At 44.2% G+C, this 72089-nt stretch overlaps 3 protein-coding genes across 3 annotated transcripts; 2 read left to right on the forward strand and 1 right to left on the reverse strand.

Annotated features, from left to right (window-relative positions):
• Positions 1-7101: 7101 nt before the first annotated feature.
• On the forward strand, positions 7102-40352 carry ago4 (argonaute RISC component 4). The gene is made up of 17 exons (XM_083646403.1): positions 7102-7218; positions 9416-9597; positions 11524-11660; positions 14466-14600; positions 15457-15544; positions 17332-17479; positions 17802-17921; positions 22299-22427; positions 26901-27034; positions 27990-28174; positions 29850-30009; positions 32902-33073; positions 33903-34016; positions 36811-36945; positions 37353-37454; positions 38171-38370; positions 39742-40352. The coding sequence occupies exons 1-17, from the start codon at positions 7114-7116 to the stop codon at positions 39848-39850; spliced, it is 2355 nt and encodes a 784-aa protein (XP_083502529.1). The 5' UTR covers positions 7102-7113; the 3' UTR covers positions 39851-40352.
• An 8674-nt stretch (positions 40353-49026) lies between these two features.
• Positions 49027-49719, forward strand: cldn35 (claudin 35; the record flags this gene model as incomplete). The annotated part of the gene is made up of 1 exon (XM_083646416.1): positions 49027-49719. One exon carries the CDS (start codon positions 49027-49029, stop codon positions 49717-49719), a length of 693 nt encoding a protein of 230 aa, XP_083502542.1.
• A 1925-nt stretch (positions 49720-51644) lies between these two features.
• airim (AFG2 interacting ribosome maturation factor) lies at positions 51645-54369 on the reverse strand (the record flags this gene model as incomplete). Its single annotated transcript, XM_083646420.1, has 4 exons — positions 51645-51759; positions 51849-51967; positions 52271-52450; positions 54101-54369. 4 exons carry the CDS (start codon positions 54367-54369, stop codon positions 51719-51721), a joined length of 609 nt encoding a protein of 202 aa, XP_083502546.1. The 3' UTR covers positions 51645-51718.
• Between the last annotated feature and the right edge of the window lie 17720 nt (positions 54370-72089).

Consider the following 72089-nt stretch of genomic DNA (forward strand, 5'->3'; position numbering starts at 1 on the left):
TCACATGAAGGACCCCGGCCCGAAACTGACTAAAATTCGACCACGGACCCCCATTGGATAGGATTTTGTCCCACGGTCCCCCCATATGATAATAAGATTGATGCTTTTAGATGTTTTATTACAGAAAGTGTGTAAAAACCCATGACCAAAATAGTCATTGAGTTATTTATGAATGGAATTATAGTGAAAATAAATGACCCGGCCTTTTTGCTGGGGACCCCCTGGAACGCCCTGAACGACCCCTGGGGGGTCCCGGGGGCCCCCATTTGAGAACCACTGCCATAAACACTTGATGCTGCTTCTCCTGGTGTTGTTGTAATAGCTAACAAGGCCAGTAGAAAGAAGCAGTGTGCAACAGTGCAATGATTTGATCATTAATAAAAAAAAAAGAAAAGAAAATATTAATATTCAATATCGGAGACCATGTCACACACGTGATCCTGTTGAAAAGCTCCAGGATAATACAATCAAGAGAAGCAGCTTGTTTCCATGGAGGAGGAGGCGGAGTAGGTCGGGAGTAAGGGCTTGTGTTTTGGGGGGCTCCTCCGGGGTGGGGCGAGGGGCCATGTTGAGCAGCGTGTTTTGAGGAAGCGATGGGGAGGGTCCCCGATTGTCCGTGCTCTCGCGCTTCACTTGCTAAGTGGAGCGTGTGTGTGTGTGTGTGTGTGTGTGTGGGTGCATGCATGGAGTTCAGGGGGACCCCCTCAGTCCCCTGGCTGTCAGTTGACAAAAGCATTAAGCAGCCCCTCACGCCCCCTCCCTCCCTCCCTGCTGCCCTGCCTCCTTCCTCCTCCACACCACCACCACTATATCATTCTCTTTTATTATTGCTTTTCTCCTTTTTTAGTCTCACCTGAATTTAAACCCGGAGATGTCTGTTTGTGTTGTTCCGTAGACGCATACAGAGTGACGCACTGTGGGCCAAAATAGCAGTGAAGTGCATTTGACAAGTGGCAACGGTGTCGCACACAAGTGCACCTTACTGTGTTTATGTCCATAGACCTGTTCAAAACCGCTCCTTCATATAATAGTGTGTCATTTGATTCGCTATATTCACCTCATGCAGCCCCGCCCACTTAACCCATTGTATCGCGACTTCCTGTTCAAAACGCCGGCTGCTTTACCCGCTCAAACTAGTCTGACTCACCTGGTCAAACCTAGTTTAACTCACATTATGAGTCAGACTAGGTTTATGAGTCACAGGAAGTGTGAATACAATCGGAACCTCCGATTTGTATTTACACTTCCTGTTAGTCTCTCAAGCCAGACGGTCCCTTCTGAATAAGGGGAATAGGCCACTATAGAATACCCACAATGCACTGTCTGCAATCTCTAGTGAACAGCGAATGTACCGTAAATTCCGGACTATAAGCCGCACCTTTTTTCCCATTTTTTGGGCTTTTTTGGCCCCTGCGGCTTATATAACGGTGCGGCTTATCTATGGATTAAAAAAAAAAAAAAAAAAATCTCTCTTTTTTAGCACTCTTTCTAACTATAAATCCTATATAACTATAATAAGTTTTAATTTCCTCTCTTGCCCTCTTTTCACCACACTGTATGACACTGTATGACACTGTGTGCACTGTAAAAAACAACACAGGTGGTGTTGTGTTATGTTGTTTTGTTGAAATGTTAATAAATGGGAGCTTCCTCAAACAGCCATCTCTTTCCCGACAATCCCCTCTGTGCATGAACCCTTACATATGGTAATTAAACATTAAAACACAAAAAAAAAAAAAAAAAAAAAAACATTAAAACATATAGACTTATAGTCCGGTGCGGCTTATATAAGAAAAAAATAGTCAACTTTGCAGGTGCGGCTTATATACCGGTGCGGCTTATAGTCCGGAATTTACGGTACCCTACATTTTCTCCCATATACTAACCACAATGCAATGCGGTCGGGTTTACCAAAGAAGAAGAGTGAGGTTCCTACACTGTGATAAACACTACATGGGGGGATAGTGAGTGACTGACTGAGTGAGTGAGTGAGTGAATGAATGAGTGAACCATTCCGAAAACGGACTGTGGATGCAGTGTAGGACATTTTGGGGCATTTTTGATTTTGGCAATCAAAACAATAGTAATTAGTGGATGAAGTTGCTAAAGCATACAACAGCGCTGTTTGTGTGAGTGCGTTCTTTGTCATCTTCTTCCGGCAACCAACTTGCAGGTGCTGAGTGTGTGTTTTAGAGAAAATTAAATTAATTAAATTGAAATAAAATGAGTCTTGGGGGCAATGTTTGCCCCTCGGATCACGGTTTTTAGGGGCATTCTGAGATTTCTTGGGGGCATTTTTGCCCCGGTGGCCCCTGGCTAAATTCCTACACTGTGTGGATGAGATACCAAGTCATACTGCGTCCTGTATTGACTAATATGCTACGCATTAACGTTAACGCGTGTGATATGATGAGCTATTATCAGCTTCATCGTAGCTAGATGAGGCCTGTGGTCTTGAAGGTGTATATGCACTTTATGAATGAATGAATGAATTAATAATTATTTTATTTGCGTGTCATGCCACATTGTGGCCCACCCCACATGGGATTATTATATGACACAGTTACACAAAATATATACATTTTCTTTTTCTTATTTTATCTATACATTTCATTCCTCCTCATAAACCAAGCCTTTTCTACACTTTATTGTGTTTAGCTGATAGCGAAGGCGTTATTATGTCTTGAATACGCACGTTTTACATTACAATTCAAGACTGCAGGTGGGGGAGGGTAGAGACCACCATAGGTAGCTGACTAAGGTGGTTTGTGTACAACCAACCATATATGCATATATAATGTGTGTGTGAGTGGGATGGTGCATATATATATATATATATATATATATATATATATATATATATATATATATATATATATATATTTGTGTGTGGTGTGCGTTTAGATTCTGTGTGTAACGGTAATCCAGCCTCTCCGCGCGGCGGCCCCCCTCATCACCCTGCTGCTGTCTGTCTGAGAGGAGCGCGGTCTTTGTCTCGGGGTGTGGGGCGGGCGTCCTGTGTGTCTGGGTGGGGCTAGGGGGCGGGCCCTCAGGGTGTGGGGCGGGCGTCCTGTGTGTCTGGGTGGGGCTAGGGGGCGGGCCCAAGGATAATTGGGGGTCATTGTTTCGCCAACCCCTTGTTGACCTATGTAGGTCAGGGGGCCAGAGTTATGGATCAATCAAAGTGTGTGTGTGTGTGTGTGTGTGTGTGTGTGTGTGTGTGTGTGTGTGTGTGTGTGTGTCGGTCTGTGGGTTGTTACTTACTTGGGTTTGTGAAGCTCATTTTTCCCTGCCTTCAAGCAGGTGTTGTTGGACAAATTAATTGCAACGAGCTTGGCGTTGTTGGCTCGCCCCATGTTCATTTAAATTCCGTATGATAACGAAACGCTGAGTGAAGGGGCACTGCATTAGTTCAATAAACGCCCAGCGTCGAAGTATTACTATTTATGTGCACAGAATGTGCATTCCTTTCAAGATGATGGTCAATTCGGGTTGTGACTACGAGACAGCGATGAAAGTGACTGTTATTCTTCTTATGCTAAGCATTGATTTATTTTCATGTCAAAGATATCAATCAAAACAGCTTTTGAATGCTTTTCTGGTACCGTAACCCATTATGTGTATCAATTATTGTAAAATAATCATCATAATAATCCGAATCGTTTACGGGCCCCCCCCCAGGCCCCCCTACCCCCGCCCCCTCTCTCTTCCAGCCTCCGCGGCGTCCCGGCCTCGGCACGGTGGGGAAACCCATCCGCCTGTTGGCCAACCACTTCCAGGTGCAGATCCCCAAGATCGACGTCTACCACTATGACATCGACATCAAGCCTGAGAAGCGGCCTCGGCGCGTCAACAGGTGAGCAGCACACAGACAGCGCGCGAGCTGAAGTTATGTCGACGTAGACGTAGCGGTGTGATTTATTCTTCTTCTTAAAAAAGAGACGGAGTGACGTCAGCGGAGGACCAAAAGGCGTGACTCATTAGCCAATGAACAGCCAGGAAGGGGTCTCGCACTACTTTTGAATGCTAAAATAAAGCTGATAATTAGGGCTGGGTATTGGTTCAAATTTCAAGAATCGATTCGATTCCGATTCACAAGGTTCCGAATCGATTAATCCCGGTTCGATTAGATTCCGATTCGATTAATTTCAATATCGATTTGTAGGGTTGTCCCGATCCGATCACGTGATCGGAAATCGGGGCCGATCACGTGACTGCAGACTCGATCCGGACTCGGACATTATGACCCGATCATATGTCAGAGTCATTATTTTTATCAGATTTTTTATATATGGGCTATTGGTGATTCAAAATAAATTAGAATAAAATTAGTATTACTACCACCGTTTACAGAGTCAGACCTTGTCTGTGTCAAACGACACTCAGCCAGACAGCCTCACAAAAACACCGCACCGCATGCGCAGAGAGCACGCCAGTTTGTTTTGAAGCTGAGCCGCGCTGCCGCTATCATGTCTGCTGTGTGGAAATATTTCAAAGTGAACGACGAGAACGACAGTGAAAAGGCGAAAAAGATCACAGAAAAGATAGCCGAGATGATAGCAATGAGTGACCAGCCACTCTCTCTGGTAGACGACCCGGGTTTTATCATGCTTATGGAGTAGCCTACATGGAACCACGATACGACATGCCCTCTCGACACTATATCACTGAAAAGGCTCTGCCAGCGCTCCAGAAAAAGATAAGCGACAAGCTGCTTGTCCTATTGAAAGACGTGCCTGATGTCGCGTTTACCACAGATATTTGGAGTTCGTCTGTGTTTTCATGGCCCTTCTAAGCCTCACTGCGCAATGGATCAACTCCAGTTTTGTTTTAAGCCGTGCGACTTTGCATGCACAGGAATTTCGTGGATCCCACACAGCAGAGCGCATCCAGCAGGCGATGGAGAGGATGCTGAACAACTGGGGAATAGACAAGAACCGAGTCCATATCATTTTGCGCGATAACGCTGCAAATATGAAGAAAGCCATGCTGGATATGGGAGTACAGAGTGTGGGCTGTGTAGCGCACACATTACAACTTGTCGTGCACGAGGGCCTGCTTTCCCAGCGCAGCGTCACAGACACACACTGATATTGCACTAAGTTCTAATGTTGCACTAGTTCTAATGTGAAGAATATTTTTTCTATTCTGACTTGAAAATCTTTAAGCTTTAAGTGCTCAGTTTACAATACACTGCACTGCTTGAATATTGGCTCATTTGTTTTATTTGATATTTTTATTTATTTATTTTTTATTTTAATGCCTGACTGGCATTTTAAGTTAAGCTGCTGTTTGTTTTAACACTAGACTATTGAGTCTGTGATGTTGCACTAAGTTCTAATGTTGCACTAGTTCTAATGTGAAGAATAATTTTTCTGTTCTGACTTGAGAATGTTCAAGCTACCTCATAACTAGTGCTCAGTTTACAATACACTGCACTACTTGCATGCACAGTTGTGCATGATAAGTGTTACATGTTAAAATATAATAAAAATAAGGGACATCCTGGATAATTTTCTTCGCTCTTCATTTTTTAAATGTATTATAAAAGTATCGGATCGGGACTCGGTATCGGCAGATTCTCAAATCAAAGGACTCGGACTCGGACTTGGGGGCAAAAAAACCTGATCGGGACATCCCTATCGATTTGGTTAGTGATACTAAAACATGTTTTTTGAGCTCTAACCTGAATTACATGATTGTCCAGTTATGTACAGTAACACAGGGGTTCCCAACCTTTTTTGCGCCAAGGACCAGTAGATGCATGGGAAAAAAAAGTTGCGGACTGGTTGTCAATTTTAATGGTTTTAGTTACACATTCAGCATTATTAATTTGATTCTTAAAAAAAAAAAAAAAAAACTTTCAAAGTACAACACAAACTGTCCATTTTGCTGCAACTCGACAGTGCTGCTTAATCCAGGACCTTACTTCCTGGAACTCTTGAGAGTAAAAAACTGGTCCATTGGAGTGAATGGAGATGTCGTGACTCTTCTACACGGCTCTGAATGATGAATGAAGAACAATGAAGAAATAGAACAGTTTAGTTCTTGAGCAGTATCAGACTGCTTGGGCTTTTTTCTTTCTTCATATATCACTGAAGAAATATTTGATGTGAAATGACCGGTAGCGTAGCATAATAATTATTTGTGGGAGATCTGCTGTAGAAGTCATTGGTGTCTTCTTTTTTTTTGTATCTTTATTTTTAAGGTTTTGTTTTAGAACAGAGTGTTTGCATCACATTCCAACATTTCTCCACATGAGTGACAGTTTTACAAATGCAAACTCACAAAATTAAAATAAAAAATAAAAAACAACAAACATTCAGGTCATCTTGATGGGTGTTACAGATCAATTCTTAGTTTTTTAATAGTTAGCTTTGTGTTAAGTTATGTTGTTCGGTTACTTGTTCCAATCAGCTTCAGAGAGAGAGAGAAGTACAGAGCGAAAAATAGAGAAAAAAGGGAGCGAGACATACACATGTAATACATTCAATGTGAAAATACACATGGGCTAAACGAGCACAGACAAGGCTAAATGGGAATAGAGGCTCCTCCTATACTCATATGCGCCAACCATTTGGACCAGAACCCATCAAATTTATCCTTTCTCAATCTTAGATAGAAGGTCAGCTTTTCCATCTCATATATTTCCTGTACAATTGCTATCCACTCTTTTTTTGTTGGTGGGTCCTGGTTTAGCCATTTTCTTGTTATTGTTTTTTTGCTGGCTACAAGAAGTATTTTGAGGAGGTATTTATCTTGGGGATTAAATTCGATTGGTATATTCCCCAGGTATATGGTGCCAAAACTGTCATCTATATCAAAACCCAGTATTAATTTGATCTCTGAGATTATTTTTAACCAGTAATCTTGGATTGCTGGGCATTTCCAAAATATGTGATAGTGATCAGCCATTGAATTATTGCATTTTCTCCAGCAATTACCGGATTCTGGTCCATTGTTCTGTAAATATTTTCTTCTAGGAGTAATAAAAAATCTGATAAGGTTCTTCCATGAAAATTCTCTCCATTGGCCAGAGCTGGAGGTGGAGGATTGCATTGGTGTCTTCTTACTATGCTGTTGCCTCCGTCTCTTAGGGAAGTGGTGGACACCATGGTGCGGCACTTCAAGATGCAGATCTTTGGAGACCGACAGCCTGGCTACGATGGGAAGAGGAACATGTACACAGCACACCCACTGCCAATAGGGAGAGACAGGGTTGGTATTTTAAACGCATTACCCCTCTGTCATCATGAGCACGAGTTAATTTGTGTGTCTTGATGAAATGTTTGCATGTGAACTTCTTTGTCATGTTATGGACCAATCAGTGATGTAATGGCTCATTTCCACCACATGGTGGTACTGCATAGTACGGCTCGTCTCAACCCGGCTTTACTCGTCTCGGCCTGAAGTGGTCTCTGCTTCCTCCGCAAGTAGTACTCGCTCAATCTGCCCTCCGCCCACAACTGGTCGTCATAGCGACGCCGCATATCTGCCCTCCGTTTGTAACGTTAAAATTAAATCCCTACACAGAACTTTTAAACTGGTAATGAAATACTGATGCTGATATATGACCTACGTGAGCAAATGAGACCATTGGCTAGGAAATTGGATATTTTTGTTGTTATTTACATGCCTGCGTACGGCACCACAAAGCGGTGGACGGGGGTTACGCTACAGGGAGGAGAGGAGTCTGCTGCCCGGCCAGTCGCCAGGAAAACCTGCGGCTCCGGCCTAGCGAAACCGTGGACTTTTCTCTCTCAAAACAATTGAAAACAACTGTCATGTTAAGGCTGAGCAAGGAGATCGATTTTATTTCACCAGAGGCTGAAGGCAGCGACACGAAAGACTGCTGGAAATAACAGGAGACAGTATCCAGAGACACAGTAAACACATTTCTGCCCGAGCAATCAGTCGTCTGCAGTGTTTTCACGTCACCGTATGGTACCAGGTCCACAGCACTGGAACCTCGACAGAGGTGCTACTAGAGATAGTGCCAGACCGTCTGGCCTCGAGCCCTGGGAGGGCTTCTACAGAAACTGCAAAGCGTACGAGCCAATCAGCGACCCACCTCGTAGTTGACATCGTATCCGGCCAATCGGGAACGCCGCTGGCAAAACAATAATGGCTGCCAGGACTAACGTCAACGTTCGTCGAGTCTAAACAGCCATAAAGTGCAGTTATTGCAGAAATAGACTAAATAACAACAATTAAACAAGTACAGGAGTATGCAACAGCGGGGTTTCTCGGTGGAAAATATGTTTTTTTGCCGTTCTCCCGAGTGGATTTGGGTTTGACTGGAAGCGACGCTGATTGGCTGAAGGAGTTGTCTGTCAAGGCAAGTACACCCGCCCAACTTCCGCCCACTGTAAACACTGCATGAAAGCTTGTGGCCAGACAGTCTGGTAGAACGAAATGAAATGTGAGTTCACGTGAGCGGCTGGTTTACCAGGCTAATGCATCCTGGGCTAGCGAAGCTAAGCTAGCGAAGCTAAGCTAGCGAAGCTAACGTTGAAATGAAGTCTCTGCCTCTTTTACCTGCTCAATTGAATGTTGGTGTTAAACGGTGGGTATGGAAAGAAGCCCTCTCTCTTTGATTCTGAGGGACTGACATCAAAACCTGATGTTTTAGGTAGTTGAAAATCGCCCTCTGATTAAACTCCACTGAAGCTGCGCTGGAAATATCTCTGTCCAATTATTGGTGGAGTAAGTCAAGAAAATGGGTGTAAGAAAAATGCACATGCATCAAACAACATTCAGCCAGGAATGCAAGGTTCATCACAATAGCCGTTTTTTTTTTACAGTGTTCAGTGTTTTCCGTGTATTTTTGTTTTTAATCCTCATTTCCAACAGTAGAGCAGTTCTTTAGAAACCTGTAGAAGACTGTAGTTGTACTGGGAAGATCCCAGGTGTAAACGTGTGCTGCAGTGTGAATGAGAAAGCAGGGGGTGGTGCTGGAAAAGCTGGTAGAAAACCTTAAATGTAACCGTTGAAAAACACATTTCCCCTTAAATACGTTGTGTACAACCCAAACCGATGAAATCAAATGGTCTTAATATAAGAAATGAAGTACCATCCTTAGAGGCGATGTACACCAGATGTGTCACGGCTGCGTTGCGTATCCGGTAAAACTGCCAGATCGACTCTCGCCCGTGTTAATAGATGGACAGTACGTGCGGTACGGAAAGATGACGCACCTGTTCTATTTTTGTCTGATCCTGCATAGTACATCTGACAGATTACATGAGTGCGGGTCTGTTCGCAGCCGTACCGCATCTGTTCCGGAGCTGGTGGACATTAGCCTTAAACCCGTCCCTTCTCCCTCTTCATCCTCCTCTTGTCTTTGCCCCTCTCACTCACCATCATGCCCCTCTCTCCATCTCTCCCTCCCACCCCCTTTTCCCCTTTCCCCCAGGTGGATCTGGAGGTGACTCTGCCTGGCGAGGGGAAGGATCAGACGTTCAAGGTGTCCCTGCAGTGGGTGTCTGTGGTGAGCCTGCAGATGCTGCTGGACGCGCTGTCCGGTCACCTGAACGAGGTCCCAGAGGACTCCGTTCAGGCGCTCGACGTCATCACGCGGCATCTGCCTTCCATGAGGTACCGCCGCAACTCCTCCATCTCCTGATCACATCCGACAAGACAATAACCCACACCCCCGTATGACAATTGGTGCAGTCCTAAATATATTGATGTGCGTTGAAATTAAATGAGTTGTGAAATGTATTGACTTGGATATTCACGACACCGGCCTTACATATGTCAGGGTTCGTACGTTGTTCATTTACGCAGAGTTTAAATTAATGTGATTTGAAAAGACAACGTAACGTTCACAATTTAAGCCGGCAGGCACACTCTCACTGTTGAAAATTAGCCGTTTGGCTAACACTGGCATGTTTACAGTCATGTTAATGTGCACTGTCCCTCAAATAAATCAATAAATACAAATACAAATACTACGTTACCTGGAAACTAGTTTGGTGGCATGTTAACTCAGGGGAGGGGGCGGTGCTTGCCCCTTGTCTACTGTAACGAGGTCGGTTCTCAAAATAGAATCAGGCTCGCGTCTAGACAAACCAGACCCGCTACAACAACAACAGAACAACTTTGCACAAGATTTATCATACAAGGAGTCAATAGATGGGAGTTGGCTTACCTGGGACAGACCGGGGCGGGGACAGGCAGACGGCCTTGGCTTCACTGGATAGCCCAGTCTGTGGTGTGGAGGCTACCTAGAATTAGCTTCTGTCTATAGCTTTGGTGATGGACAAAAGAATATCTGAACACATTCACACACCACTATGTGAAAACAAATGAAAGAGACTCTAGAGAACAGGAGTGACAGAGAATCCGTGGCTTTCTTCATCTAGGTCTGGCAGAGAGAGGGGGCACGCACCTGAAATGCCACGTCATATAAACCACCTCTAAGCCAACTCCCACTTCCTGTCTGATCATCTTGTGCAACACCATACAAATCACATGACAAATAAGTAACCAGTGGTTAACCACAATAACGACCTGTGACACTACGACTGGAGAGAAGTACCATGTCTGAGAAGTAAAAACGCAGGGAGGGGGCGGTGCTTGCCCCTTGTCTGCGACTGGAGAGAAGTACCATGTCTGACACGTAGCATGACATGTCAGCCCTGGATGGAAATGCAGGTTGTGTTGTGGCAAAGCCTTTGATGTTTTGAACATGAGAGAGGCGCCATTAACGAGCCACGTCAAAGAAGGCAAACATCAAAACGTTGCTGCTTTGCGAAGCTACGTTAGCACTAGGGATGGGCATCGAATTTCGGATTTTCGAATAATCGTTGTTATTATCAAGGTCGACTTTTATTATTGAAAGTTAAAATTCGATTTTTTTTTTTTTTTTTTTTTTTTTTTTGTGAGTGAAATGTTGCATTGTCTCCCCTGATTCTAACTAAGTATAGTCGAATCGCTTGGTTTGAGCAAGTAAAACAATTCTTATAAGCATTTTAAGCAAGGTTTATGGAAAAATGAATGGCGGATGAAATCCCATGAAGAGGGAGAGGGGGTGACTTTGGCACCCCTTTGGCACTCAGACCTGAGCCTACTAAATATTTAATGAACCACTCATGATTGTCAAAACTGTTTTTTATTTTCGAAAATGTCAATGTCATGTAACATGTTCTTTACTTCAGTGGTGCAATGCTTGTTTGAGCTAAAAATCCACAGCAGAAGCTTTTTCTATTAATTAATAAAGCCTTAGACTTAGAATCAGGGGAGACAATGCAACATTTCACTCAAATTTTTTTTTTTTTTTTTTTTTTTTTACATTTATTTTTTTATTTTCGAATTTCGATTAAAAGTCGACTTTGGCCAGCGAATTTCGAAGTGTTTTTGCTAGAAATGCCCATCCCTAGTTAGCACAACCCCCCATCACCGGTTTCCTCACCACACGTAAAAAAAAATATACGCTGTTGAAGGTAAATTTCCACAGAATAATTTGGGGAGCCATTTTAATCTCTCTCTGTGACTGTCTTTGTGTGTTCCTGTGTGCAGGTACACTCCAGTGGGGCGCTCGTTTTTCTCCCCCCCAGAGGGCTACTACCATCCGCTGGGCGGGGGCAGGGAGGTGTGGTTTGGCTTCCATCAGTCTGTCCGTCCTGCCATGTGGAACATGATGCTCAACATTGATGGTATGTGGCTCAGGAGGTGGAGCAGGTCGCACGTCCACTAATCAGAAGGTCGGTGGTTCGATCCCCCCCCCCTCCTCGAAGTGTCCTTGGGCAAGACACTGAACCCCAAATTGCTCCCCGATGGCTGTGCCAGCACCCTGCGTGGCAGCTGGCCGCCTTCGCTGTGTGAATGGGTGATTGTAGGCACATTGTAAAGCGCTTTGGATAAAAGCGCTACATAAATGCAGTCCATTTACCATGGTAAGAGCTGCACAGAGCCGGAGCTGCTGCGTGTGTGTTTGTGCTTTGCATAACGTTTACAGGCTATTTATTTAAGAAATCAGAAAATAATCTGATTTGTTACTCGGTACTGCTCTCATATTGGTGTTGTTAACCGACTGATATGACTGATACACACCGTGACTGTCCAACTCTGCAGTCTCTGCCACAGCAAACGAGATTGAATTTATGCATATGCCCCAAATCACTGATTTCAAATCACCCAATCAGCCACTGATTGTCGTCGACCTCTATATTTCCTCTTCACTCCCCCTCAGCGTCTGCCACAGCTTCCTAGCCTGTAACAGTTGACGTTTTTGTAGAGACTTGGCAGTTCGTTGCATCACAAATCTCCTAGCAACCACGCCTGGTGCAATCATGGAGGCCCATTTGAGAACTTGCTGTGCTGTGGCTGCATGTATAACGACAAGGCTAGAAGACGGGAACTACCTGATAAAGATCACCATGTGGGGGCTAGGTCAGTTTAGTAAGGTGAAGGGTTAGGGTTAGTCTGGTGATACGTTTACAAATTGAGGTTAGTGGGACACAGGAAACTGTATTTCCTCCTTTGGTTATATCTCAAAACTCATCGTATCGAGACACGTTTTTTTTACTTCTTTTTTTAGCTAGCTAACTGGCCAGCAGGCTGATTCAGCAAAGCAACTGATGTCAATGTTGACTGCGATTGATTAGTTTACTAGCTATTAATGACGACAGCTTCTACTAGATGAAATGATCAGTTCCCAGAACACCACAGAAATGAACCATGGCTGCCATGTTACTTAACATGGCTGAATGCCCTGTGCGGTCCACTTCGCTGCGAACTATTAACTGATCTAACCACAGCCGATCTACCCACGTCTACTATTGGAACATTAGAAACGCAATCAGCTGTTCTTGCCCAAGACCTGAGGGCCTCCAATATGGCTGCCTGCAGGTGTGTTGCATTACCTGAAAGCCCTCTGTATGTATATGTATCCACCTTATTTTTGAATGCCCCACTGTAAAAAATAATTGTGCGTACAAGGTCCGGTTTAACGTGACTCATTGTTGCAGCTTGCCATTTCCTAAATGGCTACTTGATTTGAAAAGATGGCCACCTACACTCAGTCCCTTGTACCCTGGCTGAATTGAACATAACTTGGCCAATAAGTATGTACATACCAAATAAAACAACCCGTAATATCTTAATTTTATGTAGAATGCAGAGGACATGTAAATGCATTCCAGGAATATTGTGCTCTAAAGATGACGATAGTGGCTCGAGACTTTGCGGTGGTGGTGCGTAACCTATGTGGGATTCGAGGCGTAACCTATGTGTGTTTTAGCGTAACCTATGTGGGGTTTGGCGTAACCTATGTGGGATTCGAAATAATGCATCCGCGATATAAAACGTTATGAATATATCCACGTTATAAACAACAAACTAACGCTAACATAACTAACTAGCGGCTAATATTAGCAACAGCAGGCGATTACCCATGAATGCACTGCGCTCTTAAAGGGATATTTATCGACGAGATTTTTGCCAAGCTGGACCTGATTAGTGATTTGCTCCGTTCGCCCAGACGGGTGTCAAGCTGTCAGCAACAAGGCTGGGAGGATCACACCAGAAGAAGCACCCATCATGCAAATCAGGCAAAAATGGCCGCCAAAAATAAGGTGGATAGGTTCCTGAATTTCACCAAGACGATCTATAAACTAAGTCCCATCTTAATTTACTGGTGCATCCCCCCATCCTGCATCCAATTGGACCAGACTCTTGCTGCGTTCATTTATAACTCGGGAGGTCGGAAATTGCTACTAGCAAAAATCAAATGAAACGCCACGTTAACTTGGAGTTCCTACTCGCAAACTCGGGTATGATTTCTCAGCCCCTAGTGGCTCCCAGCGTGTCAATTGAGGTCATTTCAGCATGGCCACCGATGATTGTATGGATTTAAAACGCATTTTTGGCACATTCTTTCTTTTCTTTTCAACAATAGTAAGCTTTCAGGTCAATCAGTATACCATACCAATTAGGGATGCACGATATATCGGCAATCATATCGGTATCGGCCGATGTTAGTCATTTTTTAACATATCTGTCATATCGGTATCGGTCAGATGTTCCAATGTTAATATCGGTTATCATTATCAGCCAAATTCTTCACATTGATATGAAATAATGCAGTAAATCTATGATTTATGGGCTTTTCCAAAGGCTTTGCAAATAAAGAAATGCATAACTTTTTCAAATTCAGTGTTAACATGTGTTTTTCAGTATGTACAAAATGTGATGATCATAAAAATGTGGTTTTATACAGATCATATCGACATCGGTAAATATCGGTTATCGGCCATAACAGCAATGTTAATATCGGTTATCGGCATCTGCCAGAATTTTCATATCGGTGCATCCCTAATACCAATACAGTACTTGGTTAAACCCATACAATTAAATGTTAATGTTGTTATTAACTGTTAGCTGTCTAAATTAGGATCGCTACGTTGCTTGATACAGGATTGATTAGATGATGATATTTCTCTTTCTCTTCTACCCTACAGTGTCAGCCACTGCTTTCTACCGTGCCCAGCCTGTGATCGAGTTCATGTGTGAGGTGCTAGACATACAGAATATCAACGAACAGACCAAACCACTCACCGACTCCCAGCGCGTCAAATTCACCAAGGAGATACGAGGTGGGCAAGCGTTACCAACGCACGCACGCACACACACACAGACACACACACACACACGCATGCGCACACGCACACGCACGCACACGCACGCACACACACACACACACACACACACACACACATGCATGCTACATACACACTGCAAATACATACTGCCTAAGCTACACCAGTGTTGGAACGCATGTTATATATTTTTTAACCCCAGGGTAGCAAAGGCCTTCAAACAGAAACTCTGCCATCTCAAGTCAGAAAATGTCTGATTTGACCTTTTACAACACAGTTGTAAAAGGGGTCGAACACACGTCACGCTGAAATTATTTATTTATCTGTATATTTCTGTCCACAAGATTCAAGATTCATACAAGTAGTATTCACAACTAAAATCCTCAATCAGTTATTTGTTCATAATTCACACAAGATTTTGACCTCAGGCAGTGAGCCTTTTCTTTTTCTGTTTCAATCTCTTCCATCAAGAGCTCAAAAGCTTCCTTAAAGTCACCAGATCCTTGCAGGAGCTCCCTAAGTTTTTATTCTGGGAGAGATTCCTTGACGTTGTGCAATTTGCAACTGCTTATTTTCTGGGCCAGACAGCGGCCATGCTGTAAGCTGCCTCTTCCTATACACATTCCTCTCAGTGTCTTTTTCAAGCTGCGCTGTGGCAAGTTTCCAAACGTGCTGCACGCTGTGCCTACTACCTCTTCAACACTCACTAACCCCTCAACCCCAACAACTGTCCATTCAATCTGCTCAAATTTAATGTTCTGTGTGTGTGTGTGTGTGTGTGTGTGTGTGTGTGTGTGTGTGTGTGTGTGCGTGTGTGTGTGTGTGTGTCTGTGTGTGTGTGTGTGGGTGGCAGGCTTGAAAGTTGAGGTCACACACTGTGGTCAGATGAAGAGGAAGTATCGTGTGTGCAATGTGACGCGTCGCCCTGCCAGCCACCAAACGTGAGTGCCTCTTTTTTTTGCACACGGCACTTTGTGTGTGCCCTCTCATAGAGACACTGCATGAAATAGGCCACGCCCATCACGGGGGAAATCGCTCCGTTCACTTCCACACACCAGCGTCATTTTCCTTGAATTAAACATAGCTAAAAGCTGTTGTGTGGTGGGGCTGCACAGACAACACATGTAAAAAATCGCCAATTAAAGTTTTTTTGTACTCCCGAGCAAAACAAGGAAGCCATTGAGCATTTGCGAGAAGAAAATGTGGATTTAGCTGTCAAGGAAGTAAGTTGGAGTGTTCATCTTCCATATACTGTACATGTACTGTATATGATCTTTGTGTGCAACTACGTGACATAGGAGAACGCCAGCGTGTCTGATGCCATCTGTCTGACGTTACACCAGCGTTATTTTCATTAATTTAAACATGCCTTAAAGCTCATGTCATAGTATTTCACTTCGGGCCACTGTGTGGGATCGTTTATCCAGCGTTGTTTGGGCAATGAAAAGGGACACTGCTCCAGGCCAACTGAGTTCATTTTCTCGATGTACCTTTCCCTCTCCGTTGGAGGAAGTGTACTGAAATAATCTTTTGACATGATCTAAAAAGAAAACTGTCCAAATCCCTGTAAAACCCCGCAAAACTATTTCTATCTGACGAGAGTTCCTCCGTTCGCCCCGGTTAGCCGCGGTTTGTTTTGCTAGCTGCAGTCGCCAGGCAGTGCTTCCTTGTATTTTCCCCCGTCTTGGGCGTGGCTTCTGAATGATGATGCGTTTTGCAGTGTCTCTATGGCATCGAAGGGCCCCTTGACTTCCTGCCCTTTTTTAATTCAAATATGCCAAAAAGTGAAATCCCACCAACACCTTGTAAATATCCAATTGATGCAAATCTCGTCACATGCCCCCATGTCGGTGCAATTTCTGCTCGGGTCCAATTTCAGCTCGGGCAGGCATTTGATTGGCTGCAACGTGGTGGGATTAACGTGGCCAAAATGGCCGACAGTTTTAGATTAGCTAACAAGCTAACGCTAAACCACTGATGTTATCAGACATGATAGACATCAAAAATATGAATCGGGGTTAGAAGGATTAAGCCCAATTTATGCTTTGTCTGCCGACACTTTTGAAACGGTCGCCGACAGAAATGAGGACTTGAGTCGACACTTTCAAGTGTCGGCGAGCAGTGTCTGCTACCTGGTGAAATGTCTAGTGTCGCTGACTACGTCACGATGTGTCGCGCAAGTCTGATTGGCTATATAGACGGCACGCGCGCTTGACTTCCTTGTTTTGGTTTTCACTCGATTGAAATGAATGAACGTGTCCCCGCTATTTTTATCAGCCTGTCCTTGATGTATGACTTCGTGAAAATCACAAAGAACGAGAGAGGAGGTGAGTTGTGTGTCGTTTATATGCGGTTGCAGCCAAGTACGTTACATCTTGCCTCCGAGGTGGTTTCACTCTGCGTTCCTCTTCTCTTGGCTGTCTGCTTATAGCGTTCGAGTGTCACGTGACCGTTGAACCGAGGCGAACATTCACTGAAGTATGAATGCAACACCATGAGCGACACTTTATTTTTCGTCTGCGAAAATGTGCTGAGCGACACTTTCTAATAAGTATAAATTAAGCTTTAGACTCCATTGTGGACCCCGAGCACTTCCGGTAGGGCCAGCCGAGTCTGTAGGCCGAGTAGATCCTGTACCTAACCCCCCCCCCTCTGTTGTTGTTGTTGTTTTTGTTTTACATATCAATGTGTGTCTCTGTGGATTGCCCACGTCTCCATTCGTTTGCAGGTTCCCCTTGCAGCTTGAGAACGGCCAAGCCATGGAGTGTACAGTAGCCCAGTATTTCAAGCAGAAGTACAGTCTGCAGCTCAAATACCCCCACCTACCCTGTCTTCAAGTAGGGCAGGAACAGAAGCACACCTACCTCCCCCTGGAGGTGAGAACCAGGCTCTTTGATGCACTGACACACGCGCTCGTTATCATTTATTGATGTGTTTTTTAGGTTGGATACAAAACTGCCATTCTCTGTCTGTGGATTTCTCCCTTTTTTCATTTATTCTTTTTCCTCAGATCAGATCCTGGTTATTTTATTTCTTTTATTTTTGTGATCTAGTGTTGATTATTTTCAAACTCGCACAACATATAAAAAGAGATACACAAGTGGAAATACGAAGCCAGAAACTTTGACAGGCTGAGAATATAATACAATAGCTGGGTATTTTTGTTTTCTGCATGACGTGTTGCTTTGTGCCCTGCAGGTCTGTAACATAGTGGCAGGCCAGCGCTGTATCAAGAAACTGACAGACAACCAAACGTCCACCATGATCAAAGCCACCGCTCGCTCAGCCCCCGACAGACAGGAGGAGATCAGCAGACTGGTGAGTGGACGAGTCCCTCTCGGGGCAGAACGCTGTGGGTGCGCCTGAAACCCCGGCCCAGCCAATCACCAGACTTAAAACACGCATTTTTTTTTATTTTATTTTTTATTTTACAATTTTCAGAACAAAAACAGGCTTAGATAAAACAGAACAAAACAAGACAAAAACAAAAAATATATATATATCAACATTTCAATGTTACAACATTGTGCTATCAGCCACATCAAGTGCTTATTGTGCTTGTAAGAGATGTGCGTGGGATCCCATGCAAGGGGTCAATGAAAAGTCAGCTGGGAAAGTTACTTGTTGCCTTCAACCTCGTCTAAGTAGACCAGAAATGGATCCCAAATAGCAGAGAATTTCACAAGAGAATTGGTCCTCAGGAACCGGAGTCTCTCCATACGTATAACCGAAAACATGTCTGTCAGCCACAGCTTAAAAGAAGGTGGAGAGGAAGACTTCCACTCCTTCAGAATGAGTCTCTTGGCGACAGTCATCCCCTGTGTCAGAGACTGCTGCACAGCTGCTCTGAGGAGCAGAGAGGACTCCGAGCAGCCGAAGATAGCGAGTTCCGCCACCGGTCGAAGGGTTATTCTATAGGCCTTAGAGTACCAATCAAATATTTTGGCCCAAAATCCAGACAGTGAAGGGCAAAACCAGCATGAGATAGTGTACCCTCTGACACCTGACACCTATCACATAGTGGTGAGACAGAAGGGTAGATCTTGTGCAACCTGGACTTGGAATAATGAAGACGATGAATGACCTTAAATTGGATCAGCTGGTGTCTGCTGTTAATTGAGCAGAGTTGAACCACAGACAAACTCCTGTCCCATATACATAACCTCAGACAAGTCAAAACACACAACATTTGATCATGTTAACACTCATTCAGATAATTTTCGTTGGTTTGGACTATCTTGCCTCTTTCTGCACATGCGTGCGCATTTGACTTAACGTCAATTGCGTTATCCATTTTTCAGTGAGAATTTGAATGGATGTGCTTGTTATTTACCCCGGGGCGCCCGGGCTTGATGTTGGTGGCGCAGCCCATCTTTATTTAGAGTGCCGCCCAACTGGGCCGTTTTCGGTGTACAGCGGTGAAAATGACAAATGTACCCAATCATTGCCGGGTGGGGGGGAACAAAATGTCTTCTGACGGTAATGGAGTCATATGTTTTGATCAAACTGTTGCTTCATCAGAATGAACAGCAATAAATCATATTTTAAAAACGTAAGCCCATGTTAGAGTACTGCGTTCTGTATTTGTTAACTTTTCTGATTAAATACATTGGATCACCTAAACACACATTATGCAATCCTTTTATTTTGCACACATGTAAACAACAAATTCACACTTGCGGGTGAATCCTCCATCGGAATGAATTAATTCAGATTAAAAACAAACAAAAAGAAGCTGTAAGCTAACTATTAGAGTTACACACCAAACCCCGTCGTCCCCTGCTGTCATAATAAAAGTTAGCCCTAAACTGTTTACATGATCTGAATCAGTGTAGGAAATTTAAAAAATATATTTTGGGGGCAACTTTTGCCCCCACTGTCTAAAAACTGGGGGCATTTACAAAATGTTGGGGGCACTTTGAAAAATAGTAATTAGTGCATAAAGTTACTAAAGCGTTAAAGAACAGCGCTGTGTGTGTTCTTCATCATCATCTTCTGGCACCCAACTTGCAGGTGCCGAGTGTGTGTTAGCGATGGAAATTCAATTAATTGAAAATAAAATGATCAAAATATTGGGGTAATATTTTCCCCTGCATAATGGTTTTTAGGGGCATTTAAGGGCATTCTGAGATGTAGGGGCATCGTGGGGGCATTTTTGCCCTTGCCCCTGGCTAAATTCCTACACTGATCTGAATGTAATATTGTCTAGTTGTTTATAGTTTTTGTTTTTGGGTATGCGGATTGTATTTTAGCTCCCACGTCTACATCTGCTTGTGTGAGATTAGGACAGTGCACGGCACGCGTGTGGTAATAGGAGGGCAGCGTGCCAGGTTGAGAAGCTGTCAGTCTTGGTCCCTGTCTGTAATGCTTGTAATAACCTGCTTGGTCCCTGTCTGTAATGCTTGTAATAACCTGCTTGGTCCCTGTCTGTAATGCTTGTAATAACCTGCTTGGTCCCTGTCTGTAATGCTTGTAATAACCTGCTTGGTCCCTGTCTGTAATGCTTGTAATAACCTGCTTGGTCCCTGTCTGTAATGCTTGTAATAACCTGCTTGGTCCCTGTCTGTAATGCTTGTAATAACCTGCTTGGTCCCTGTCTGTAATGCTTGTAATAACCTGCTTGGTCCCTGTCTGTAATGCTTGTAATAACCTGCTTGGTCCCTGTCTGTAATGCTTGTAATAACCTGCTTGGTCCCTGTCTGTAATGCTTGTAATAACCTGCTTGGTCCCTGTCTGTAATGCTTGTAATAACCTGGGGCAAATTTAGCCAGGTACCGGTAGTGGTGTCATTTTTTTGGCTCCTGACGAGCGTCGTGGAGGACTCACCTGATTTCCTGTAAGCCCGCCCACATGGTGAATCCTGGCACGCCACTTCTCTTGCGACGCGCACGCGGAGCAGCAGACAGTCGTCGGGGGTGTGTTTCCTCCGACACTTTGTGCTTTTGGAATTGTAGCTGTTTCTTTGAACTTTGGTATAAAAGATGAGCTCCACTCCCTCTCTCTGTTTACACGGCCTTAAGAACGCTGACTAAAAGTCATTAGGGGTATAGGACTAGACAAGCATCTGCTTCCTCCTACTCCTTTTCGGACACCATTTGATTAGTTATTTTGTTTTTTTTGGTCTGTTTTTATTTCTTTTTTTATTTCTTATTTTATTTTATTATATGTATATATGTGTACATGTATATTTCCTTTTTTAACGTTCGAAATTCATTTTCATTCATTCATTCATTCATTCATTCATTGATGATGCTTATCTGGAAATCATTTTTAACACGTTGACTGCCAATGACGAGATATCTCGTCTTACAGAATCCAACCGTTGAGTGCCAAAGACGAGATATCTCGTCTTTAAAAAAAAAAAAAAAAAAATTTGACGGTCGGGCGTGGATCAACGCTCCCCCCGTCTCCTATAAAAATATTGGAAGTATTGAATGTGTATAATCTATTTTACCGACCAACTAAGTGGCGACAGTGCTCTCCCGACAGAGAGAAAGCCAACCAAATACAGCCGCGGGAGCAAGCCATTCTCAAGGAAATGGCTTGGCGATTTTACAGTCATCAGTCACCAGACTCGCCCGAGAGCGGCCGCGCCAGCAGCAGCATACCGAGAGCGGAGACCGGTGCTGGCGTGGGGGATTGCAAATTTGCATAATAGATTATGGGTGAAACACACTTTGAAACACCCGCAGAAAGGCCAGAATCGCACGCATTCCGAAAACCCAGAAACGAACGAGCCTCATTCTCATACTGTAGGCGAAAACGCTTTCACGCTGCTGCACACCGGCGCACAACGGTGGGGGGTTCCAAAAATAGACTGGGTGGGCAGCATAAAGCCTAGAATCGCACAAAGCTTCATCAAAGCTCTCAACCGAAAATCCAAGAAACGATTGAGTCCCATCCACAGTCCACACTCGCCACACTCGCCGACGAGGGGCCGCCAGAGAGGGAGGCTGCTCACTGCTCAGACAGGCAGGAGAAACTGGCTTGTGACAAACGCCACCAGACACGCCCACGGAGGGAGGAGTTTAAAGGAGAGGGTGTTCAGAACTATATTGTTCAGATGTCTGATCTCTCACTGATGCCAAAAATAAATGGTTAAAGTGACTGTTCTGCCTGTTTGATTGAATTTCACAAAACTGCGATTATCTCAGCTTCCTGTCTCAGACGCTCAAACCATGCTGTACTCAACGGCTAATATCTACATAACTACTAACTCTACAAACTAACTCTTTTAGACAGAGAAAGCACACATTCTATTAGTACTTTTGTGAACTTCGTGTTCACAAAGTCCAAGCAGAAAATTATCCTCGGCTCTTGTAAAATGAGCCAGAATCCTCAAAAAACGGCTTGGCAGAAGCTACCTACAGTAAAAAAAAAAATGGCTGGCAGTGAATGTGTTAACAGTTTATTGTCCTCTCATCCTCAATCCCCCTTTTTCTAGCTAAATCAGTGTCTTGTTTTAAACCACGTTATCTTTTTGAAACGACACATAATCTATCATTCTTCTTCTTGTAATTTGCTGTGTGGTGTCTCATTTTCAATGTAGCACGTTTTAATTTTGTTATTGATATGACTCTACTTTTTGTAATTCATGTTGTATTTGTTTTAGGTTTATTATTATTTTCCTCCCTCTGTCTTTCTCACCTCCCTGTCCTACAATGGTCTTATCTCCCCCCTCTTCCCATCCCCCAGGTCAAAAGCAACAGCATGGTCGGGGGCCCGGACCCGTACCTGAAGGAGTTCGGCATCGTCGTGCACAACGACATGACCGAAGTCACGGGCCGTGTCCTCCCAGCGCCCATGCTACAGTATGGGGGCCGGGTGAGTACCGACACAGGGAGAGACTGTGGCAGGGTGAGTACCGGGTGAGGGCTGCACTCTGGGGGGGGGCGCATGCCCGACTGGGGAGCACTGGAGGGTGGGAGGGGGGGTGCATCACAGAGTGAATGTTGGGACATGGGGGGGCGTTCCAGGTTGGCAGAACTCACTCATCAGAAGACGTGTGAGACAACATACGTGATGTGATTTATTCTGATAAATGAAGTAACAATTGAATACATTCTGATCAGATGGTTATTGAACGATTGCGTTCTCTGAGTCAAATTCAGAGAAGGTTAGATATAGTTGGATTTTGCACTAACCAACCTATTTCCAATAAACAATCAATTTACCCTTTATATTCTGGATCAGACAATTGATCTAATGTGTTAATCTAGTGCTACAGGGTTCCCACAGGCCTTGAAAACCCTTGAAAGTTTGTCCATTTGAGAAATTAAATAAGTCTTTTGAAAATGAATGGGTAGTCTCGAAAGCACTGGTATTTTTTTTCCATTAATTAAAATATAGCACCCAAATCCATCAGTGTGCTTCAACTGCATCCTAGATCCACACATCACATCTCGAGGAAAAGCCTGTGATGGAGATTTGTGTTGATACAGCTGCAGTTTTAAAATGAAGGATTTCAACGTGACGTCTTCACTTGACAAGATCACGAGTAAAGTACGAGGCCTCCGGTATGTTTTGTGCCAACAAATAAACATTACGATTTGATTTTGTGAATGTGGGAAACCCTGAGGCTGCTAACTCAGGGTGCGTCTGGTGTGCAACTGCACTGTTGGCAGACCTGAAAGACCTGGAACTCGCCCCATGTTCATAATCCAGTGGTGGACCTCAACGGTCTGTTCGGTGCGTTTCTCCTTCCAAATGCTCTTTGCCTCCACTGGCACAGCACAAGTTGGTTGGGCTGGAGTATCGTATAGACGAGGACTTGAGTTTCATCTGTTAACATTCGCTGCTGTCTGTGCAGGTGGAGGTGAGGAGGTGAGGAGGAAGTCACTGTAGATCGTTGAGATTGGCCCATTGAATCTCATATCAGCCATTGAATAGTCACTAGCCATTATGCATTGAGATCGGATGGCGCACGCAGAGGACAAGTGGAAAAAGGAGAGGAAATCCTCCTGGATAGAAAAACAAAATCCCCAGTTTGTGAATACAAGACGCAATTGGGAGTATTTTATCTGGCTCAAAAGTCAACCGTTGTATGTTATTATTTATACATGTCTAGTCCTTTAACCCATTGATACCTGATGCAGCATTTGTGTGTATATCCCTCATTTGTGTGCGTATCCCTTTAAGACCGCGAACCGCGTTAACGCGGTTCGCGGTCTTAAAGGGATACACACACAAATGCTGCATCAGGTATCAATGGGTTAAAACATTATGGGCAGTGGTTCCCAAACGTTTTCATGTTGGGACCCAAAATATACATTTTGTGTCTACCTGGGACCCAAACTCACACAAAAAAAACATATGGTAATGAGTTACCATGACGACCAGCTGGCGACCCACCCCCACCCCCACGGGTCCGCGACCAAAATTGGGTCCAGACTAGTGCTGCACGATTTGGGGAAAAGGTGCGATTAGGGTGGACAATATTGCGATTGCGATTGTGATTGCGATATAATAAACAAGAGGTATCTAGGGATGTGCCGGCATGAGTTTTTGACGGTATGATAACCTTGGACAAAAATACCACGGTTTCACATATCACAGACTAAAATACATGAAATATGTTACAATTTAAAATATATTAAAACTAAAAAAATAAAACAATTTGAAATTAAATTATCTTTACAAAAAAATAAAACATTTTGAGACATTTGCCTGTCCCAAACATGAAAAAAAGAAACACTAGTCAAATAGAAACTGCACTGTGTTACAGCACATAGAAGATGGCTCAGCAAAGTTGCAAAGTGAGTTACATGTCTGTCCAGCAATACTAATGAATGATACACCCCATTTATTTATTTTGTAGCGACAGATGGCCTTAAACGCCACACTCACGTGACGCTTCTTGAGAGAGAGAGGTGAGGTAACGTGCATCTGCAGACTTTAACGAGGGACCATGAAGGCGTCATGTGACAGGCTAGTTAGCTAGCCTGGAGGTGATGCTGCCAGTGCTGGCAGCTGCGACAGTGTTTTGCTGCTATCAACCTTGTTAATCTCGTTATATTCTTCATCACAGCGGGTCATCCCCACTGTGTACTTAATCGCGCACTAGTTCTGCATAAGCACCTGCAGCTCTCCTTATTTTACTGACGTTCTCACTGATCACACGGCTGTTTACATGCGTTTCTGAACGAACGGCTAGCTAGTTATTAGCATAGCTTGCTGTGAGCGATCATGGATGTTCTCTCTCGCCCTCTGGGTAGATAATATGTAACCTTGCTGCACATAACATTACTTATTTGCGGGAGTCCATGGGAGAAGTCTCCCGCTAGTATTGATGCCCAGTGTGATGGCAGAGAAACGTGTGTTTGCTGCGTCGCGTGTAACGTTAGTTTAGAGGAGGCTCTCACACACACACACACACACACACACACACACACTCAAAAAGACGTGAAAAAAATAAAATAATGGCACACTTTTGCGGTTATGTAATCGCACGTGCTGACATCGCGATTGCGATTCGATTAATCGTGCAGCACTAGTCCAGACCCACAGTTTGGGAAACACTGCATTATGGCCTAGTGGTTATGGGATTAGAGGCTGAATTGGGATTCAGGGATTGTGCATTAAAGAAGGGAAAATGAATGTGTTACTAACTGGAGGACGATCAGACTCTTTACCACCCAGTACTTGTAGTATTTACCACAAATAACTTGCTTCTTCTAAGAATGTTTTTTTTAATGATCCCTGCGGGGGAAATGTGGGTTTGAAGTGAATGCGGAAGCCCTCCGGCCAGCTGTCTCGCATTCTCCGATTCTCCGTACCTAATTTTTTTACAATTGTTTCCTGCATAGTTTTAAACAGATTGTTTGCTTGATAAAGAAATGTCTCTCGCGTGCCAATGCCGAGCTTAATCCTGCTATTGGCTGGCTGAACTACAGGCTCATTCATCTACCCAGGATTTGTTACAGCACTATCTGAATGTCTTGGCCCGGTGCCTGCTGGGATATTGAGTCTAATCGCCTTCCAGTGGAGTACTGTTCAATGTAGACTTGACTGCTTTTACCCGTTGCTGTGATCACTTGGTATGCATGAAAAACACACACTTTTTGATCTTTGCCACTGTATGCTGATGATGATGCATGACAGACATATAGTTGCATCAAAGTATTCACAGAAACAAATATGAATCCTGAAGTGACTATATGAGATGAGCTATAGCAGCGGTCTTATTTCCTGTGTAACTCCACATGCACCGTGAATTGATTCTCTGATTGAATGGGGGAGATCACACTGATCATAACCACGAATCTTTACGAAATTTTAATTCACTGATTTTGGTTGATGCCGGAAATGCATTGAAGTTCAACCTGCTTGGATACAGGTGGAGAAACGCTTCACTTCTCCTGGCATGTTACCATCATATAGTTCCTTTTGGCCACTTACTGTGGAGAACATAAACTCCATGGCCCTTTTGTAAATCTTGTCAACAGTGCCGTGATCGCTGAATCTTAATCACTCATGATTATGATGATCTGGAAATTAATGATTTTACGGTAATGATTTAATTAATAGACCATGGTGCCTAATCCTAACCATGGTACTGATAGTGACCTGCAGTGTTGTTGTAAAGCTGAATATTAATATTAATGGCTTTGGGTTAGAGAGAGGAACATTCAGAACAAACACCCTATACATCATACTATAGAAGACCTTAGCATGTGTTAAATTGGTGTGGGTCCATTATTCACAAACCCTCTCAAAGTAAGAGCACTCATCAAGCATCAGATGATTGTCTTTTTGAATCAATGCAGTAGTACTCATGTTTGGCGTCAGGACTAATTTAACAACCTATATGAAAACAGGATATTATCTGCAGTAATTTCTGTCCACTTGAGTCTGTCCTGAACGTTTCTCTCTCCTTCGAAAACGAGCCAAACGATGGCGCGTTACATGCATAGAATAAATTGTGGTTGCCTTGTGCACGGCAGGAACAATAGTCCACACGTGGGTCAAAAAGATTCCAATGCACACTGAAATACTTCAGACCAGTTTCATAATTCAATCTATTTCATCCATATGAATATGAACACTATCAAGCGGGTCTGTAGCTTTTCAGTGCGTGTAGATTAGAATCCTTGGATCTGTGTGATTCTGTTGAATGATGAAGGCCACACATACATTTGAGAAGTACAGTTGTGTGGGCAGCTGAATGCATTCTGTTTGCCTGTATAAGGAGGGAATATATATAGCTGTGGGTCGAGTGGGGTTGGGCTGTAGTACTGTCTGCTGTATTGGCTCATCTTATCGGGGGGTTGACTAAGAGAGTAGGGACTCTCTCCGCAGAATAAGACCGTGGCCACGCCCAACCAGGGCGTGTGGGACATGAGGGGGAAGCAGTTCTACGCTGGCATCGAGATCAAGGTCTGGGCCGTGGCCTGCTTCGCCCCGCAGAAGCAGTGTCGAGAGGACCTGCTCAAGTGAGTCCCTGCCAGCCTAGCTGCTGTATTCTGTGAGTTACACTAAAGCTGCTGTCAGACATTTACTGGATACAGACGAGAAGATGAGGGGGAAAAGTCAAATCCAGACAAACCTTTATCCTATGATTTTATTTTATTTTATTTTATTTTATTTTTTTATTTTTTATTTTATATTATTTTATTTTATTTTATTTTATTATTATTATTATTATTATTATTATTGTTATTGTTATTGTTATTGTTATTGTTATTATTATTATTATTATTTTTTTAATTTAATTTAATTGTATACCATACCGTGATCTTCCTAGAAGGAAGAACAGAGTCTTATAAGTATACCAGGGTTCCTAACACAGGTCTGGAAAGTTTGGAAAAGTATTTAGAATGAATTTGATCATTTCCAGGTCTAGTAATAGTTTGGGAATCTGGAAAAAAAAAGGAAGTCTGGAAAAGTCTGGAAAATGCTGTGGTTCAGGTGTAATACACGCATAAGTCTGTCTAGCTTTGATATTGTAGTAGAGCCACCTGACTTTGAGTCCACCGTTTTTGTTGGTGTGAATAATACTGTTCAGATAGAGGGATGCTCTTGTTGCCCAGCCGCTGTCAGCATGTATTACATCACCTACCCACCACAATCACATCCAGTCAAGAACATCGGCTCTGCCTGGAGTTTAGAATAATAATAGGTTTTATCATATAATATCATGGAACCCTGCCAATCATCTCTCACATTCTGATGGCTGTGGAGAACAATCTTCATCTATGGAAAAAGATATGACCTAGTTAGCAGGGGCAAGATGTCCATCTGCGTAAATCATATTGAACGCCAGACAAAATCTTCAAAACAAATCAACGTCTGGGGCGAAAAGTATGTAATTTTTTTTTTTTTTGAAAATGTGTAGGAACCCTGCTATACTGCTGCTTTCTGATGGGTTGTGTCATTGCGTTCCAATAGGAGCTTCACTGACCAGCTTCGGAAGATCTCGAAGGATGCTGGTATGCCCATCCAGGGCCAGCCGTGCTTCTGTAAATACGCCCAGGGGGCCGACAGCGTGGAGCCCATGTTCAAACATCTCAAGATGTCCTACGTAGGTCTGCAGCTCATTGTCGTCATCCTGCCGGGAAAAACACCAGTCTATGGTAAGAAATGCAGGATTTCTTGCTTTTACTGGGAATTTTGTTGAACGAGGAGAAGGTAAAAGTCTTTTTAGCCACGGGGATAGAATAAGGGAAGACGGAATATTACATGGGAATGCTGTATCGCCACATTTAATTTCTTTTTGCATAAGGAACTTCTACAATGTAGTGTAGGACTATTTTTCTGCTTGCATTGAAATACTTCTCACCTGTTTTGTGGTGTTCTAGTCGCATCTACTGGTAGAGGGTCAGTGCTGTATTTAACACGTTCACTGCCAATGACGAGTTGAGTCGTCAAAAAAAATCCAACGGTTGACTGCCAATGACGAGTTGAGTCGTCAAAAAAAAAAAAAAAATTGACGGTGGGACGTGGATCAACGCCCCCCACGTCTCCTATAAAAATATTGGAGCCACCGAACGTGTACAACCCATTCCACCGACCCACTAAGTGGCGACAGTGCTCTCCAGACTAGAAAAAGTCAAGCCAAAACTGCAGGGGAACGCGCGATGAAACCATTCTCTTACTGTAAAATGGATTGGCGAAAACGCTTGCGCTTTCGCGCTGATTGCTGGCGGTGGGGGATTGCAAATTTGCATAATAGATTATGGGTGCAACACACTTTGAAACACGCAGCATAAATAAGACCAGAATCGCAAAAGAAACCCCGTTTCTTGGGGTTTCTCAACCGAAACCCCAAGAAACGAGCGAGCCCATCCTCGCCCAGCGGCCGCCAGCAGACAGGAGCAGCAGCAGCAGCAGCAGCAGAAACGAGCTTGTGACACGCCCGCTGCAGCCAAGAAGAACACACACGGAGGGAGGAGTTTGAAGTAGAGGGGGGTTTCCTGCTGTTATGGAGGAAATTACTGTTCAAAACTATTGTTTAGATGTCTGACGTCTTACTGATGCCAAAATGAATGGTTAAAGTGACTGTTCTATCGAATTTCACAAAAAGCTATTTATCTCAGCTTAAATTTTCAGACGCTGAAACCATGCTGTATTCAAGTGCTAATGCCTACATAACTACTAACTCTACAAACTAACTCTTTTAGACAGAGAAAGCACACATTCTATTAGGTAGTTCTTTTGAGATATTTTGTGTTCACAAAATCTTGGCAGAAAAGAATCCTCGGGTCTTGAAAGATGAGCCAGAATCCTCAAAAAAAACCTCTGGCAGAAGCTACCTACAGTAAAAAAATGGCTGGCAGTGAATGTGTTAAACAGAAACATCATTCGACTCAAATTATGTTTCTGTTTAAAAACAGCACTGTGGCCATAATATGGCTCAAATTGAGCCATATTAAACTCGGTTGGTTCTCTAACCCAGTGGTTCTCAAATGGGGGTTCGGGGACCCCCAGGGGTCCGTGGCACTTTGCCAGGGGGTCCGCAAATAGTTTTCATGAAAATAAAAATAAACTTTTTTTTTTTTTTTTTTTTGCAAAAGCTTCATAGTTCAATGGGGGAAAAAATTGTTTAAATCTAAAATGGTTCATGGATTACATTCTAATCTAACAAACCTATCAATTTAAAAGTCAAGCACGTTACCGTGGAAACAATTAAGCTTAGCCCAAAATCACAAATCGGAACGAGGGGGTCCCCGGTATATTTTCTATCTTGTAAGGGGTCCTTGGCTGAAAAACATTTGAGAACCTCCGCTCTAACCCCTCCCTCTCCAACAGCTGAGGTGAAGCGGGTGGGAGACACCCTGCTGGGCATGGCCACCCAGTGTGTCCAGGTGAAGAACGTAGTGAAGACGTCCCCTCAGACCCTCTCCAACCTCTGCCTCAAGATCAACGCCAAGCTGGGGGGCATCAACAACGTCCTGGTGCCTCATCAGAGGTGAGCTGTCAGCATGGCCATTTGATTCAATGTATTTGGATTTTAAATGGAAATGGTCGATACTAGACGGTGTATATTTGTCATTCCTTCATTGGAGTGTAGATCGGAGGTTTTGGTTGTTGGTTTTGACTGTTAAAGATCGGTTTGGTGCTTTCTGGATTAAAAAAAAGGTCCTGTGGTCATCATGTAGAAAGGAATAGATCCAAGATACTCTGAATAATAGTGATAATCTGCAACACTTTTCATATACGGTAAATAAATGTCAGATTTGCTACTCGGCATTGGCACTACATGTATAGAGAGCCAAAGTGGAACATCACTTCCTGCTTCAGCACTGTACCAGAGATTTTCATCCGCCATTTATTTTCCCATAGACATTTCCTAAAATCCTTATAAAAATAGTTGTACTTGTTCAAACCAAACGGTACAGATATATTTAAACAGGAGAGATCGCATAACATTTAACTCGGACCAAAACGTAAAAAAAATGCGGTTTTAAAGAACATATTTTTTCTATGTTTTTTTTTTTTTAGTTTTGGTCCGAATGAAATGTTCTATGGTCTCTCCCGATTCTAAATATAGCTGAACCGTTTGCTTTGACCAAGTAAAATGATTTTTTATAACCATTTTAAGAAATGTCTATGGGAAAATAAATTGCGGAAGAAAATCTCTGGTACAGTGCTGAAGCAGGAAGTGACGTTCACGTTGCCTCTCTATAGTAATTCATCCTAACCCAGTGAAAGTGATGCGTTTCAAGCAGCAGCAACATCAGTTGTTTGCAATAAATAAAAGAAGAACGGGCAGTGCAAAATCACCATTGCAATGAGTGCATGACACTAAAGACAAAATGTTGGAAAAAACAAACAAACAAAAAACAGGAACATTATCACGTTAATATGCCTTTTTATTCTATTTGGCTAGTCATTTTTAAGCTGTCTGGGTGCAGTTTTTAACTTACTAAAGAATAAGGCTTTTTAACTGATGAGTGCCACATGATATTTCCCCCCCACATGATATTCTTCATCAGTGCTGTTCTTGTTCTTAGAATCAAAGATACACAAGTTTGTCACGCACACTATGACGGCACGGTGGCTCAGTGGTTACCACTGTTGCCTCACAGCAAGAAGGTCCCGGGTTCGACCCCGGCTCCGTCCCAGGTCCTTTCTGTGTGCAGTTTGCATGTTCTCCCCGTGGGTTTCCTCCGGACTGCTCCGGTTTCCTCTCCCACCGTCAAAGACATGTATGTTAGCCTAAGGGCCTGTGTCCACCTAGCGTCTTTTCATCAGCTCCGGCGTCGATTTTCAATTGTTTCCAATGGGGGGAGAGCGTATGCGGGCGCACACGGACGTCTAGAGAAAGTGCGCAGCCCCCAGCGTCTATTTTCACAGCGCTCTGGCGTTTTTGTGCGCCCGACTCCCAGCGCTCCCAGCTGAAAATATTTTAACTTTTCAGAAAGACGCTGGTGTTGGGTGCTGCTTTTCTGGCAACTACCGTAAATTCCGGACTATAAGGCGCACCGGTGTATAAGCCGCACCTTCAAAGTTGACTATTTTTTTCTTATATAAGCCGCACCGGACTATAAGCCGCGGGTGTTTTAATGGTATTTTTTATTATTTTTTATTGTGTTTTAATGTTTAATTACCATATGTAATGCTCCCATTTATTAACATTTCAACAAAACAACATAACACAACACCACCTGTGTTGTTATTTACAGTGCACACAGTGTCATACAGTGTCATACAGTGTCATACAGTGTGGTGAAAAGAGGGCAAGAGAGGAAATTAAAACAGAAGTGGCTTTATAGTTAGAAAGAGTGCTAAAAAAGAGAGATTTTTTTTGAAAAAATCCATAGATAAGCCGCACCGTTATATAAGCCGCAGGGGCCAAAAAAGGCCAAAAAACGGGAAAAAAGGTGCGGCTTATAGTCCGGAATTTACGGTAATCATATGGAAAAACTATCGCAACAGAGACAGAAAGGCTCAATTGTGGGAGCAGATCGGCTAGACACTTAATATTTCTGGTGAGTGTTGAGCTAAATCACTGTATGTGTGTTGTTTGCTAATGTTAGCTGTCAGCTATCAAGCTAGCTACCGCACTGAGCTAACGTTAGTTTCAGACTGCTTCCTTGTTATATTGTGCGCCGAGATCAGCGCTTCCCAGCGTACTTCCAGCGTTTAACGTCGGAAAAAGACGCTAGGTGGACACAGGCCCTTACATACATGTATTACTGTATTAACCCTAACTTAGGGTTAATACAGTAATACTCCCCGTCAGTGTGTTTGCAATCTGGGAACCCATCGGTTAAACAAAACAAAAACTTATTTTCCCTCTAACCTCTGGGGGCAGCAGCCCCGTTTCAATGTGGCGCAACAGGAACTCAAGAGGCGCGGTCGGCAGGGGAAGAAAATCCCTTTCCGCTCCCTGCAAGCTCTGCCATTGGCTCCAACTGACCGGCTCCGCCCATTAATGGATTTATTTTCTGCTCCTTGCGTGTCGCTCTCAAATCCGTCCGTCGCTATGAAACAACAATAACAACTCTAGCTCGTTGCTAGTAGCAAGTAGCAACTTGCTATACGCTAAGAATGGTACGTTTTGACTACACAGCGGTCACGTTCACTTCATTTTGATCGGGTAAAGCGCAGCATGCGTGCGAGCGCTGTTACACCCCTTTTTGACGGAGCCTGCCGACAGATTTCCGATGCAAGTCGAAAGTCTAGGCACTGGAGTTCCAAGGGACAGCAGTTGAAAATTAGCCATCTGGCTAACACTGGTGCATTTACAGTAATGTTCATTAATGTAATAAATAAAAATAAAATTAATAAGTGAGTCTTTTTCCTTTTCCCATTCTCCCCTCATTCTCCTCCATCCGTCCGTCCCGTGTGTGTCCAGGCCCTCTGTGTTCCAGCAGCCGGTCATCTTCCTGGGTGCAGACGTCACGCATCCTCCGGCCGGCGACGGGAAGAAGCCGTCCATCGCTGCGGTGGTGGGCAGCATGGACGGCCACCCGAGCCGCTACTGCGCCACGGTGCGAGTACAGACGTCTCGGCAAGACCTGTCGCAGGTGCCCGCTCCCACACAGGTTTGTAACTTGACTTACTACTCTCCTTGTAAATGTTCAGATCCTATTGTTAAACTGATTATACATTTCATATTGCTGCAATCAGCGCTCCTGTTAATGGAATATGTTGCGTCTTTTCTTTGAACAATGACAACAATTTGAAGTGCTGTCTGTCATTTTGACACTGTAAAAATAGGTTATGACGGAGTTTTTACGACCCGGTCTGTCAAATTGACAGACAATGCGACCTCTGGCTGGAATATAAAAAATGGCAGAGTGCACATTTCTCAATTCTCACATTATTGGAAAAACATTTCAGGGAACTTTATTATTGAGTTTAATAAACTCAATAATAAAGTAAATAATAAACTTTATTATTATTATTATTATTAGTCTCTGGTTATATTTGAAGGAAATGTATGGTCAGTTTCAATAGATGATTTTGGCATGATCCATGGCTCAGTACTACAATTATTAAACACATGATTATTAATTGGTATAATTAGTATTGGTATACTTGTCATAATTTAATTATGGTTTTTCTATTGTGTTTTGTGTCTTTATAATGTTGTGTGTGTTTTTATGGACTATGAGTCCGGTAATAAAAGTTGATTTGATTTAAGTTATTCGTTTGGTTTTAAATTCAGTTTATTATTGCACAGGATTTGATTTGTTGCGTTTTTTCCCCTCCCAATTTATCGACACCTCACTTCAATCTGTTTAACTGCAGTTCCCTGCATTGTTGTCCAGTGTTGCCTCCTCTTTTTTGGGTTTTACCGTAATTGCACGATTGTCTTTCTAGGAGCAACTCTTCAGCCAGGAGGTCATCCAGGACTTGACCAATATGGTACGGGAGCTGCTCATCCAGTTCTACAAGTCCACGCGCTTCAAGCCCACACGCATCATCTATTACCGAGGCGGCGTGTCTGAGGGACAGATGAAACAGGTGAGATATTAGCAGTGTGGGTCTTATCCTCTGGGCTATTATCCTTTTTGGACAACAGTGCTCCAGGCAGCCATGATGTTGCAAAGTATAGGCCTTCGGTTCTTAACAAATAGACGATCTCTGGCGCAAATGATGACTGGTGACGTGGTTTATTACGGCGCGCGCAGCTTTGCGTTTCCACTGTAAACCCAGGATTTACACAGGCTGGAAACTGGCTGGAAGGGGGCTTTAAGGGTGTTTTGTGCAACTGATTTTATTTTATGGACACCTTAACTCGGCCTCTAAGGAAAATCTTAACTTAAGGTGCTTTGTGCAACCGGCCCCTGGAGATTTAACTCTGCTAATCAGAAATGAGCATATTACAGTAACACGAGTTGATCCCAGTTGTTTAATTGGATGAGACTCAATTACCGTAAATTCCGGACTATAAGGCGCACCGGTCTATAAGACGCACCTTCAAAGGTGACTATTTTTTTCTTCTATAAGCCGCATCGGTCTATAAGCCGCGGGTGTTTTGATGTTTAATTACCATATGTAAGGCTTCGTGCACAGAGGGGATTGTCGGGAAAGAGATGGCTGTTTGGGGAAGCTCCCATTTATTAACATTTCAACAAAACAAAAGTCAGGTCACTAATCCCCAGACAAAATCACACATTGTGAGATGCTTAAAAATCACCATCGGCGGGAGCTGCTGTGCAGCCAAGAACACAAGTGAAATTCGTTCTCTCGTGACCTGTGGTTCTCAACGTGATGGACGATTCACCTTTCTTGTTAACAGTCCTAGTGAGAGGCAGGTCGAACGTCAAAGGCACTTCATCCATATTTATGATCTGCTCCGGTCCGATGGAATATTCCTTGATCTTTCTTTGTGTGAATTCGCCGAAGTTTGTAATTTTCTCCTGGTAGTCGGGAGGGAGTTGCTGACACACAGTCGTCCGCGCCCTGACGGACAGTCCCTTTCGTCTCGGGTTTGTGCATGATCCTTTGCTGCTGCTGCTGTTGTTGTTCCTGTCTCGCTACTGTCTCAGACATGGCTTTCAGGCTCAATCGCCGCCATCGTCGTAACACAGCCAGTTCTCCATCTTTTGAAGCATGATGTTAGATTACAACGAGCTAGTTGTGTGGCTTAGCCTTCCAAAATGTTGCTGTTAGTTTTTTAGAATGTAATACATAGAATTGGGAATGTTACATTCAATTTCATTCAGACTGTCTTTCAAGCTCAATCGCTGCCTTTTTCCCCCCGGAGCGAGGGAGGAGGGAGGGTGTTTTACCGTAGTGGCTGAGAGAGAGTAGTGGCACAGTGCTCCAATCAGGTCGCGAGGCACATTTTTTGCAACATCATCCAATCAGGGTCTCGCTCTCATAATGTCTGTCTTGCTCTCGTTCTGCCTCATACCAACATCCATAGATTTTGGAGGTTCCCGAGTGGCCGTTTGCTGGAAAAATCCATAGATAAGACGCACCGTTATTTAAGCCGCAGGGGGCAAAAAAGGCCAAAAAACGGGAAAAAAGCCGCGGCTTATAGTCCGGAATTTACAGTAGATTATTGGAGACTATGTTGATTATGTTGAATCTCAAAAACGATCATATAACTTAACATTACAACTTTGGAGTTTAACTTAGTAGTTTGAACTTTTATCTGGCATTAAATTTACATGAGTGTGTGTTGCGTCTGGGCACTATCGCAACATTTCCTCATTCGTTCACGACTTGACTTCGGGGGTGCACCTCATTTTCGGTTCAGTGGGTTCTCCACTGCTCATGTCCGCTGTGTTCAAAGTCATAGAAATGCATGGGAAACAACAAATCGGGGGGAATCCTCAGAGCATGCAATGAACGATAATCAAAAGGGAATCCCCCAAAAAGAAAAAGGACCCTGATGACCCACTGCAGCGCTACTCACCTTCAGTATTTGTCATAGAAATGCCTTTTTAGTTTCACCTGTCACACAAAGTACTTTCAGAATTATTTTATGATACTAATACAATGCAATACTAATAGAAAGCAGCTCATTAGGGCTAATATTAATTTATTCGCGACTGGACTACTGTAATTCTCTCTACTCGGGGCTCAGCCATAAAGCCATCTCCCGTCTGCAGCTCGTACAAAATGCAGCTGCCAGACTCCTAACAAACTCCAAGAGACAAGACCACATCACTCCCATCCTTGCCTCCCTTCATTAGCTTCCTGTTAAATTTAGGTGTGATTTTAAGATTTTATTGATCACGTTTAAGCCATACATGGCTTTGCTCCCACTTACATTTTAAATGTATTAGCTACATACGAGCCTAGCCGCTGCCTGCGCTCCTCCGGCCAAACCTTCTTAAAAGTTCCAAAAGTCTGCCTTGTCACAAAAGGAGACCGGGCATTTGCGGTTCGTTCCCCGCAACTGTGGAACTCCCCTCCCGAGGCTATCAGGCTAGCTAACTCTGTAGTTTCTTTTAAATCTCTTCTTAAAACATACTCCTACAGGCAAGCTTTCTCTTAATTATACTATCTCTTTGTTTTTATTTGTTTCTATCTGCATATGCTCATTGTTTTACTGTCGTTTTTATTGTCGTTTTAATTATTTTATTTGATCAGCATTATTTGGTTGTTCCTTTTTTGGTTTTATTATGGGGTATCTATTTTTATATTCCTCAGTATGTATAATCTCTTATCTTGTTGTGTGAAGCACTTTGTAACTTTGTTTTGAAAAGTGCTATACAAATAAACATTACTTACTTACTAATATTACAGAGGTTACCTTTGATCAAAGTGACTTGCTAATTTTTCAAATGTCTTGTGTTTTCAGGTAGCGTGGCCAGAGCTGATAGCCATCCGGAAAGCATGTATTAGTCTGGAGGAGGACTACAGGCCGGGCATCACCTACATCGTGGTCCAGAAACGCCATCACACCCGGCTCTTCTGCTCGGACAAAGCTGAGAGGGTCAGTTAGGAGTTCACTCTGCCTGGAGATGTCTGTTAGGAGTTCACTCTGCCTGGAGATGTCTGTTAGGAGTTCACTCTGCCTGGAGATGTCTGTTAGGAGTTCACTCTGCCTGGAGATGTCTGTTAGGAGTTCACTCTGCCTGGAGATGTCTGTTAGGAGTTCACTCTGCCTGGAGATGTCTGTTAGGAGTTCACTCTGCCTGGAGATGTCTGTTAGGAGTTCACTCTGCCTGGAGATGTCTGCATTTCCACAGTATTTAAAGCGAGGGAATGCTTCCTGCAACAAGATATATTATCATTGTGGGTGTAGGGGGGGAAATGGCAATTTATATTTCAATAACCTGCAAAACTTGTGCCATAACTGTGAAAAGTCTAAAGTATCAACTGACTGATCGCCCCCTGCAGGTTGGGAAGAGTGGTAACGTCCCAGCCGGCACCACAGTGGACAGCACCATCACACACCCCTCAGAGTTCGACTTCTACCTGTGTAGCCATGCTGGGATTCAGGTGAGGCCTACAGTTTTACACATGATTTTCATACAAAAGCTCTGTGCTAAATGATATGTTTCAATTTGTGAAGTGGTCCAATGTCACTTTGAAACCAGTAAACCAGTCAAACTCAAACAACTTCCAATTCAGTTTGTATCTTGTCAGCTTGAATTGAATAGGCATTTGGCACGTATTAGTTAAAATACAAAACTGTGTACTAGTAAATAATAGGAATAGGAACTCACAATTGCAGTCAAGAATGTCTTCAAGGGGTATTGTGTGTTTTTTTTAGACAATGTTACCAATACATGCAAACTGACTCATTTTCAAATGAATAAACTATAAAAAATATATACTTGGAGAGAACAAGAAAGATCGCCAATTAGCTCCCTGGCGACCACAATAATTAGCTATCCATGCTTTATGAGCGTTATTATCAGCATGGTTGAAATGCTCTTTGAGCCTTCAGATTGCTTGTCTGAAACTACCTGCTACACAAACACCATTTGATCACTTCCCGGATTTGCCAAGAATGGCAACCCGGGATCTAATACTGAAAAGATCAACATCTACTTTTTTGTCCCTCCTGGGAAATAACCACGAACGTGGTCATAAACTCCAGCAAACGGCACGCCTTGACGTTTCACATGGTGTGACGTGATACCACCGGGGGGCAGTATTGGCAGGTGTAGCCCATCATCACACGCTGGTCTCCCCCCCCCCCCTTCCCACAGGGCACCAGCCGTCCCTCCCATTACCACGTCCTGTGGGACGACAACTGCTTCACGGCGGACGAGCTGCAGCTCCTCACCTACCAGCTGTGCCACACCTACGTCCGCTGCACGCGCTCCGTCTCCATCCCAGCGCCCGCCTACTACGCCAGGCTGGTGGCCTTCCGCGCCCGCTACCACCTGGTGGACAAAGACCACGACAGGTGAGGCACACGGCAGCAGCAGCATGGCCAACACAGGACTCGTCGTATGGTTCTGGTTCAAAGGGGAACAGGCTTGGATTTTCCTGTTGTTTTGGGACGGGCGGTACGGAGCGGGCTGTGTATACCTCTGTCCATTAGGGGTGCTCCAAAAAATCGATTCTGAAAGGATCGCGATTCTTAATGCCACGATTCCTGGATCGATTCCAAACTCCCAAGAATCGATTCTTAAAATCGTATTTTTATTTTTATTTTTATTTTTTATTTTTTTTACAGTGCACCTGCACGCAACATGCAAGATACCGGCTGAATAAGTGTCCAAATGTTCATGTCATTTGTGTACTGTACTGCCACGGTGCCACCACCTCTTGCACTTAAGAACTCTGGTTAATGTATTCCCCCCAAAATCTATAAATCCTTCTCAAAGTCTACAGATCCCCCCCAGCCTATAAATCCATCTTATCTGAAGAACATAAGGGGGGAATTCCAATTTAGGCCCTGACTGTAATACAGAAGTTGAATTTGAAGTTCAGCATTAATACATTTGTCATTTTTTGTCTTATATTTACCTTTGTGTTATTGCAATATAAAACTACATAATTGAGAATCGATTCTAGATTCTGGAATCGAGAATCGTTGGAATCGAGAATCGTTGGAATCGAAAATCGATTCTGGAATCGGATCGTGACCCCAGGAATCGGAATCGGATCGGATCGTGGCTTAGCCAGATCGGAGCACCCCTACTGTCCATCAAACACAAAATCCTGATTGTTGCATCCTCACACTGTTGCAACGTTTAAAACAATTCCACTGATTAGCTTGATGTTGCTATAAGTAAAGGTCAACATTTTGAAAGGCTATAGCTGCTACACCCCCGCTCCAATTTTGATGACACTTAGATGACACTTGGATAATGTATCTCATTACTGATTGGCCCGAGAGGGGCCTGCGTCTTTCATGGGGGACATTTTTACTTGTCGTCTTGTTAAATATAATGTTTTTGTGTCTTTGACCCGCCTGTCTATCAGTCACCTATCATCATATCACATTAGGACTGATGATGATTGATTAATATATTATTTTCCTCTATGCATGACACGCAGCTTTCAGTGATTTGCATGTTTTCTTTTATTTTTTTTTAAATATGAGGACTTTTACTCACATTATTTTAATATTTTTAACACCGCAATTAGAGGGGCAGTAACAGTAGGGACGACACAGGAGAGAAAGCTCTGTTTGGATCTGATCCCAGGCCACTTCCTCTCGCCTTGCCTCTGATAATATAGAATCATAATACTTTTATTTCCTGCCATTTTGTGTTGTTCTAATCAGATTCCTGAGCGAGCCTGATTTCAAACCTTCTCTGTGTTGCAGTGCGGAAGGCAGCCACGTGTCGGGGCAGAGTAACGGCCGGGACCCCCTGGCGCTGGCCAAGGCAGTTCAGATCCATTACGATACCCAGCACACCATGTACTTCGCCTGAGCTAGCGAGAGCGCGCGCGCCTGCCTGCCAGCTAGCCAGCCGGCCCCACCTCCTACCCCCCTTCCTTCCTCTACCTTGTTTGCCAGTCTCTCTCCTCTCCTGTATCTTTCCCCCTCTCTCCTCTCATTGTCTCGTCTCTTTCTCACACTCAAATCATTTGTCTGAATCTGCACCAAAGCGGCTCTAAAGCCAGGGGGCGCTGCGCTCTGCCGCGTCCCACCGTCTGGCCAGTCTTGTTTTCACGGAACAAAAAACTCCCAGTCGGCGACGATTCCAGTCAAGCCGCCTTCCTAACCAGCAATCCAGCACTGAGAACCACCCGAGGCGGTTTCTCCCAGTGCGCAAAACGAAAACAAACGAAAAACAAACCGTACACGTCACACATTACTACAAGTTGAGCCATTATTTTTGAGTTTGTTTTTTTGTTCTTTGTTTTCAATTGTAATGTCTGTATTGTTGTTTTTTGTAAGATACACTGAGCGAGGGAGTGGACTCTGGCACCGTCTGTGTCAGCGCAGCTCTTCAGCTCTCCCAGCTAAGCAGGTCTCTTATCTACTTTTACCTCAAAGCCCCTTTGGGCAAAAATCTGTCATAAGGTCTTTGGGTTTTTTTGGGTGGTGGGGAGGGAACTCTGCATGATAAGAGGCGGAGGGGCGGTGACCTTTTGAGAATGATATATATATATATATATATATATATTTTTCCTTTTTATGAACGTGTGTTTTAACTTTTTCTCCTTTACGGTCTTTTACAAGCGAGGTGACCTGGGTGTCCATGCCCATTACTACTTTCCTCTCATCGAAGAATAAGTGCTCCTGTGTGTGTGTGTGTGTGAGAGAGAGAGAGTGTGTGCGTGTGTGTGTGTGAGAGAGCGCGCATGCGTGTGTGCGTGTGTGTGTTTCTGTATATACATGTACTGTTGTATGTGTGTGCATGTGTGTTTCATGGCAGGCCACTGAATTGTAAAGGGAAATCAAGGAGATAACTGCTGTAAATGCCTCAGATTTGTTGTTTTTATATTCACACATACAGTACATATATAACATATATTTACATCTATAGAGCAACTTTTGAGACATTACGACTTATACGGGCCTCCCAGAGGCCGGTGTGGGTATTTGTAGCAGTCCTGGGTCAGTTATTAAATGAAATCCTTTCAGTTACTCTGAATGTGTGCGTTCAGCGCAGGATGGGGGGGGGGGGGGGGGTCTGCACCTTTTTGGAGCCAGCTGTTCCTCTGTGCCCCCGTACGATCAGCTGCTCCTCTGCCCCCGTACGATCACGGTGGGGGGGGGGGTCTGCACCTTTTTGGAGCCAGCTGTTCCTCTGTGCCCCCGTACGATCAGCTGTTCCTCTGTGCCCCCGTACGATCAGCTGTTTCTCTGTGCCCCCGTACGATCAGCTGTTTCTCTGTGCCCCCGTACGATCAGCTGTTGCTCTGTGACCCCGTACGATCACGGAATCCCAGAGAAGTCACTGAATGCATTTCAGGTGGTGAGTGAGCCCAGGTCTGATGTGTAGCAGTGGTAACCGTGGTCTAGCCTGTGACTCTGGCTCGGCATTGGGACCTGTTGAACGGCTGAAGTCATTAAGACACACAGCGTGTGGGTTTGTGTCTGTGTTAAAAAGTGGGATATTTTTTTTCTTTTTTAATCCCTGGACCTGATTATCTGAAAGGTTATAGAATGATACTGCTGGATGTCACAAGGTTTTTTTTTTAATTTAAAGGCGCTAGTAGCCTTTGATTTTAATTTTTATGTATTTTTTTTTTCATGGGCCGGAAACACAAAACGTATAGTTCTTTTGAGGTCTCCTTTGCTAATACTGGCCAATTCATTGCACTGACCCGGGACTCTAGGCAAGCGACAGAGGGCACTCAATCTCTCTTACCTTTATGCATTTATACATAAGAATCAACAAAGCAGATTTGTAAGAGTTTAATATAAGATGTTTTGTGGTTATCTTAAAAACTGTTGTTTAGATTAGTAGTTTACCATGGATGTTGTTGTTGTTGTTCTTATTGTTGTTGTTAATGTTGTTACTATTGTGATGAAATTTTAAGGTCAGTCAGTGAAGCCAGTTGTGTAGTTACTAGTGTGACTTCAGGAATAGACTTTTAAGTTGTGGGAGCCACAGGTTAAGGGGGTAGAGCGTTGGGTTGGAACATATTTTGTAGCATTCTGGCCAATGGCGAGAGAACGTAGGCCCCCGGGACGGTTAATTCAGGCTCCCTAGTCTCTGATATTAGAACGGTTAGGGGCTGTTTTGAGGTATTGTTATGGGCTGTTTGGAGGTATTGTGTAGCACTCTGACTGGTGAAAGAGATTTGCCGCTGTGTTCATCAGATGAACTCAGTCAGGATCGGTCTTGGTTTCGATCGGATGAATGGAGACAATCAGGGGATTGTAATCGGAGTGAATTTGGATTCAGTTTGTTGAAAAGAGGTTTGCCATAGGCAAAGCGTTGCATTTTTAGACTTTAAAAAAATGGCTTCTATTACTGTTTGTGTGTATTTGAACGTATACCCATCTAAAAGTCTCTACTACTTATGGTGTTTGTTACATATTTTTATGCATTTTTAACACCGGATTAAATGGATCGACAATAAGCATAAGCACTGCCCTTGGACGAGCTATTGTCATGGATACCATCTAGTGGCAAGTGCCATGGTGACAGTTCTACTACCAGTGGAGCCCCCTAGTGTTGTGATCGGATGAAGACGGTGTCGATGCAGGACAGAGTTAGATGGGTTTTTTGGAATAGTCGGCGCACACGCCTCATCAGGGGGGGACGGCTCAGTGAAAACCCTTTTGTAATAAACCACCCGTAAAGCAGCAGGTTTGCTATGAATGAGTTTGAGCGCCTGCCTGTCGAGGGCGTGGGCGCCGGCCAATGGGAAGGAAGCAGGAAACGGAGAGGACAGAGGCCCAGTGGGGGGATTGGGAGGCTGCTGTCCAGGCATAGAGAGCCAAAGTCCACGTCACTTGCTGCTTCAGCATGCGTCCCAGAGACCCTTCATCTGCAATTTAGTTTCCCATAGATATTTCATAAAATGCCTAGAAAAATAGTTTTGCTCAAACCAAAGGATTCAGTTCTATTTAGAAACAGGAGAGACCATAGGACATTTCACATAGGACATTATTCAAAAATAATAGCGGATTTAAAAAATATATTCGATTTTTATTTTTTTTGGTCAGAGTGAAATGTTATACGGTCTCTCCTGTTTCTAAAGATGGCTGAATCGTTTGGTTTGACTGAGTAAAAAAAAAAGTATACGCATTTTCCCAAATGTCTATGTGAAAATAAATGTCGGATGAAAGGTCTCTGGTGCGCATGTTGAAGCAGGAAGTGACGTCGACTTTGGCTCTATTGCATGCAATAAGTTTTCTTCGGTTTAAAGGGGGGACAGATCGGTTTTTAAAATGTGCACTAGTTTTACCGAGCCCAGTGGGCTGCGGTCAAATATTCATCTGGCATCTCTCAAGGGGGTCGATTTGATTTGATGATCATGAGGCGATCTAGAGTGCGATCAGCGATCACTCCCTGTTGTTAGCATAACATTGCAAAGCAATATTAACCCAAAATCTAGTTTTCAAAATGCGGAAAATCAAAGCTATAATTCTTCTCGTTGTGGCTGTTGGTCTACTCTCGCTATTGTGTCTCTGTACCTTTTTTCTCTTCTATTTTTTTTGCTTGTATCAATCAGTGGGAATGTGCACTCTTGAGGCTCTAAAAACTTTTTTTTTAAGAAATAAAATGTCGACTTTGCTCGCCTGCATGCCAGAGTATTGTCCTTAAAAAAAAGAAGAAAAAACCTCTTTAGAATCATATTTATTATGAGACAGAAAAAAAATATAAATGCTTTTTTTTTTTTTTGGGTAAATGTTTATAAATTTAGTGAGACTGTTTTAGCCTAGCAATATTTGTCCAGTCTCTCTCAGATGTATTTTAAAGATTCCTACACAAATGTCAGTAATTTGGGAGGTACAAGCTGTTATCTGAGGCGAGGGGGACCTGATCTTTGCGCCGTGTCCAAATTCAAACGAGGTACTTTCTTCAAACGTGGGCCCGTTAAAGACCTAACCCCCTCTCCTCTGGCCAGGCTAGCGTAGCGAGCGTCCATTTTTCTCCCCTCGTTCCTGGTCTGTGCCCGTGGCCACGCCTCTCGGGGGGTCTCCTGACTCCACGGCCCCTCTCTGCCGGAACCCTCACAAATGCACTTCCTCTTTGTGTCGGTTTGGCAAAACCCCCATGGCATCCACGGAGCAGATTACCTCTTTTTAACCTTTTTGAAAAAAGATCCACAATTCTTTCTGTGCCCCAATAGAAAGAGAGCATGATTTATTTTTAAATTCCTCTCACTTTGATATATTGTTATATCTTAACGGATTTGTAATTTGACATTGTGTATTGTGTAAATTAATTTTATTTTTTTTTTATTTTTTTTTTGGTTCCTTATTCGGGTTTGTTCTAGCTCTGCTCTGTTTGTTTTTCTTTGCTAGTGGTCTATGAGCTGTGTGTGATTGTCCAATAGCAATAGAACTATAGAATTGGATCATTCTAATTCTGTGAATGGAACAGAACCCTTTCTGACCCGTTGGAGGGGCGGGGCTTCACCTTGCCCGGCCCATCAGGGTGCCCAATCACTCGCTGTTATTGCTATTATGTGACATGTTAAAATACTTTTTTTTTTTTTTTTTAGCCTGCAGGGAATTACTTGTGTTATTGTGCAAAGTAATAAATTGGTATTTTATGCCTATAGCATAGCTGGTGTATGTTTTCATTGAATATTTATCTTATTTTATATCACCAGAAAAAGTAATTGAGAAGCTCTTACGCATACATACCTCATCCACCAATTAACACGATGGCTTCTACATGCTTTGTGTCACTAGATGGCATCCTTTACCAGAGGAAATGGGCTGACTTGATTACTAAGGACACTGACACAGCCATTCCCTCTCCTCCTCCATATGAACAACTGACTGAATGAGAGACATCCCAAAGCTCCTGTCTTGCCAGCGACAGTATTGGTGTTTTAAAAATGTTTCATATTATATGTCCTTGTCCTATGCGTTTGATTCGTTAAGCAGTGTAGGTACAGATCATATCAGATCACAGATCATATCAGTCATATCAGCATCTCTTTCAAATCAGCCCCAGCCCAGAATAACTGATTCACATTTCACTTGTTCCCGTTTGCTGTGAGGTGACAGTTCTTACCACTGAGCCACCGCCTACAATAATATTAAACTTTATTGACGTGTCTAGCAGTTCATGAGCTTAGAACGTTAAAGTGCGATCAGGGTAGAGTGCTGAGATGCATCACACATTTAACAGCTCTTTGAAATAAATCAAATGAACACAAGCTAAAATAAGTCACAAACACCGACAATCATATAAAACGACCAGTACTCAAATTAGATAGGAAATTGGGTTGATTTCATTCATTTTGACAGACCTGTCCTTATCCAAACATTTAAAAGCTTATTTGTCACATAGAGGCCATTTACACCTGGCATTAACATGTGTTTTCTGTGATCAGATTGCAATCAGATAGTGCTTGACCACTTGAAAGTACAGGTGTAAAAACGGCCCCAAGACAGACATTGAAGATTGATTGCAATCTGATCAGCCAAACCACCTCCGGAGGTGGTCAGGGATGCGTTGTGTACACATTGAACACAAGTGTAAATGCAATGTGTCCTCTCAATCTGGATACAGCAACTGTATGCGGATTGAGAGGACAACCATATCTGCCATCAGATTGCAATCTGATGACAGAAAACGCATGTTAACACCAGGTGTAAATGGAATCAGGCTAATAGAGCTGTGCATCTTCACTGATCTCACGATTCGATACGATTCGATTATACAAGTCTACGATTCGATTCGATTCGATTATACGATGCATCTCGATGCATCACTTTTTCCGCAATACATGATTTATTTTTTCTCACTTTCTTTTTTCTCACTGTGTGGCTACTTTTAAAATAAAAGTGCATTTGGAATTGCATTGTATTATGATCCATAATTAAAATAAACAACTGCATGTACTTACATTCTATTTTATTTGATTATAAAAAATAAAAAAAATCTTTTTTTTTTTTTTTTTAATAATCGATTTTTGATATTTGTTAATCGATTCAGAATCGTCCTATTAAGCATCGCGATGCATCTCTGAATCGATTATTTTCGGCAGCTCTACAGGCTAATGTGGTCAAGTACAATCTGATTTCAATCTGATGGCAGAAAACACATGTTAATGCCAGGTGTAAATGGCCTCAATGTTGCCCGTGCACATGGGTGGCAGCCCTGCCTGTTTGGTAGCCTCTCCTCTGGCCGGCGATGACAGAATTTCCCTTCCTGGCGCCTCAGCCAAAAAGCAGGTCACTCAGTCAGCTGATACCAGCTCTCTGGTACAATCAGGGTTTTTTGACTTTGCCGGTTAAAATAAATCACTATTTTGTGCACTAGTGTTCTCAAAGAGGGTCCAACCTCATCCAGTCTTTCCTCATTTGATGACACATAAAAATGAGTGAAAATATATACATATATATAAAAAAAAATCAAATATTTGTTTCATTCTATTCTGCCTGTATAAGGTGTTAAGTGTTAGTATCAGTTCGCTGCAATCATGCGCTCTGGGCAGCCATCATTCATTGGTATGTGTCACCTTCCCCGCCTCCCTTTGTGCATCATCCCCGCCCGCTCCTCTCCCGTTTCCTGTGTGTCGCGGCTTGTTGTCATGACGACCGTTGCCGAGGAGAGCGGAGGTTACACAAGAAAGGAAACCTGAGCCACAGATCTTGTTGCCACAATATTTAATTCATCAACACGTTGGCACACCAAGGTTCCATGTACGGTAATACAGATGCAGGGAGAGCCGTCACGGGTAGAATGAGACATTTCGGAAGAGCAAGACAAAGAATTTCTCTCAAATCCATCTAACATACAGTAATGCGATTGGTTGTGATAGCGATTTGCTATTTAACATATTAACCTCATATTGAATATGAGAGAAATCACTATGTACCATTTTCACCCTCTTATCGTTTCATTTTTTTTGTATTGTGCAGATTTCTAATAAAGTGAATTAAGTTCAATTAAATGAAAAAAAACAAAAAACTAAATGAGATCAAACTAAAAATGCAATGTTGGGTAAAGTGTCAGAATTGTCCAGATGCCACAGCTCCCCCTAACACAATAGAGTGTGACTCTACCTGTGACCTGTCTACCTGTGACCTGTGTATTTCACCTGTGGCTTTTCAACACTGCAGCCATGCTCATCATCATTTGTCACAAAACCCATCCACCTGTGACCCCCCCCCGCCCGCCCTTTCTCCCTTTCTCCCTTTCACTGAGGTGTCGGACAAAAAGGGGGCGAGCGAAAGCTGTTTTTGTGAAAGCTCATTTAAAGTGTGTGTATGTGTGTGATGTATGGTATGGGGTGTGTGTGTGTGTGATGTATGGTATGGGGTGAGTGTGTGTGTGATGTATGGTATGGGGTGTGTAAGCCCCATTGTAGAGCCCCCCCACACACAGATTGTCTTTGTGTGAATTGATCCACCTACAGACCTCGCTCGCTCTCCATCTACTGCTCCCTCCCTCCCTCCTTTGTTGTCTCGCCCTCTTTCTCTTTCTCTCCCCCCTCCCCTCCCTCTCTCCCCCTCTCCATCCCCTCTGTCTCCCTCTTTTTTCCAGCCACGGCATTGTTGCTCTCACAGGTTCGACATCGGTTGGTCGGTCCACACACACACACACACACACACACACACACACACACACACACACAGTGGTGCTGAAGATGGGAGGGAGAGAACTGAAGCTCTACTTGCCCAGAAGTCTGTCCAAGCAGCCCGGCTTGCTATTTACACCCTAACTGGGGAGCAGAGACTGACCCATTTGGGTGGCGCTGTGTTCAGACCGAGGGGGCAAGCGGCAGCTGAGTCTGAAGTGGCCTCGTCAGAGCTCGGAGCCCGCTGCGCTTATTGTCAACAAGGAGACCCTTCAGCTGGCAGCAGCAGCAGTGCCTGATGATTAGGTCTGCTTGCTTTTTTCTCTGGAAACCCGGGCTTTTCTTTCTCCAGTAGAGACGCTGAGACTGACATTGTGCTCAGCTCAAATCCAATCCAGGAAACCAGCGGGAGTTTGATGTGATTTTTGGGTAAAGACCTGGATCAAATAAGTGACCTGGAATATCCTCTTTTCCCTCGACCGCTTTTAAAGGCTGATTGAATCATCCGTTTTCCAGTTTTGTTCATCTCGAGCGGACCTCTTGTTTTGTTGTTCAGTTTTTGAGGGCTGAGGTTTGGATTGTGCGTGCTTTTTCTCAACCAAAATATATAAAGGCCCGTTACTTTGGCTATTTTGTGTAATCAAGCGTCACCCATTTCCAACCTCGCCGTGACGGCAAGCAGCAACCGGTGGCCTTGAATCGAAGTATCAGGTTATATCGGAGTGACCCATCTAGGTAAGGCAACACCGAACCAGGAGAGTAATAGACACTGAAATACTCTGGAAGTCTAATCATCCCCGGGCCCTGCTGGGTTCGAGCCAGGTTAAAGGCAAAGGAGCACAAAAAAAAAAAGCTGGCTGAGATCCATTTCATCCACCAGGCCGAGAGAGTCGCCTCCATCGATTCCCGGCATCGGCGCGCCGCCACAAGTGGCCGCGCGGCCATCGGCTGCTCAATAATTCATTGACTCCAAGTCGGGAATGAAAAGAGGGAGAAAGTGTTTGTGAGGCGGCGCCGATCCTTTCAAAAGGTGGATGACAAAGGTGGAGAGGAAGCGGAAGACGACTTCTGGAAAACCGAGAAAGACGAGGAACGGAAAATGCGCGGAAGTGAAAACGTTTGACCAGATGCTGAACAGAAAAACACGGAGAAAAAAGAAGTGGCTGTCGACATATTGACCCGGACTGAGACGAGACGTCGGGGGGGCAAAAGGACCCGGAAGAAGCTGGACGAGGGCAGGCAGGCAGGGGGATAAACACACCGAGGGAGTGGACTTTGTCTTTGTCTTTGTGACGTCAATAAATAGTGTGATTCCGTTGTAATTGTAGTTCTTGTTCAACAAACGACTGTTAGGAGACCAAAAGAGGAGGATCCGTTGAAAGGAGAAATCGATAAGCGCCCGGGTGACAAGCTGCCGGCCTACAGAGAAAGCGTCATCATGGTGAACACTGGCATGCAGCTGATCAGCTTCACATGCGCGGTGACGGGCTGGATCATGGCCATCGCGGTGACGGCGTTGCCTCAGTGGAAGGTCTCCGCCTTCATCGGCAGCAACATCCTGACCTCGGAGATCAAGTGGGAGGGCATCTGGATGAATTGCATCTACCAGACCACCGGGCACATGCAGTGCAAGACCTACGACTCCATGCTGGCGCTGCCGCCGGACATCCAGGCGGCGCGCGCCCTCATGTGCGTGGCCATCTTCATGGGCTGGCTCTCCTGCACCGTGTCCTGCTGCGGCATGAAGTGCACCACGTGCGCCGGCGACGACCGCCGCGCCAAGGCGGGCATCGCGCTCTCGGGCGGCGTGCTCTTCATCCTGACCGGCCTGTGCGTGCTGGTGCCCGTCTCCTGGACGGCCAACACCGTCATCCGGGACTTCTACAACCCCAACGTGCCGCTGATGCACAAGCGCGAGCTGGGGCAGGCGATCTACCTGGGCTGGGCGGCGGCCGTGATCCTCATGATCAGCGGCGCGGTGCTCAGCAGCACCTGCCCCCACATGGAGCGGGGCGCCGGCTACCGCAGGGGCTACATCGGCCGCAGCTTCGCTAATTCACCCGTCTTGCCGCTGGATCCCCCCCAGAAACCCATCACGTCCAACACGGTCCCCATGAAGGAGTACGTATAGAGAGAGAGAACGTGGAGCAGCGAGAGAGAGTGCAATGAGAACGTAGCTAAAGACAGGAAAGCACATCTGTGATGATGAGTGGGGTGGAAGTTCAGATTTGCATTAACCCATTGATACCTGATGCAGCATTTGTGTGCGTATCCCTTTAAGACCGCGTTAACGCGGTTCACGGTCTTAAAGGGATACACACACAAATGAGGGATATACACGCAAATGCTGCATCAGGTATCAATGGGTTAAAAGCTGTTCACTTTGATTCTTTTTTTGCATTTACCTGTTCTAAGTTTTAAATCTGTGAATTTCAAGTTATGACTTATGAATTGGAGATTCCTATATTTATATATTTATGTATTCAATCTATCATTTTGCTTATTTTGTATATTTATCTCTTCTTAATGTTGGAAATTGTCTTGCATACTTAATAACTTTTATATAATTTTTGTTTGAAATTTGACATTGGCTGCACTGTGATTTATAGTAGTGCCTGGAGGAAGCAATGATTCATTGACCTATTTTGTGAAAAATCAAGAAAAGACTTATTAAGGTGGTATTCAACAAACACTTTACACGTATATCGCTGTTCTGTTTGCTTGTGTTGTGAGGATTGCAGTGTAATTTCTTCAACAGTTCTACTATGGTGATGTCATTACCTCTCAAATTTGTCACATAAAAAAAAACTCGATTGACTTTGCATAAATCAAACTTGTGAAATAAAACCAGTTTCTAAAAGAGTGTTTTAATAACTACATTGTGATACTCTTTCCTTGTGTCTTCTGGATTTTTCCTCACAAATACACTTTGGTTTTGGGCCATTCATCTTTTTCACCTCAGCCATTTTGTGTCTAAAGGGCAATAAAGACAAAAGGTGCTTCTTGGCGACTTCTAGCAAATGTAATCACAAAGTATTATAGTACATGTGTAACTGAGATAGTTTAAACAATGTACATCTTCATACATGGTGTATGTATGTATGTACAAGTACCTAAGAATCACCTTTTTATGCATCTGCCGGCGATAGCCAGGCCGGAAGGCATTATGCATCGGGGTTGTCCGTCCGTCCGATGTTTGTTAACACGATATCTGAGGAACGCCTTGACGGAATTTCATCAAATTTGCCTCAAACATCGACTTAGACTCAAGGATGATCTGAGTCGATTTTGGTGGTCAAAGGTCAAAGGCCAAGGTCACTGTGACCTCTCGAACACCATTTTCAAGCTTGTTAACGCAATATCTCAGGAATGCCTTTGCCGAATTTCATCAAATTTGCCTCAATCATCGCCTTGGACTCAAGGATGAACTGATTCGATTTTGGTGGTCAAAGTTCAAGGTTACTGTGACATCACGACCGCTCGTTTCATGCTCGTTAACGTGAGATCTCAGGAGCGCCTTGACGGAATTTCTTCCAATTTGCCTCAAATGGCGATTTGGACTCAAGAATGAACTAATGGCGGAGGCATAAATCCGCATTGCGGTCATTCTAGTTTCTTTATCCTTATCTTTTTGGCCTGCTGAGCTTTCTTGTGCCACATTTTGGATTTTTCCATGTCTAAAAGGCAGGAAGTAACACAGTTGCAACCAAAACATTAACAATGGCCCCGGCACTGGAAGGTAATTTGGGTTCATCACAGAGAATACCGTAAACAGCATCAACACAAAAGTATGAAATTACTTCACAATGTTGTTTCTGTAGCAAGAGACATTTTCTCTTTTCTGATCTGCAGCAGATCACCTCTGTTTAAATACAGTGAATACAGACATTTTACATCCATCAACAGATCTATCGACATTTTACCTGGCCAAATACAAATCCAGTCCTCATCCTCACATCCACAGGCAATATAATTTGGATGCATTTGCATTTGGACCAAATGCAATACATACATCCAATGTATGTACTGTATGTAGATCTGCTCCTTTTTGTTTGCCTGTTATTCATTTTCTCTTCAGCCTCTTCACAGAAAGACACAAACAGTTTCTCACCCGTGTCCTGTTCCTCTCTTCACTGGCTCTCCATAAAGAAAGACACTTTGAAAAGTGTATCTGAAATGGAACACAGCAGAAATATGTCAGCCTAGAAATCTTTTAACATCATACATCATAAATATTATATATTGTGATATTGTGTATACCTGTGATGCTGTCCTCTCCACTGGGCGACTGCAGAGACTCCCATCTCTTGGGAGCAGATTCCAGGAGGGAGAGGTCGTCCGCTCTCAGGGTCTGCAGCAGAGTCTTCCTCCTCCGATATCTCAACGTATGGCTGAGGAAAACAAACTGCGCTCTTGACTCTAGTCTCTAATTTCAATTTTTGAAACCATAATCCTAAAAATATCACTTTTCCAATTGAGGTCCTATAAAAGGTCCTCAAAAGTAACTACCGTATTGTTCTCTTGTGGAACCTTTTAGATATAAAAAATACACTATTTGTAATGTGATTCATCAGGGATCAGTATTAAGAGAGCGTAAACACATTTATCTCCAGGTCCTAAAATATATGTCACAGCACAGACTTGAACACAAACAGCGGTCCACAGCTGAACAGAGAGGATACTGTTGCCGATAGTAACGCTCTGCACCCTGCAACCACTCCAGCATGTCGGCGACTGATGGGGCGGAGGCTGAGCGCTCTGTCAGGGTGAGCAGATCCAGGCTGTCTGTGTTCTGCTCATACAGCTGGAAGACTCCAGACACCTGGTTACTGATGGCATCTCTGACAGACTGAAGAGAAGACCTGAGAGAGGGAGAGGGAGGGGGGTCTCAGCTGGATTGCACTTAAGGGGTTTTATTATATATTACTGTAAACTACCCAGCAATATATAAAGTCAATTGTATAATATACCGGTTCTACTGTATTATTCTGAAATGGGCCATTCTGCATAATGAGCACTTTTACTTATGTTGCTTTTCAGTATATTTTGATGCTAATACTTTTGTACTTTTACACATGTAACATTTTGAATGCAGTACTTTTACTTGTAATATTTTTTTTTTTTTTTTTTACTGTGGTGGTATTTCTACTGTACTCAAGTAAAAAGATCTGAGTATTTCTTCCACCACTGACACTAGGTTGCAAGGTTTGAAAAACCGAAAATGGAGGTGCAATACCATTCCGGAAGTGTGGGGGGCATTAGTGAGTGTATACATAGTGATTAAACAGTGAGTCGTAGTTCCGGGTTGCTCCAGATGAATGATTTTCGGTTTTTCAAAGACAGAAAAGTGGATTTTATGCAACAATTTGGAAGAGACAACTATATGTATTTAAAAGAAGAGGGTGTTGGCCATCGGATAGCGTCTTCACTTCACGTGTTTGGCTCAGGTAATGCCTACCCCACACTACAGGATTTTCAAATCCTTGAAGATTATAAAAATCTTGAGACCCCACACACTACAGGACAGAGAGAGCCGATTTTTTAACATTTCAATCTTGGGACACGCACACAATCGCGTCTGTTCAAACGCAACCCCACACACTAGAAGATTATGCAGAAGATTCACCTTGGAAGCAGGGCTCGACGTTAACTTTTAATTCAGTGTGCGCACCGGGTGTAGTAGTAGTAATAATGATAATAATAATAATAATAATAATAATAATAATAATAATAATAATACATTTGTGTCATTTCGTTTTCTAAACAAATCTTATTTTTTGTTTTTATAATGCATTTGCACTGAAAGGATTTGTTTAACTAATATTTGCGCGGACAGCCGCGTCCATTCGGGGTGTAGGCCTACTGTGCATGGCCAGGCGAAAACCGTCTGCACAGGTGCCTTGTGGAGGGGGCGTCTGCTGATTTGACTCACTTTTCCGTGTAGGCTACATGCTTTGCAGTATAGCATTAGTTTTCCGTCCCGTTCAAAGACGCACGGGTATTTCACCTCGAGGACAATTTCCTCGTTCTATGTTTATGTGCGGGGCTGCGGGCGGACCAGATTATTTTGCGAAAAACTGTAATGGAAACGCAGCTACTACTGGCTCTCTGCTCAAGATGCAATCGCCTGTCGGGTTGTAAATATCTAACATGTTAGATATCCCCGATTCACAATCGGGAAGAGGCAGTCTTCCCGATTGTGAATCTTTGAACCCCACACACTACAGGATCTTTTGGGAAGATTATCTGCCCGACGCGCATCAAATCGGGAGCACCCCCGAGAAAATCGGGAGGGGGGAATCTTGACCATAATCTTGCAAATTATCCTGTAGTGTGGGGTAGGCATAAGGGTTCATTTTTATACCTAGACGTGAGAGCGGCACGATTGTTTGATACTGTTTGATGGGAAATGCGTTGACGTTCACCGGGCGCTAATGCTCGCGGGCTAACAAGTAATGCAGCAAACCACACACACACTCTCTCTCTCTCTCTCTCTATGTATTTGTGCTTACATTTTCTCATTGAGTTTACCCAGCACTGTGTCCGTTGCTTGTACGAGCTTGAAGTGTAGTCGTTTTTGCAGTTCGGGGAAGGCTCTGAGCGGTGTGTTGGAGATCTGCACGTTAGAAAGCGCCTTCAGCTGCTCTGCTAAATTTCCCAGAGACGCCGTCAGAGGGCTGCACTCAGCCAGCACAGACTGCCACAGTTTCTGGTTGCTTTCCAGACCTTGGAAGCTTTTCCTCAGTGCTTGTTGAAGTGACAGCAATGCAGGCTTGGACATTTCAATTGGCACGTCAGGGCTACCCATGCTGCTTCTTCTACCATGTTGCTGAACTCCTTTTCCGGTCTCTTGATGTAAACATTGACGTTCCGCCACATGATAGGTCGAGATGGATTTTGTTCCGCGCGTGATACAAGAAAGCGTTCTAAATGGCTGAGAGCCTGATGCTGCGTTCATGAGCAATCGGAAAAACGAACTTGCGTCAGGGAAAATTCACGTGAACGGCCGCTCAAGTCGGAACAACTCGGAAATTGGGCGAAAATGTTGGTACACGAGTTGCTGACTTGACGTCATATGCACTTGACGTCATATTATGCAGAAACCATAGAGGCAACATGGCGGGCGAAAGTAGATGCTTTGTTGAGGGCAAAAACGTTTTATTTTGTTTATGTAATTTGTAATATGGTAGGTTATTACATTAAGTTGCTGTCCATGTAGAGTGGCCTAGATTAGTTGGAAAAGTTACCTATTAGCATTAATTCCGATTTGGTTTACACATTTCGATCATTCCGACATCACAAGCACATGAATGGATAATGACTGAGGCATAATGCCCATGTAAAATGTCCAGTAAAGTCCTTTTAAGTGATAGGCTACATAATCGTGCATTCCTTTATAACTGGGAACTGGTCATCTTACGGTTCAAAGGTCATGAGCTGGGACGGTGACGTCACCAGAGCTGGTATTTCCCATTCCAAACTGGTAGGAGCCTCAGCAGCCCTGACCTAAAAAATCCAAGATCCAAGTAGGATAGTGTCCATGGATAACGTCCATGTAAAATGCCGATTGGACATGATATTCTCTGTATGATAGAATATCATCGGTGGCGAGTGGCGACCATCATAAATCGCTGTACTATTCACCTTATTCTTTGCTCACACATGGACGCTTCCGCATTACGTCATTTTGTAATAGTATTTCCGTTTTGACTTGCCAAAAACTCCGCAGGCAAGATGGCTGCGCACACTCCCCTCCTAAAGTGACAAAATTACTCCCCCATAAACTAACATATCTTGGCCAATACGTATGTAACATACAAAATAAAACAACCCGTAATATCTTAATTTTATGTAGAATGCAGAGGACATGTAACTGTTTAGTTAAACTTGCATTCCAGGAATATTGTGCTCTTAAGATGACGTTAGTGGAGTGGACGTTAGGTTGCGCACCTATGTTAGGTTGCGTAACCTATGTGCGATTCGAAATAACGCATCCGAGATAGAAACGTTATGAATATAGCCACGTTATAAACAACAAACTAACGCTGGTGATCCGTATGGAATCAGTGTTACTCGAAATGGTTAACGGTTATATCAATTTGGTCATTCAGTGGCATTTTACTGCCATATAACATAACTAACTAGTGGCTAATATTATTAGCCACTAGTGGCCTTCGCAACTAGCACTGAACCGGAAGAACAAATACGTTTGCGTTGAACGCGGAAGAGAGAAAAAGTGGGCGTGGTGAATAAGGTGAATAGACGGTTTTCACGGAATGGTCAGTCCTGCACTTGAATGTTTTTTTTTCTTTTATGTCCATAGCAAACACTGCAACAGGAAGTGAGCAGGGGTTCAATTTAGAATGTTTTTGTTGTCAAGTTAAAACCGTCTATAAACTGCCCTTTAGTCCCATGGTTGTAAATCAACAAAAATTACTTTTGTAAACCAGTCGTTTATTTTTGTTCCTAGTACATAGGCCTACTGCCTTTTTGTAATCACTTGAACACAAAATGTTTATTTAAAATTATTTTGACACCAACTCCATTTGTGTGAGATTGTTTTAATTGACATTCAAACTTTAAACCATCGAATAACGATTTGGGTGAGTAGCTAGAATCCACTGCAGTAATGTTACACGTCTATGTAATCACCTGCTTTGCCTGACAACATAATCAGCACTTTCCCAGATGCACCATGTCATTATACCCAGTAGGTGGCAGCTTTGCCACGCAGTTGAGCTATCCTGACTAATCAGAGCAACCTTTGCTGTCTCTGACGGCTCTCTGCACTGTGATGGCTCATGGATGACTCTGAACTGTCCTCTGCACTGTGACGGCTCATGGATGCAACACATTCTTCTATACGGACCAACAATTAAGCAAACACCCATTTAAGATATTGCTACTTCCACTAAAGACGTTGTCAAACCATCTGGCTTTCCTGCTTTAACACTATAATTCATGCAGTTGAAATAGGCCTACCTCGTTGAATATTTATGTGCCACTGATTTTCATTACTGAATGAGTCGAGTTATACACATGCAAATGATAAATCAATGTTTTGCCACACCATACTGGACTTGATTTGATGTTCATGTTTATTCAGACTGGGGACAGATTGGATGTTATTATAAATCTCTTACAATATCCACAAACTGGGACTTCAGTTTTGTGGCCAAAGCAGATTTGGCTTTGTATGTAATGTTCCCCCCACAAGCTGCCAAACTGCTCTGATTTTGCTGGTGGAAGAACTTCCCCCTTTGTCATTCCGCAACTTTGTTTGCACAGAGCGATCGTGGTGAGTCATGTGACGACGTGGAGTTGGCGGGAAGTGGCGCCCTGCTGGCACAGGAACCTGCACTCTTCTGACCTTCGGGGACATCATAACGCTGCCAATTAGGCACTCGTTAAGCTTCGTTAAGCGTGACGAGCTCATTAGGGTTTCCCACCTGGGATGGGGGGGGGGGACCGGGTCAGACCGGAACTCACCTTGGGCCTACAGCACAGACAGTGGTAGCTCTCTCTGCTATATTCCCGCTGGTACTCCCCCCCCCCCCCCCATCATCATAATGCTACCAACCCGCATTACGGGGACTCGGTGCCCCGGCGCCGGTCCCTTCCATATGTATCTCCTCTTAAACGCTTCATCATCTGCTGTCTCTCGCTGTGCAAACGTGTTCCACGGGTAAAAAAAAAACAAACTCTGCCTCCGCAGAGCGACAGATGTTGCGGTCAGCGGTGCGTGCAGTTCAGCTCCCTCGTTAGCGGAGCGCCGAGCCCTCGTGCACCTGCTCTACTTATCATCGCATTTTGCCAGTTTCGCTGCCAAATGGATCGGATCCTCTTTTTTTTTTTTTTCAATTCTCTAGGTGGGTGGAAAATTGCCATTTTGCACGGATGGCTTGGTTTCCAGTAAGCACGGAAGGCAGCGACGCGGTGACAGGTGCGCTATGGATGGGGCGGGTTTTGAGGTCACAGTGCAACGCCGCTACATAAATCATCATCCGCTGAGACGGGAGGAGGATGGAGGAGTGGAAGCTGAGATGTGCGAGAGGCGGAGAGACGCGGCACATCGACCGCGCCTCGGAATTAGCCGGCAACTCTTTGTAGTCTTCGTATAATGTATAACATTCCATTTGCAGTTTTTCCAAGCACCTGCTTTAACAGTCTGAGAAAGAAGGATTTTACACTCAGTGGTTTGTGTCAAATGATTCTGGTTTAGAGAAGCCTTCTTTCACCGGCTGCCTTTTACTTCATCTGGCAAACCAGAGTCTATCAGTCCGACGACTAATAAGACTGTAGGACAGACGGACGATATTTCTTGCGTTTCCGTGCGCCGCGGTCATTGATTACAGTCCGATCGATCGATTGATCGATTGATCCGATTGATTGATCGATCAATACTTTCTGGAGGCTCATTTAAACAGATAAGTGCACAGATGTCATTGGACTGTAAACGACGACGGAAACGGAAGTCTTGGCGCGGACGTCCGCTCGACATCGGAAACCCCGAAATATTGTCCATCCGTCCCAGAGTCTTATTAGTCATCAGACTGATAGACTCTAAGTGCCCAGATTGCCTTTTACTTCCGTGAGCTCTTGTCCCCCTTGTGGCAATCTGGGAATGCATCGGTTAAAAAGTAAATAAATTCTTTTTTGAACCTCTGCAGGATAATCTCGTTTCAAAACCCGAATAACCGGAACCGGAACTCAACTCGCCCCGGCCGTGCCCCGTTTATGCTAATTTTACTGACGCTATTACAGTATTAGGAGTGATATTATCCAGATTTCCTTGGGCCATGCCTCTCCACAGCTCTCTGTTAGCTCCACCCATCCTATCTCTCACTCCCTAACCTAGATGATCTGCCCGAACCCGAGACCGGCCCGTGCATGGGTCCAGCCGGAATTTCCCCTCCATTCCCCAGGCCCGGGTCAGGCCGGGTTAGGCTCGTGGTCAGATTTAATACTCTTTAAAAAAAATATATAATTGGGGTAATATTTGGTGTGATAAACAGAATGTTATATAAGATTGTAACCTTAAAACCTTATGTGTTCATAAGACTGAACAGACAACAGGGTTATAGTTTAGGTAAACAGCCAACTTACTAAGACATTTTCAGGTTCGGGCTGGCCTTGGCCCCATAAATGCAACCAATGGGATGGGCCGGGCCGGGTCGGGCTCAGACAGAACGGGCTTGGGTCAGGTGGTCGGGCTTTTTTTTTTTTTGGCCCGATCTTCTCAGCTCTACCCTCTTTCACCCCTTTAACTGCACCCCTCCCTACTGACACTGTCTCTTTCCCTCTTTCTCATTTTGTATTCCTAAAATCTGTTATCATTAACACGAGCGTCTGACACAGGAACGCGAGGTATCCGTCACCGCACGTTTTCCCTCCCCCAAACTGCTGGAAACGTTTGTTAATTGAGCCCCCGGACGCGGGGGGAATTGCCAAATTCTCAGCCAAGACGAATGGACCCGGAGGAGACATGTTCTCCTCCTCGCCAAATTAATTCTCCGCTGCGTCGTGCCCCCCTATAAACCCCATCCGTCATGTGTTCGTCTAATCGATTTATTCACATGACGCACACACCTCCGTCTGCCACCGGAGGGCAACGGGGTCGACACTCGTCTGTCGCCGAGTTGTTTTGTCTGCTGTTGTCAGCGGAAAAACAAAACCAAAAAGACGTCACGGTGCTTTGTTCTGTCTACCAAGGTTTGGTGATGGAGAGGTGCGAGGACAGGGGCTGAGGTTTGGTGATAGAGAGGTGCGAGGACAGGGGCTGAGGTTTGGTGATGGAGAGGTGCGAGGACAGGGGCTGAGGTGGCAGAAGGGAGGGAGAGGTGCGAGGACAGGGGCTGAGGTTTGGTGATGGAGAGGTGCGAGGACAGGGGCTGAGGTTTGGTGATAGAGAGGTGCGAGGACAGGGGCTGAGGTTTGGTGATGGAGAGGTGTGAGGACAGGGGCTGAGGTTTGGTGATAGAGAGGTGCGAGGACAGGGGCTGAGGTGGCAGAAGGGAGGGAGAGGTAAAATGGGATTACGCGAGGGCCCCCCCCCCCCCCCCCCCCCGCATGATGCATTCTGGGCACGTGTTGGTCTGCTCCTGATGGTGTTTTGATGGCCGGCCCCTCTGTCGCTGAGGCACCCTTGACGATGGGCGGGGAGGAGAGGAACATCTGCTGCCGAAAGGATCCTGTGAAAATCAGGCTCTGAAAATCAGCTCTGAGGAGAGGCGGGAGGTTCATCCTGCCATTTGCTGATTGCATGGAGACATCATTTCACTTGATTGGCCCCTTGCCCTTGGTGCCTCTGAAAGTTATAATTAAAAAATAATTAAAAAATAACAATCTCACAATTACGTTAGACAATCTTTATCCCATTTTTATCCCCCGTTAGTGCAATTTTTTTTATTTATTTATCCTGGTTGCTGCTCTGCCGATCTGGGGAGAGCCGAAACTGGCTCCATGCTTCCTCCGAGACATGGGCAGTTAGCCAGCCGCTTCTTTTCACCTGACAGGGGAAGCTTCACCGGTAGGACATAGCACGTGGGAGGATCACGCTATTCCAACGAGTTCCCCTCCCTCCGAACAGGCGCCCCGAACGACCAGAGGAGGCACCACTTCAGCGACCAGGGTACTGCATGTTTTGGTGAAGGGGGTTCCTATATGAAGGAAACCCGGGGAGAACATGCAAACTCCACACAGAAAGGCCCTTTTTTTTTGACGACCCCACCCGGGCGGCGGGGCACACGAGGACACGCACTCCTTCAGCGCTCACGGCGTCCCGTGGTTGGGAATCGAACCCAGGACCTTCTAGCTGCGAGGCGACAGCGCTTACCACCGCGCCACCGTGCCCAGAGTTGGTGTTTGTAAATGAGGAGAAGTGTGTTTTGGACCTGAGCCAGCCAGCTTGGTAAGCAGTTTGCAGGGTCAACAACATACCCAGGCTGACCGGTCATCAGCCTGCTGCTGTGAAGAGGGTCTTATTGTAACAGCACAGCCTTCTCCTTTGTTTCCCCAAAGTTAATTGGACGTGAAGGACGGATGCTTTGTAATCGGGGGCCTGCTGGACCTATGTGTGTCCAGCAGGGCCTGCTGGACCTATGTGTGTCCTGCTGGACCTATGTGTGTCCAGCAGCAGCCTCTCTGATTTGATGAATAAAGAAAAAAAACTCCCATCGTCAGCCTTTTTCTGACTGTGAACAGTTTGCAGAGTCAAGGGCACAAAGTTTTGCAGGAGGAAATGCAACCTCTGCACGGACGCACAAACAGGCTGATGATGATGAGGAAGGCTCTCATAGCAGAGAGGCGCTAACCCCCCCCCCCCCCCCCCCCCCCCCCGGCCTCACAACTACTTCACTCATTCCTATGCTGGACCCCGGCCCGGGCCGCGCTGAAAACAAGCTTTTCTTATTTGGTTTTAGCCCGAATATGAGATGCAAATAGTATAAGGAGAGGCGCCGACGACGTGGGGGATGAAATGAAGTGAACGCTCACCCCATTCATTACATCTATCACAGAAGGGGGGGGGGGGGGGAGATAGTGACCATATAATGGGTGCCGGAGCAATAGGCAGGAGGATTGCCTTTGAGAATAATTAACACTTTTTTGCAAATATACTCCCCTACCTCTGTGGGGGGGGGGGGGGGGGGGGGGGGGAATCTCCCATAAGGTCTCTACAATTGATGTTTGGTTTAGCAGCCTCTCTGTATAGAGCAGACCTTCAATAAACTATATCACCCTATTTGTGAGAGTAATACGGCCCAGTGCGGTCCGCAATTAGCTATAAATGACACAGCAAATTGGAAAATTAGGAGGGGAGGGAAGGGTAATTTGTTCCAAAATAGGCTCAAACCAATTTATTAGGAGTCTGGGAAGGAGACGAATGCGTCGGCGTTTCTGTCCTCCACTAGAAAATCTCACTTCAGCTCAGATGCCTTCGCTCTCACCTTGTCACAGGGTGTTTTTAAACACTGAGCTTTTGACTTATTATTATATCTGTGATCATCAGGTTTGAAAGGATGTAGTCCTGGGGGCGAGAGAGGGAATGACATCTTTCTTTATCAATTCAAATGATGTCACCTTTGTGATGAAGCTGAGCAAAGACGCGTCCCTCCGTCTGATGTTCTCTCTTCTCATGCTTTGTGTGATAACCAGAGTTGGGGTCCGTTACTCAAAAAAGTAATATATTACACATTACACATTACTTTCAAAAAAAGTAATGCCTTACTTTACTTGATTACTCCCTGGAGAAAGTAATTCGTTACACTACTCGTTACATTACTTTTGCGTTACTCCGTAACATCGCCTGAGATGCATTGTCACGTAATTTGCCAGTTTTGGGCTTCTTCCTCACGGAAGACGCAGGCTGGGGAGCTAACCCATACTGCTACCCGGGTGCCGTCCCTGTTCCGGCTGTCAACTGACTCTCCAGTAGTCACTCTTTAGCCTGATTTAATTGTAAAACAGAGTGTAAAAAGTTATGCAAAGCCTTCTGGGAAATTTAACCCGTGGAAGAGGAAAGTGGGCGGAGTTCCCAGCAAACCCTACTGTGTTTTTGTGTCAATTGTTTGTTTGTCAATGTGTTTTGGAGGTTAAAATGATTTATTGTTCTATATGCATGATGTTAGTTATCTGATAAGCTATGTGTCGACTAATAGTGCTGTTCTGCATGCTAATACAAAGTTGAAATATTGGCACCATGATTGAATCTGCTGTGCAGTTAAATGACCTGTCTGATGGGACACAGGATCTGCTATTAAGAGATCTTTTCTCACGCATGTAACGAGGTAAGCGTTTGATTAGTAACTGTAATGTGATTACTGCACTTAGGTACAGTAGTGCCTTACACTACTCGTTACCGACAAAAGTAATGTGATTACAGTAACGCGTTACTTTGTAACGCGTTACCCCCAACTCTGGTGATAACACTATATGGAATTCAAGTTGGCAGTCGGGCGTGGTTTGAGTCTGATTGAGAGGTAATGGCATCTTTCTTGTCAAAGCTAAATATTTCCCCCATTTGCTGTTAACTATGATGTTCTTATGAAATTGAGGGAAGACGACTCATTTTCTGCTCTTTTTACTTATCTTATATTGATAATAGATGATAGTGAAATGAATGGAAGAATGGCATGCAGTCAGGTAGTCTTTCAACTGACAGATCATTCTTTCTGCAACAAAAACTCTGGTGACAAGCAGCATTCTGAGCTACCATGCTGCTGGTGTTAACAGGTGTTCTGAGCTACCATGCTGCTGGTGTTAACAGGTGTTCTGAGCTACCATGCTGCTGGTGTTAACAGGTGTTCTGAGCTACCATGCTGCTGGTGTTAACAGGTGTTCTGAGCTACCATGCTGCTGGTGTTAACAGGTGTTCTGAGCTACCATGCTGCTGGTGTTAACAGGTGTTCTGAGCTACCATGCTGCTGGTGTTAACAGGTGTTCTGAGCTACCATGCTGCTGGTGTTAACAGGTGTTCTGAGCTACCATGCTGCTGGTGTTAACAGGTGTTCTGAGCTACCATGCTGCTGGTGTTAACAGGTGTTCTGAGCTACCATGCTGCTGGTGTTAACAGGTGTTCTGAGCTACCATGCTGCTGGTGTTAACAGGTGTTCTGAGCTACCATGCTGCTGGTGTGAACAGGTGTTCTGAGCTACCATGCTGCTGGTGTGAACAGGTGTTCTGAGCTACCATGCTGCTGGTGTGAACAGGTGTTCTGAGCTACCATGCTGCTGGTGTTAACATGTGTTCTGAGCTACCATGCTGCTGGTGTTAACATGTGTTCTGAGCTACCATGCTGCTGGTGTTAACAGGTGTTCTGAGCTACCATGCTGCTGGTGTTAACAGGTGTTCTGAGCTACCATGCTGCTGGTGTTAACAGGTGTTGTGAGCTACCATGCTGCTGGTGTTAACAGGTGTTCTGAGCTACCATGCTGCTGGTGTTAACATGTGTTCTGAGCTACCATGCTGCTGGTGTTAACATGTGTTCTGAGCTACCATGCTGCTGGTGTTAACAGGTGTTCTGAGCTACCATGCTGCTGGTGTTAACAGGTGTTCTGAGCTACCATGCTGCTGGTGTTAACAGGTGTTCTGAGCTACCATGCTGCTGGTGTTAACAGGTGTTCTGAGCTACCATGCTGCTGGTGTTAACAGGTGTTCTGAGCTACCATGCTGCTGGTGTTAACAGGTGTTCTGAGCTACCATGCTGCTGGTGTTAACAGGTGTTCTGAGCTACCATGCTGCTGCTGGTGTTAACAGGTGTTCTGAGCTACCATGCTGCTGGTGTTAACAGGTGTTCTGAGCTACCATGCTGCTGGTGTTAACAGGTGTTCTGAGCTACCATGCTGCTGGTGTTAACAGGTGTTCTGAGCTACCATGCTGCTGGTGTTAACAGGTGTTCTGAGCTACCATGCTGCTGGTGTTAACAGGTGTTCTGAGCTACCATGCTGCTGGTGTTAACAGGTGTTCTGAGCTACCATGCTGCTGGTGTTAACAGGTGTTCTGAGCTACCATGCTGCTGGTGTTAACAGGTGTTCTGAGCTACCATGCTGCTGGTGTTAACAGGTGTTCTGAGCTACCATGCTGCTGGTGTTAACAGGTGTTCTGAGCTACCATGCTGCTGGTGTTAACAGGTGTTCTGAGCTACCATGCTGCTGGTGTGAACAGGTGTTCTGAGCTACCATGCTGCTGGTGTGAACAGGTGTTCTGAGCTACCATGCTGCTGGTGTGAACAGGTGTTCTGAGCTACCATGCTGCTGGTGTTAACATGTGTTCTGAGCTACCATGCTGCTGGTGTTAACATGTGTTCTGAGCTACCATGCTGCTGGTGTTAACAGGTGTTCTGAGCTACCATGCTGCTGGTGTTAACAGGTGTTCTGAGCTACCATGCTGCTGGTGTTAACAGGTGTTGTGAGCTACCATGCTGCTGGTGTTAACAGGTGTTCTGAGCTACCATGCTGCTGGTGTTAACATGTGTTCTGAGCTACCATGCTGCTGGTGTTAACATGTGTTCTGAGCTACCATGCTGCTGGTGTTAACAGGTGTTCTGAGCTACCATGCTGCTGGTGTTAACAGGTGTTCTGAGCTACCATGCTGCTGGTGTTAACAGGTGTTCTGAGCTACCATGCTGCTGGTGTTAACAGGTGTTCTGAGCTACCATGCTGCTGGTGTTAACAGGTGTTCTGAGCTACCATGCTGCTGGTGTTAACAGGTGTTCTGAGCTACCATGCTGCTGGTGTTAACAGGTGTTCTGAGCTACCATGCTGCTGCTGGTGTTAACAGGTGTTCTGAGCTACCATGCTGCTGGTGTTAACAGGTGTTCTGAGCTACCATGCCGCTGGTGTTAACATGTGTTCTGAGCTACCATGCTGCTGGTGTTAACAGGTGTTCTGAGCTACCATGCTGCTGGTGTTAACAGGTGTTGTGAGCTACCATGCTGCTGGTGTTAACAGGTGTTCTGAGCTACCATGCTGCTGGTGTTAACAGGTGTTCTGAGCTACCATGCTGCTGGTGTTAACAGGTGTTCTGAGCTACCATGCTGCTGGTGTTAACAGGTGTTCTGAGCTACCATGCTGCTGGTGTTAACAGGTGTTCTGAGCTACCATGCTGCTGGTGTTAACATGTGTTCTGAGCTACCATGCTGCTGGTGTTAACAGGTGTTCTGAGCTACCATGCTGCTGGTGTTAACATGTGTTCTGAGCTACCATGCTGCTGGTGTTAGCAGGTGTTCTGAGCTACCATGCCGCTGGTTTTAAGTGTTCTGAGCTACCATGCTGCTGGTGTTACCAGGTGTTCTGAGCTACCATGCTGCTGGTTTTAAGTGTTCTGAGCTACCATGCTGCTGGTGTGAACAGGTGTTCTTCTGAGCTACCATGCTGCTGGTGTTAACAGGTGTTCTGAGCTACCATGCTGCTGGTGTTAACAGGTGTTCTGAGCTACCATGCTGCTGGTGTTAACAGGTGTTCTGAGCTACCATGCTGCTGGTGTTAACAGGTGTTCTGAGCTACCATGCTGCTGGTGTTAACAGGTGAGTCAATGTGGGTGGCTGGATGGCCAAGTGTTTAAATGAGTTTCTCAGTGGGTTTCCTGGTCTTTTGAGGGAAATAGACTTTGTAGGGTGTCAGAAGAACAGAATAAAATCCAAGGCAAGCTGACCTTCCCATTGAGATTTTGAGGGAACATAGTGATATCTCCAGTGACAGTTTCTGAAACTGTTCTGGTAAATAACTTCTGTGGAAGTTGTTACACCAGATATATATATATATATATATATATATATATATATATATATATATATATATATACTGTAACCTGTGGGCATGCTGACCTATCTAAACTACTTTCTGTCAACAATTCAGTCTGGTAATAAGGTCATATCTGACACAAAACAGTTTCCCATTATTACCAACATGTGACAGTTAAAGTGTCAATTCACATACCGCAGCCTTGACGAGTATTGATCCAGTATTACTGCTGCAGCTATATAGGGCTCAGCCTCAAATCAATACACAAATACTTACCAGCTCGTGGAAAATTCCTTTCAAGTCCTCAAGTGGTTTAAGTCATTTGTGTCGGCACAGTTGAATGCTCCCCGAAATTACTTTTTTTTTTGTGTGTGTGTGTGTGTGTGTGGTCTTATTAGCAGTTATGTGATAATAATGACAATGATTAATTTCTCAACTTAGCATTTTTACTTGTTCAACATTTCTAATGTAGTCCTTTCAGGCAGCAAGTGGCATCACCTGTCACTCTCAACAAGGTCACTGAAAATGTCAGCATCACATTTTTGACTCCTCCCCCCCCCCCAGGCTGGGACTCAGCTCCTTCCACTCGTGTCAATCCAAGCCAAAAATGCCAATACCAATCTCTCTCTCTTTTCTCTCTCTCTCTCTCTACACACACACACACACACACACACACACACACACACCCACACACACACACACACACACACACACACACACACACACACACACACACACACACACCAACCTCAAAGTCACAACCACCACCCATGTTGTGTATGTTGTTGCAGAGCAGCGGGAAGTAATACTGGTTGCTGTTTTTTTTGGCTCGGGACCAAGATGGCTGCTCTTGCTGTGTGGGCTGGCAGGGAGGGGCCAACATGGCTGCCACCCGGCGTCAGATGGTGTGTGAGAGATGGAGGTGATGCTGGGAGGCCGGTGTAGGTACCGCATGTGTTCGGCCTGCCAGATATGTTTGGGGTCCCGCGACTACAGATGACATCATGACTTCACGCATTGTGATTGGCTGTATGTCGGCTTAACATGCCAAAAATGGTTATGGTCGTTAATGTATTAGCGTGCTCAAATGTCCGACAACAAGTGAATGGCAAGCTAATAAGCCAAAACCACAATAGCACAAGTCACAGCCATTTTGTGCATCACTTTAGACCTAAAACAGTCAATGGTGGTCAAGCTAACATTCTCTAATGTTATCACTGTTATCAATGTATCTAACATTAGCAATGTTAGATCATCAGGTTGCTTGCTAATGCAGACAAAAGTCTAGCTAACGTCACTGTTTGTCCGCTGCAGCCAATCATAATGCGTGACGTCGTGATGTCATCATAGTCGCAAGATGCATCGCGATGCGGACGTGCACGATTCTGCATCGATTCACAAATATACGTATAGTAAGTATAGTGAGTGTAATTAGTATAGTGTGGGTGGTATAGTGAGTATATTGTCGGTGGTATAGTCAGTATAGTGGGTATAGTGTGGTGGTCGCTGTGTGGACGTTGTTTATATCAAGTCAATCTGGTTGTTTTATGAGCCAGTGTCCAGCTGCTGTTGACCTGTTGTACAGTATGTGTAGCTTACTTTTGATTTGCGAGTGAACGACCAGCGTTTGTCGCTATTTTATCATCATCATCATTTATGATGTAAATCTGGTTCCATGAGCCAGTAGCCAACATTACATGTGTGGAGCGTCATCTCTACAGCACCCCGCCCTCACGTAAAACTAGTCCCCAAAGCTATGTGCGTTAGTGTGGTCTAGATGTGTGATTTACCCATAACTGCCATGTCTTAGTGTGGTGTAGAGGTGTGGTTTACGCAAATGCTGACAGAGTTCTGAGGAACATATAGAGTCAAGCCACAGAAGCAGACGTCACAAGCAGAGAGAGCTGCAGCATGGCGAGGTCTGCCCGTCGTGCCCGACGAGAGGAACTTGAAATAACTGAGATCGACGAGGATCATCCCATGACGGCTCATTCTGCTGAGAGGCATCAGCCCGTAGCCAAGAGACATGGTAAGAAAAATACAACCCGATCTCCAAATTTTTTTTTAAATAGCAATGTTTTTGGAGCAACGTTGCTATGTTACAATGAGGCCCGTAGCTACCACTGAGGACACCGAGGTCATAAAAAAAAGAAAAATAGCCCCGGCCCCCAGATCTATTCATCTGTCATTGATGTTTTAAAGCCCTCATAAATAATATGATATATGACAGTTGATCAGAAATGCAACAATTTACTTCCTCTCTGTGTGCTATATAGAAGGAAGAGACATAACTCACCACAACGTTCACATTTTGCATTGGGGCTAGATTGGGGCTAGACTTTGGGGACAGTTCTATTGAAGTGAATGGGTAAGTAACTCCCCTGTAAGTGATGTTTGTGTAGATGGGCCATTGTATTTAATTGAGCAGTATTCTGCCATGTGACCTGTATGCAGAATATAAATTATATTATATGGGGAGACATTTATTTTTTGTATCATTGTAAAGCAACAGCACAGTAAAGAGGATATTAATCTAACATGATGTCTGTAGTTCTTTATAGATCTAACCTCTTAATTTTGCTCTCAAAGTGCACCAGATTGAAGCATTTTTCTTTAAAATGGACAAAATGTTCTAATGTTCAATTTCGGCTCCAAAATTGTAAAATAGTAACGTACGTTTCTACAGGGGTGGGCGTGGTCTACGGAGATTTTCCGTTTCTAACCCCTCCCCCTCCCCTAACCCTAACCCTAAAATCTCAGAACGTTACCATTTTACAGTTTCGGAGCCGAAATTGTAACATAGCAACATTGGTCCAAAACGCTGCTATTTTACAATTATCTGTGAGACTGTGTTGGAAAAATATGGGAAGATGATTTGAAGATGTCACATTTTGCTTGATACATCTTCTTGACACTATAAACAGCAGTGAGCAGTGGAAATGGTTTTGTGAGCTGCTGTCCTACATGTGAATGTTGGTTCCACAGAGGGAAACGTTTACAAGCTGGTCTGGGTGAGCTTTGGGCTGCTGTGTGCTACACAAGCTGCTCTCAACGTCTCTCTGCGTCTCTTCGTGCGTGAGTGTCTTTCTATTTTCAATTCCTTATGTTTGGTCACTGCCAAGAGAAGCAGATATCTCAATTCCGCCAACCTAGTAGGACTAATTCAAAGAACATGTTTTTCTCTGACAACTGCTTTCAGATAATTCAGATGTGCAGAAGCTTGAGCTGTTGACGATGGAGAGAGACCAGTTACAGACCAGTAACAACAACCTGATGAAAGAGCGAGAGACCAGTAACGCCAACGTGACCAGAGAGAGAGACCAGTTACAGACCAGTAACAACAGACTGACTGAAGAGAGAGACCAGTTACAGAGCATCCTGAGAGCGGGTTTATGTAACCAGAGTGAGTAAATGTTGATCAGAATAAGTTAAATAATATCATTAAATGAAAGCAGTTCACATAGTTATTATTTTATGTGTGAGTGTGATCATTAACATACATGTTGTGTTGTGTTGATTTGTCGCAGCCCAAAGGTCTAATTGTTGGACTAGATTTGACTCTAAGTGGTACTACGTCTCTGAGCTGGAGAAAACCTGGGAAGAGAGCAGACAGGACTGTCTGAAGAGAGGAGCTGATCTGGTGATCATCAACAGCAGAGAGGAACAGGTGTGTGTGTGTGTGTGTGTGTGTGTGTGTGTGTGTGTGTGTGTGTGTGTGTGTGTGTGTGTGTGTGTGTGCGTGCGTGCGTGTGTGTCTGTGTGTCTGTGTGTGTGTGTGTGTGTGTGCGCGTGTGTGCGCGTGCGTGAACCCTCTACTTCTGTCTCCACAAACAGGAATTCCTGTTTGGACTAAAGAGGGAGGTGTGGATTGGTCTGACAGACAGAGAGACAGAAGGGACCTTTAGATGGGTGGATGGATCACCTCTGACCACAATGTAAGACCTGATCACATTTGTTCTGACTCATTGTGTGAGACTTCCAGAGTCACTGTAGCTACAGTATGGACCATGTCTTCACCACAGGGTTTGACTCCTTGTCCTCCTCTGTTTCAGGTACTGGGCATCAGGGCAGCCTAATAGTTATGAGGGTGCTGACCAGGACTGTGCTGAGCTGGTTTTTCCTTTTATGAAGTCTTTGGCCTCGTGGAATGACGAGTCATGTGTCGGAAAGAACCGCTGGGTCTGTGAGATGAAGGTGTGACAGTTCCTCATTAATAACAGCTTTGTTAAAGCCCCTTGTTCAATATTTACCTAAGTGCATTAGTATATTTAGAGCCCAAACTTGGATCAGCTGCTGTTACAGCTGCTGTCTCTCAGTATATAACATGTTTACTGTACAGTTTATATCATCTGTTACAGCTGCTGTCTCTCAGTATACATGTATAACATGTTTACAGCGCAGTTTATATCATCTGTTTGCAAAATGTTGGTCAAACGTTAAAGGACCGTTCAGCATCATTGAAATTTGCTAATTTCCTGCCTTCCCTTGCTGTTTTACATCACTGTACAGTTTCCAGTGCTATTATCATTTTATGAGATATTTGCTATTTTTCACACACACATATATATATATATATATATATTTTAAGTAACTGCTGAAATAAACATGGTGTCAATATTAAGGCAGAATTGGGTGAAATGTATTGGGTCATATTTGTACAGAGGCTTGTTACTGTGTGTCCTATAGAAAGTGGTGGAATAATTGTCCTGTAAAACGGCTTTAAAATGGTTAGAATGTGATGTTTGTTCAGCTGCTATAGGCGACTGCTAACTTTCTCATGTGAGAGACCTGGTTCAAGACCTGATGTGTCTTGTGTTTTTATCTAGTTTTTAACCCCTAACCCCAAACCATAACCCAAACATTCACAAAGTTATTTTAGTTGCCTAAACTTAACTGGCGAGTTGAGCTGCGGCTCCCGTTACTGGGCCCAATGACTCGTTACTGGGCCCAACGACTCGTTACTGGGCCCAATGACTCGTTACTGGGCCGAACGACTCGGCAACCAGGAATTAGCGGTGGACTGAGGCAAAAAGTGACGTTCATATTCAACGGTTTTAGAAGTTCATTGTGTTGTGCACTCAGTATCCCTCCTGAGCCATCAGTCATGAGACTGATTCATATCAGCAGCGGTGGCTGATAGATGCTACTTCTTCTTTTGTAAATAAGTCAAAGGTGTGTGGGTGTGATTCCCCCCATGTCTCCATTAATATACAATAAAGTGATGGTAATTATAATACCTCTGATCTGAGATAGCACACATGGTTGAAAATGTGGCTGGGTTATGATGCGTTTCCACGGCGATGTACTCATGGTTTCACATACTTTGCCTCCCCGCTGGTTTCACGTCCTTCATGCTGTTTTAGCTTGATGTCTTTTTCTAAACCTTTTCAATACTTTGAGTTCATTTGTATCGGCCTGAAACTTACTGATCATATTTCTTGATTTTGGTTACATCTTTGGTGATCATTGTTTTGGTGTTTTGCTCTCAATGCTCTGGCTCAACATAATATTAAAGACATCTACTGTAAACTCCTCCTGTCCTGTATTCATTTATTCCAAACAGGAAACATGCAGGAAACATAAAAGGCATCAGTTCCTCTGTGCCAGAGAATTCTTCCCGGGAAACAGGAACCACCGATAGGTGCAAAGCAAATACGAAGGTTTTCAACTACAGCTTGAAAAACAATCAATTACTGATAACGAGTGGCAGAATTGACTTTTAAATGCATTGTGGATGTTTACTTTAATCACAGTCTCAAAGCACCAGTGTTCTGAGTTATATAAATTACAATAATATAGTGTTTTAGTGTGTGGTAGACTGGGGGTGAGGGTTATTGGTTGCTTGGGTCTCACTCACGGGTCATGTGGGGTAAGGGTGGGGGCAGGGCTTAATCTCCTGCAGTGCTTCATAGGCCTCAGTGAAGAGTCACTTTGATAGTCACAGTCAGCAGGTGGAATATGACTTAGTGCAGTATGCAGCACAGAGGTCACATCAGTAGTAGAAGACAGAGTGATACAGAACAACTGTCTCAAATTATAAGGTACAAAGAAAAAAGCATCATGTGTTGGAGACTAACTGCACAGTCAGCTTCCTCCCTGCGTTAGTGTGGTCTAGGTGTGATGCTGACAGAACATGTAGAGTCAAGCCACAGATGCAGAAGTCACAAGCAAAGATGTGACATCGTAACGGTGTAGCAACCGCTAACGTTCTCATTACGAAAGACCTGGTTTAAGACCTGATGTGTCTAGTGTTTTTATCATG

This window comes from Poromitra crassiceps (genome assembly GCF_964638095.1).
Source record: "Poromitra crassiceps genome assembly, chromosome: 11".
Taxonomy (NCBI): domain Eukaryota; kingdom Metazoa; phylum Chordata; class Actinopteri; order Beryciformes; family Melamphaidae; genus Poromitra; species Poromitra crassiceps.

What these genes read in the sequence shown, in the direction of transcription:
- ago4 (XM_083646403.1), top strand. Translation starts at nt 7,114, where the DNA reads ATGGTGCGGCACTTCAAGATGCAGATCTTTGGAGACCGACAGCCTGGC. An exon ending in CATGATGCTCAACATTGATG is followed by an intron (nt 11,661 to 14,465) that starts GTATGTGGCTCA and finishes TCTACCCTACAG; the next exon opens with TGTCAGCCACTGCTTTCTAC. An exon ending in TGCTACAGTATGGGGGCCGG is followed by an intron (nt 22,428 to 26,900) that starts GTGAGTACCGAC and finishes CTCTCTCCGCAG; the next exon opens with AATAAGACCGTGGCCACGCC.